The sequence below is a fragment of the Triticum urartu genome, chromosome 2A (assembly GCF_056163025.1).
Source record: "Triticum urartu cultivar PI428250 chromosome 2A, HENAU_Tu73, whole genome shotgun sequence".
In the NCBI taxonomy this organism is placed as follows: Eukaryota; Viridiplantae; Streptophyta; class Magnoliopsida; order Poales; family Poaceae; genus Triticum; species Triticum urartu.
In genome coordinates this window covers 197,246,582-197,318,670 of record NC_141874.1, presented here as the reverse complement: position 1 = coordinate 197,318,670, position 72,089 = coordinate 197,246,582, and the positions used below count along the sequence as shown (strand labels likewise).

General features: G+C 48.1%; 1 protein-coding gene, 1 long non-coding RNA gene and 3 pseudogenes across 2 annotated transcripts; 3 read left to right on the top strand and 2 right to left on the bottom strand.

Moving 5' to 3' along the window:
• The first annotated feature begins 24,874 nt into the window (after positions 1-24,874).
• On the top strand, positions 24,875-28,056 carry LOC147984519 (uncharacterized; annotated as a pseudogene).
• A 16,425-nt stretch (positions 28,057-44,481) lies between these two features.
• Positions 44,482-45,722, top strand: LOC147984518 (uncharacterized; annotated as a pseudogene).
• A 35-nt stretch (positions 45,723-45,757) lies between these two features.
• On the top strand, positions 45,758-50,686 carry LOC147984517 (uncharacterized). The gene is made up of 7 exons (XM_087541136.1): positions 45,758-46,016; positions 46,076-46,530; positions 46,642-46,851; positions 47,239-47,616; positions 47,703-48,884; positions 48,929-49,555; positions 49,649-50,686. The coding sequence occupies exons 1-7, from the start codon at positions 45,758-45,760 to the stop codon at positions 50,684-50,686; spliced, it is 4,149 nt and encodes a 1,382-aa protein (XP_087397262.1).
• An 8,723-nt stretch (positions 50,687-59,409) lies between these two features.
• Positions 59,410-64,649, bottom strand: LOC125536652 (uncharacterized). Its single transcript, XR_007295113.2, has 3 exons — positions 63,741-64,649; positions 63,429-63,653; positions 59,410-59,764 (listed from the first exon to the last, which is right to left on the bottom strand). It is a non-coding gene; the product is annotated as an uncharacterized LOC125536652 (long non-coding RNA).
• LOC125536651 (uncharacterized) lies at positions 61,073-63,407 on the bottom strand (annotated as a pseudogene).
• Positions 64,650-72,089: the final 7,440 nt, after the last annotated feature.

Sequence of the window (72,089 nt, the reverse complement as noted above, 5' to 3'; positions counted from 1 at the left end):
TCCCGAGATCTAGGACTGAAAGAACGCCGGGTATTCAGAACGGAGGTGATCCTCGCGTTCCTAGGTAGCTTCACGGTCGGAATGGTGTGACCACTTGACTTTGAGGAATTTGATTGACTTGTTGCGAGTCTTGTGTTCAGTCTCTTCAAGAATAGCAACTGGGTGCTCAGGATAGGAGAGATCTTCTTGGAGCTCAATGTCCTCGAAGTTGATGGTGCGGTCAGGAGTCTTGAAGCACTTTCGGAGCTGAGAGACATGGAACACATCATGAACATTTGCAAAGTTTGAAGGAAGCTCGAGTTGATAGGCGAGATCGCCTCTCTTGTTGACAATCTTGAAAGGTCCCACGTATCTAGGGGCAAGCTTCCCTTTAATACCGAAGCGAAGAGTACCTTTCATTGGAGAGACGCGGAGGTAAACATGATCTCCGATCTCAAAAGCGAAATCACGGTGCTTACTATCATAGTAGCTCTTCTGGCGGGATTGGGCTACTTTGAGGTTATCTCGAATGACTTTGCACATTTCCTCTGCCTCTGTGATTAAGTCATTTCCGAGAAGCTGACGTTCCCCGGTTTCAGACCGGTTGAGAGGGGTACGGCACTTCCTGCCATACAGAATTTCAAATGGGGCCTTGCCCGAACTTTCTTGAAAACTGTTGTTGTAGGAGAATTCAGCATATGGAAGACAATCCTCCCACTTCATGTCGAAGGAGATCACACAAGCCCTGAGCATATCTTCAAGAATCTGATTGACACGCTCGACTTGACCGCTAGTTTGAGGATGGAAAGCTGTGCTGAAGCGGATGTTGGTGCCCACGGCCTTCTGAAAAGAATCCCAAAACTTGGAGGTAAAGATACTGCCACGGTCTGAAGAGATCACTTGTGGAATACCGTGCAGAGAGACAATACGAGAGGTATAGAGTTCCGCCAATTGAGCTGCAGTGATTGACTCTTTGATAGGCAGAAAGTGAGCCACTTTAGTGAGTTTGTTGATGACAATGAATATAGCATCATTGCCACGCTTGGACTTTGGAAACCCAGTCACGAAGTCCATCTCAATGTGGTCAAACTTCCATTCTGGAATGGCAAGAGGTTGGAGGAGACCCGTTGGCCTTTGGTGTTCTGCCTTCACTCTTCTGCAGACATCACACTCATTCACGAACTGAGCGATCTCGCGCTTCATTCGAGTCCACCAATAAGCCTGCTTGAGGTCCTGATATATCTTCGTGCTCCCAGGGTGGATGGAGAGGAGAGAATTGTGAGCCTCTTTCATGATCACTTTACGGAGGTCACCTTTGGGCACGACAATACGATCCTCGAAGAAGAGAGTATCCTTGTCATCAAGGCGGTAGCACTTGTACTTGGGTTGACTCTTGGCAATCCCAATCTTCACCTTTTTCACCATAGCATCAAGAAGCTGAGCTTGGCGAATCTGGTCTTCCAAGGTAGGAGAGACTTGAAGGTTGGTGAGGAAACCTTGAGGAACAACTTGCAGATTAAGTCTTCCGAAAGCTTCACAAAGCTCGGGTTGATAAGGCTTGAGAATAAGACTGTTGCAATAAGCCTTCCTGCTCAATGCGTCAGCAATCACATTGGCCTTGCCTGGAGTATACTCGATACTCGTATTATACTCTTGAATCATTTCGACCCATCGAGTCTGCCTGAGGTTGAGATTAGGCTGAGTGAAGATGTACTTAAGACTCTTGTGATCAGTGAAAATGTCCACTTTTCTTTCCAATAAGAGATGTCTCCAAGTCAAAAGAGCATGCACAACTGCCGCCAACTCGAGGTCATGAGTGGGTTAGTTCTTCTCGTTGGGCTTCAACTGGCGAGAGGTATAAGCCACAACTTTCTTTTCTTGCATCAACACTGCGCCGAGACCTTGGAGAGAGGCATCGCAAAAGACCTCGTACGGTTTGGATTCATCAGGCGGAGTTAGAACTGGAGCGGTGACCAATTTCTCTTTCAAAGTGTTGAAAGCAATGTCACACTCCGGAGACCAAACGTACTTGACGTGCTTCTGGAGAAGATTTGAGAGAGGCTTCGCGATCTTAGAAAAGTTTTCAACGAATCTTCGACAGTAGCTTGCGAGACCGAGAAAGCTACGGAGTTGCTTCACGTTCTGAGGTGGTTCCCAATTCACAATTGCAGACACCTTCTTCGGATTCACCGTAATGCCCTTGGCAGAGATGATATGACCAAGATAAAGAACCTCATCGAGCCAAAATTCGCACTTGGAGAACTTGGCATAGAACTGGTGTTCCCTGAGCTTATCGAGTACCAAACGCAAGTGCTTGGCATGATCTTCCTTGTTCTTCGAAAAGACCAGAATGTCGTCGAGATAGACCAAAATGAAGTCATTGGTGTAGGCGTTGAAGATGAAGTTCATCATGCGAGAGAAAGTCGGAGGAGCATTGACGAGACCAAAAGACATGACAGTGTATTCATATGACCCATAGCTTGTCCTGAAAGCCATCTTGGGAATATCTTGCTCACGGATTCGAATCTGATGATAACCCATATGGAGATCAAGCTTGGAGAATACTTGGGCACCTTTGAGTTGTTCGAACAGCTCATTGATGTTGGGAAGTGGGTATTTGTTCTTGATGGTCTTCTTGTTCAATGGACGGTAATCAACACAGAGTCGGTCCGTTCCATCCTTCTTCTTCACAAAACGAATGCCACAACCCCACGGAGAAGAACTAGGCCGGATGAGACCCATTCTCTCTTGAATATCGAGTTGCTTCTTCAGCTCCTTCAACTCTTCAGGTCCGAGCTTGTAAGGACGCTTGCACACTGGTTCCGTGCCAGGCTCAAGATCGATGACGAATTCAACTGGCCGGTGCGGAGGCATTCCTGGAAGCTCTTCTGGAAAGACGTCTTGATATTCGCAAACGACTGGAATTTGCGAGATAGCATCCAGTTCACCCTTCTCATTGAGAGAAAACAGACGGATGGTATCATCACGAGCGGCAAAGACAATTACATCCTCAAACGAATGAGTCAATTGAATCTGCCTGGCTGCACAATCAAGATGCGCCTTGTGCTTAGAAAGCCAATCCATCCCGAGAATAAGATCAATATCCGAGTCACCAAGAACCGTTGGAGAAGCCAGAAACTTGTAGTCACCCAAATTGATAGTAACATCCGGAACGATGGAGTTAGCATGCATGCGCTTACCGGGAGAGACAACTGCTAACGGACTAGGCAAAACTTGTGAAGTCAATTCATGCCTAGATGTAAACGGTCTCGAGATGAAACAATGCGATGCACCAGTGTCAAAAAGAACTTTAGCTGGAATATCATTAACAGGAAGTGTTGGGGATATTACTACTGGGCGTAAACCGGCCTATCTGGGCCGAGTTAACTTCGTCAGTAGTAAAGTATGTTAAAGCCCAAGAAGACAGAGGAGGGCTCAAGGCCCATGGTCGGTTCAAGGCCTGTAGCCGTAAATCGGCGTTAGTAGTTAACCTGTATTATAAGTTAGGAATAAGTAGAGACCAAACCGGACACATCTATGAGCCGGTATTGGGACTCCGTAAGCCGACGGGAGTCACCCGTGTATATAAGGGGACGACCCGGCGACAGTTCAAAGGACAACAGACAACAACTCGAGACATAGGCGAAGCTTGTTGGCTCCCTAGTCATCGAAACCCCATCAATTCCATAACAACTAGACGTAGGCTTTTACCTTCATCGAAGGGGCCGAACTAGTATAAACTCTCTTGCGTCCTTGTGTCCGCTTTAACCCCTTCAAGCTAACCCGTCGCGATGGCTCCACGACTAAGTCCCTTCTCTAGGACATCTGCCGTGACAAAACCACGACAGTTGGCGCCCACAGTGGGGCTGTCGCATGATGGTTTCCGGTTCTTGGAGGGCCGCTTTGAAGGACTCGAGGGCTACGCTGTAGGCCGGATGACTAAGAGTCGTCGCGGTAGGCTCTACATCGACGACGCGGGCTGGGGCCCCGAGGCCGGCTCAATTGAGTACGGGTACCGGGTCCCCTTTGGTAGCATTCACGTTTTCATTGGCAAGATCGGTGAACCGGGCCCTGAGCCGGACATCTGCACTGACCTCGTCGAGACGGCTCAGCGTGCGCGATCCGCCCGGGTTAAACCGGCCATGAAGCGTGCCTTCGTGGGAGTCATCCATGGAGGAAGTTATGAGGACGGATCGGAATTTCGTTGCGCGACCGTCGTTGGTTCCGGTGACGAATCTTCGACCAGAGAAACCGAATCTCTTTATCAGCTACAAGATGGCCGGATTGGGAGTTGTTCCAATGGCGATAGTATTCCGGACCCCTCTGATCTGCCCAATCGGGTTGGAATATTCATGGCTGGAACACAAGCAGCGCTTCATTCTTCGACAGTTGCGGCAACGGTCTCCGGTTCAGCAGCGGTGACGGCTGCCGGGGCAGGAGGCCCTGTGCGCCCGCCGGCTCAGGTTCTATCAGAACTATTTGATGTGTTGGCTGTGCTTATGGCGGAAGTTAATCCGCCGGATCAGGACGTTCACAACGCGGAGATTGCAAAGGTAAAGGAACAGATCACCCGAGCCAAGGCAGATCTGGCGGCTGAGGACACCAGGATGGCCGCAGAGCGGGCCGCCTTAGATGCACAGGCCTACAAGCTTATGTTGGACCAGAGCGCGTTGCATGAAGTCATGAGGAGGAAGCACCGATCCCGCTTACCTCCGGTTTTCAAGGCCAGAGACCTTTTCAACACTCCAGAACCAAGAGCCGGCAATCCGCTGGAGGGAAACCGAGCAGAAGCCCCTGGGATCGGTGCACCAGCTCAGCCTCGTCCGATGGACCCGCCTCGTCAAAACACCGTTGTAACTCAGGCTGCTTTAACACCTCCGGGTCACTACTCCAACCCAGTGGACAATCTTGTTGCCGCTGCTGCACGGCTGGAGGCCATTCCAATTGAAGGTGACTCGCCGCAGGCAGTAGAGACGCGACGGGTCAAGGAACTTCTGAGGACAGCTTTGGCCCAACAGGAAGCGTACTCGTACAGCCGCGACCGGATCCACTCGACCCCCCGTCCAAGCCGGAGCTATAGCAGACACATGGATGAACCGGCAGTGTCGAGTAATGAACGACGTGGGGCACCCCATGTCAACAACCCGGCGGGTGGTGCTGATGACGCTCAGGGAGTGGTGGACCGGGCCCGCGCGTGCAGGGAGGCCGAGTTAGCCACACAGCATCAGGCTCGGCAGCTCATGCCGGTTCGTCCAACCACCTTGACTGAACCTGGTGTTACTTCTAGTTCTTTGGGAGTGCCTTGCCTTATCCCCGCTTTACGCAACGTGCGCTTGCCCAAGGATTTCAAAGGCCCACGCAAGGTACCAAATTACACGGCGGATCAACCTCCAGAGACATGGGTGGAGAGCTATGAGATGGCCATGGAGATGCTTGATGTGGATGACGCGGCGTGTGCGAAATACTTCACCATGATGCTCGAAGGAACGGCCCGTACTTGGTTAAAAAGCTTGCCAGCTAACTCTATCAGTTCATGGGCCCAATTACGAGCCCGGTTTATCAGCAATTTCAAAGATACCTGTAAACAGCCTATGTCGATAGTGGACTTAGCTGCATGCGTCCAGGAGGAAGGAGAATCAACGACTCATTGGGTGCGCCGGGTTTCACAAGTGTTGCACTCCTCAGACCGCATCAACGCTGACACCGCAGTATTAACCCTAGAAGGCAACTGTCGGTTTGGACCCCTGAAGCTGAAGTTGGGACGGATGAAGCGTCATTGCACCGACATGGGGACCCTCATGGCCGCTTTGGTGAAATATGCTGATTCTGATAGCACCAAGGATCCCGAATCTGATGATGACAAGACAGGGAAAGGGAAGAAGAACAGCAGCTCCAAAGGTCAGCAACATCACTGGGCAGGCAATGGTGGAGGAGGCAAGCATAAAGCGGATGGTAACATGGACTTTGTGGCTAATACCAACGCACAGGACAATGGCCAGCGACGCAAGGGTAGGCCGAAAAATCGTAATGGAGCACCCAACCCTAACCCAAACCGCCTAAACTATCTGCTAAGCTAGCCCTGTCCAAAACATGGGACGAAGGAGGCGCCGGCAAACCACCTTTGGAAAGATTGCTTTATTATGCAGGAGTTCAAGAATTCTAATAATTTCCGTTATGATCACGAATCTGGCGGAGGCTCGGGATCCGGGCTGGGTTACGAAGGAGGAAGTTCTGGTTCAGGATTCAATGGTAATCCGGGCGGACATAATGGGTCAAAATAGTCAGAACAACCAGGGTGGTTACAACCAACAGCAGCAACAGTCAGGTTACCAGAGCAACCCAAAGCAGTTGAGTAATGGGCAGTACCATGTCTTCACCACTAGCTTGGACAAGCGAGACCGGAAAGTTCAGAGGCGGGCGGTCAACTCTGTTGAACCGGCCATACCCCGTTATCTACGTTGGTCTGAACAGCCAATCATATGGAGCAGAGAAGATCATCCTCCCCAGTTCGATGATCCGGGTCAGTTGGCTTTGGTGGTGGCGCCTCAGGTGGGAGGTTACAAGTTCACCAAGGTGCTCATGGATGGAGGGAGTAGCATTAACATCCTGTACTATGAGACCTTCCGTCGTATGGGACTAACAGATAAGAATCTCAAACCGTCTAATACAGTATTCCACGGTGTAGTGCCTGGCAGATCAGCATATCCCGTTGGTAAGATAGCTCTGGAGGTGGCCTTTGGGGATGATCATGATTCCAGGTCGGAGATATTGACGTTTGAAGTGGTCAAAATCCAAAGTCCATATCATGCCCTGTTTGGGCGACCGGCCTACGCCAAGTTTATGGCTCGGCCCTGTTATGTGTATCTGTAGCTCAAGATGCCGGGTCACAAGGGGACAATAACGGTTCACGGAAGCCGCAAAATCGCTTTGGAATGCGAGGAAGGAGATGCGGCTTATGCAGAGTCGGTTTGTGCCACCGAGGAGTTGAAGTACTATAAAGACAATGTTGATCCGGCGGACATGACTCCGTTGAGAAAGCCAACTACGGAGCATGATCCGGCCCTGAAGTTCAAATCGGCAGCAGAAACTAAGCTTGTTGACTTCGTACCTGGTGATTCGTCCAAACAGTTCAGCATCAGTGCCAACTTGGATCCAAAATAGGAAAGCGCGCTCATCGAGTTCATCCATGAGAATCGGGACATTTTTGCATGGAAGCCCTCTGACATGCCAGGTGTACCGAGGCAACTCGCTGAGCACACACTTAATGTGGATCCTAAATATAAACCGGTGAAACAGTTCCTCCGCCGGTTTAACGAAGAAAGACGCAAGGCAATTGGAGAAGAGGTAGCCAGGCTCTTAGCAGCTGGCTTTATTGTTGAAGTTTTTCACCATGAGTGGCTTGCCAATCCGGTGCTGGTCCTCAAGAAAAACGGCACCTGGCGCATGTGTGTGGATTACACAGATCTTAATAAGGCTTGTCCAGCAGATCCTTTTGCTCTCCCCCGTATTGATCAAATTATTGATGCTACGGTGGGCTGTGAGCGTTTAAGTTTTTTGGATGCGTATTCTGGCTATCATTAGATCAAAATGGCAGTTAAGGACCAGGAGAAGACGGCATTTATAACTCCCTTTGGAGCCTTCTGCTATGTGTCTATGCCCTTCGGGCTCAAGAGTGCCCAAGAGACTTACCAACGGTGTGTACAAAATTTTCTTCACAAGCAGATTGGCCGTAATGTACATGCTTACGTGGATGACATCGTGGTTAAGTCCAGGGAGAAGGAGACTCTGATTGATGATTTGAAGGAAACCTTTGATAACCTGAGGACATACAAGATGATGCTTAATCCGGACAAGTGTGTCTTTGGTGTACCGGCGGGCAAGTTATTAGGCTTCTTGGTGTCCAATAGGGGAATTGAGGCTAATCCAGAGAAGATCACAACCATCACTTCCCTCGCTAAACCGAAGTGTATCAATGATGTTCAGCGCCTGGCAGGCCGGATTGCTGCGTTAAGCCGATTTATCAGTCGCCTCGATGAGAAGGCAATCCCTTTGTATCAGATGTTGAAAAAGACGGATCAGTTTGTCTGGAGTTCTGTTGCTGATGAAGCATTTGAGGACTTAAAACGGCAATTGGCCAATCCGCCTGTGCTCGCTGCTCCCATTAACAAGGAACCATTGCTGCTATATGTTGCTGCTAATGCTCGGGCGGTCAGCGTGGCTATTGTGGTAGAGCGAAAGGAGGCAGGTAAGGAGCATCCGGTTCAACGTCCGGTCTATTATATCAGCAAGGTGCTCATTGAGTCCAAGCAAAGATATCCGCATTGGCAGAAGCTCGTGTATGGAGTTTTTATGGCAAGCCGAAAGCTTAAACAATACTTCCAAGGGCATCCAATTATAGTGGTCAGTTCTGCTCCTTTGGGAGATATCATCCAGAACCGGGAAGCACTGGCCGGATTGCAAAGTGGGCTATAGAGCTGGGGTCGTACGGTTTGAAGTATGTGCCTCGGACAGCGGTTAAGTCTCAAGCACTTGTTGATTTCATCAATGATTGGACGAAAATGCAAGCACCTGAAGAAAAGCCGGATCATACGTATTGGACCATCCATTTTGACGGATCCAGGCAATTGGAAGGCTCGGGGGCTGGATTCGTATTAACCTCCCCACGAGGTGATAAGTTTTGTTATGTTCTCCGCTTAATGTTCCCTTGTACTAACAATGCAGCTGAGTATGAAGCCTTGCTCCATGGTCTCCGGATTGCTAAGGAGATGAATCTAAGTCGAGTTAAATGCTTCGGTGACTTGGACCTTGTGGCTCAGCAGGTGTCTGGCACTTGGGACTCCAAGGACCCACTCATGGCAGCATATCGTCGTGAGGTGGATATTGTTGCAGGTTATTTCAGAGGCTATCAGGTGGACCACGTGGACAGGTGGAAAAATGAAGCGGCGGACGCTTTAAGCCGGCTGGGCTCTCAGCGCAAACCGGTCCCGCCCAATGTTTTTCTGGATGTCCTACACAACCCGTCGGTGAAGATCCTTGGTGAAGAGGATTTGGCTATTCCTGATCCGGAGGCTCAATTGGTGGCAGCTCTTCATGTTATTCCGGATTGGACACTTCCTTACCTGGCGTACAAGAACCGAGGCGAGTTGCCAGAGGATGAGATTCTGGCCCGGCAGATAATCCGGCGATCCAAGTCCATGGCTATCATCAATGGCGAGTTGCATCATTGCAGTGTATCAGGAGCTTTTCAACGTTGTGTGTCCCCTGAAGAAGGCCATGAAATTTTGTGTGAGATCCACGAAGGAGATTGTGGTCACCACGCCGGTTCAAAGTCTCTGGTGGCTAAAGCGTTTCGCCATGGCTTCTATTGGTTAACTACTCATGCTGATGCGGAGGATCTGGTCAGACGATGTGATGGTTGCCAAAGGTTTTCAAGACGTGCTCATGTACCAGCTCAAGAATTGAGAATGATTCCAATTACTTGGCCATTTGCGACTTGGGGGCTGGATATGGTTGGGCCTTTCAAAAGGTCCAAAGATAAGAAGACCCACCTCCTGGTGGCGGTTGACAAGTTTACAAAGTGGGTGGAGGCAGAACCTGTTAGCAAGTGTGATGCGGCCACGGCGGTTCAGTTCATCAAAAAGGTGATTTTCTGGTTTGGCTTTCTGCACAGTATTATCATAGATAATGGTACCAATTTGTCCAAAGGTGCTATGAAGGAGTTCTGCGAACGGGAGCACATCCGGCTCGATGTTTCATCAGTGGCACATCCACAGTCCAATGGTCAAGCAGAAAGAGCTAATCAAGAGATCCTGAGAGGCATCAAACCCCGGCTCATGGTTCCTTTACAGAGAACGCCGGGTTGTTGGGTAGAAGAATTACCATCTGTGCTATGGAGCATCCATACAACACCCAACAGATCAACAGGATACACACCGTTCTTCATGGTTTATGGAGCGGAGGCGGTTCTCCCCAGTGATATACGTCATGATTCACCTCGTGTAACGGCTTATATTGAAGCGGACAATGAGACAGCACGGCAAGATGCTTTGGACCGGTTGGATGAAGAGCGTGACATCGCAGCCACCCGATCGGCGATTTGCCAGCAGGATCTTCGTCGTTATCACAGTCGCCGGGTCAGAACCAGAACCTTTCAGGAGGGAGATTTGGTGCTTCGTCTCATCCAAGATCAGACTGGTATGCATAAGTTGTCCCCACCTTGGGAGGGGCCTTTCGTGGTCAGCAAGAATCTGCACAATGGGTCATACTATCTGATCGATATTCGAGAACATAAGGACTCACATACATCAGAGGAGGAGACCAACAGGCCGTGGAACATAGCTCATCTTCGGCCTTATTATACCTGAGCCATTGGTTCTACTTATGTACATATTACAGCGATGTATATATTAACTATAATAAACCGGAACCTCAGCTAAAGCGGGGTATCTGTTCTTTTACATCATGTGTGGTTACACGGAGTTGTTTTAAAGCAGCTTCCGGTTTACCCCTTGAGTTCGCTTTGCTAAAAGCATCGTGTTATATCACTTGGAGGATTGGTCGTGTCCGAACCAATACCATGCCTCTTGATAGGCGAGAGCCACCAGATCACTTGGGGACTTGGTCATGTCTGAACCAGTCATGCCTCTTGATCGGCCTAAGACCACAGAATCACTTGGGGGCTTGGTCGAACCCGAACCATGACCATGCCATTTGGTCGGCATAAATGCCACGATTTCATTTGGGGACCTGGCTGACTAGAACCATAGTTACACCTAACGGGAGCTTGGTCGTGTTTGGCCATGGTAACGCCATTTGATCAGCTTAAATAAACCTTTTTTAGCAAACTGTTTTGTCATTGCTTTTGCTTCACACTTTTCTTTGAAGGGGTTTTTTTGCTTTTTTTTTGCATTTTTTAAACCGACAAAGTTTTTTAACCAATCAATTGACGGAACACAGTTCACGTCAATCCGGAGACTATTTGCCCGGTTTGATCCTTGTTGTTAACATCCTCTTATGGAGTAACACGGTGTTTATTATAACCCGGCATGGTTTACATGGTAAACCAGCGTCATATATATATACAGGAGTTGTTATCTCCTCCAACAGTGTGGGTTTGCAAAAACTCCGCTTCAAGATTGGCCAAGCCAACTTCACATTCAACGATGGCAGGTATTATGTATCTCAAAAATTTGATCATATACTTAAAATTTTGTTTTGGATGTTTTGATTTCATATATACAGACATCATATTCCGCCTGACGGTACAACCGCGGTGGCACTTGACGAATTTCTCATTTCAGAAAGTGTTTTGGAAAGTTCATTACCACAGGAAGAATAAATTATGAACGAAGGCATATCAACATCAAAGGTATCAGCTAGCCTATTACAAGGCAACATGGTGTCCATAATAATATAATTGTTTTTCACAAAGGAGAGGCAGTTTTAAAACCGGCTTCCGGTTCAAGCATGGTCACCAGCCTGGCCGGATGGTTGTGGGTCATCCTGCGCCGCTTCAGCCTCCGTTTCTCTACCCAGCGGCTGGAAATCCATAGTTGTCCAGTCGATTCCCATTAATGCTTGAAAAACAGCTTCATCATGGATCAGCAATGACGGGTCAATATCGGGAGCGTAAGTATGCTTATGGATTGGAGGGATCAGATTTTCTGATTCATGGATCGGTGCAGCTATTCGCTTGTTCTGACTGTCATATTGCGCTTGATAATGAGACAAGTCTGCTTCCTCAGCCAACTAACAAGCTAGCGGACGTACCTCCCGGTTTATTGCTCGCAGATCCGCTTCACCAAATTCTGACCCGTCTTCCTTCAAGCTGGGATAGCCCTGAGCCGCTTCAATAGGATCAAAATCCGGCACCCAGGCTTTTGCCCGGATTAAGGCGTTGATTGCACCGGTTCGAGCAGCAGATTTCTTCAGCTCTTCAACCCGGGCAGGAAGCACTGACAGTTTCATCAGAGTATCTTGAATCAAAATGGGCGCCGGTTTGTTATGAGACGCGGTACAGATGATCCGCTGGGCACCAGTATACAATTGTTCAACCAATGTATAGGCGGCTTTCAATTTTTTCCGCACATCTGACCCCAAGTGACCAATGCGTGTCCCTGAAATACCATAAAGGGTTAATAAACCGGCGACTCTGTAAGAAGGCAGAGCCAATTCAAAAGGCAAGCTGGCTTACCAAAGATAGCAGTGGTCATGGCATGCACGTGCCGCTTTATGCTGGTCAGTTCATCCGTCACTGGTTTTAGTGCAGCCTCGGCATCCTCTGCTCGTTTGATCAAAGCGGACTTTTCAGTGGCCCAATCCGCCCGTTTCTTCTTGAAGTTCTCCTTAAATTGTTCCATGGCGCTTAAAGCGCTGGCCAATTCCTCTTTTGCTTTGGAGGTTTCAGCCTGTTGGGTTTTCAGGTTTTCTTGAAGATCGATGACTTGGTTTTCTTTCATCTTCAGCTCCGCCTGCATGTATACAGATATATGCTTCAACAAATCGGTATAAGGATTCAAGTACCAACCACATAACAAGTTATGCGCTTAGCACTTGGGGGCTAATGCATATTCGATCTTCATCTTTCAATTGTTTACAAAGTCCCAAGGTCAATACAAGTATTCAGCTTGGCACTTGGGGGCTAATGGCTATTTGATCATATATATTCTGATGCGGCAGTTTCAATTACTTAAAGTACCGGTTTAACTATGCTAAGTTGAACCGGCCCTTGGGGACTACATCAGTGAATTTCAAAGCATCAAGATTTATATTATTAAGTCCCGGTTTGAAAGAATATTTCAAACCGGCCCTTGGGGGCTAGGAGAGTCAGCAAGAATGGAAGCATACAAGTAGGAACGAGCATATGGAAGTTACCTCATATTTCTCTTTCATCATATTAACCAGACCGGCTTCATAGTCACGACTAGTATACAGCCGATTCAGATAGCCGGAATGGATATCTTGGGCGTTCAGAGCAGCGTAAGTCGTCAGATCAGCGTTCCACTTGCCTTTGCCAAAGGCAGCAAATTCCTCCTTGGTAGAATGTTTGGATAAAGTGACAGGATTGCTTGGCTCAGTATGGCCAGTGCCAGTAATGACAACCTCATCATCCTTGGTACCGCCGGTTTGCACTGGAGATGTTGGCTTGTCAGTAGGTTTTGCTAGACCGGTGGAGCTTTCAATCCGGATGGAACCTATGGGCTGATGGATAGGACCTGAGGTATCAGTAGGTCTCTCTTCAGCAATAAGATCATCATCTTGCTGCGGTGGATCGTTGGGAATATCCTCAGGAATAGCCGCCTCAGCATTGGGTGTCTTGCCTGCTTCAAGAACGACATCTTCTTCGGCCGTTTTGTCCAGGCAGGCCTTCTTTCTTGGCCTAGGTTTGGCCCTGAGAAGAATAATAAATCAAATACAGCATATGTTCTAAGGCGATGTACTGCAAACATCACAATAAGTATAGCTTACCCAAACACCGTTTTAAGCGGTGGGAGCTGAGTAGCCGATGATTCGCCAGAAGATGAGTGGGAAGTAACCTGGTAATCAGAGTCAGACGGATTAAGAGGTTGACGAAACCAGCCCGCTTTAGGACAAGCACTGACAAGCAAATTAGAGACCTCTGAATGGCTTTTACGAACCGGACTATTCGGTAAACCGGCGGAGGTAACTACCTGGCCGCTGTGCCGGGTTGTGCGACGAACTTCGTGTTGTTGGGTCTTCATAAGAAATTTAGGATCCAAATAAGCAAGAGGATGAGAAAATTTAACTTTCCGGTTTGCCTGGCGAATTTTTTTGTGAAGGCAAAGTTTCTGAATCGGAAGAGAGAATAATTACCTCTGCAACATCCGCGTGGCTGGCTTCGGCATCATCCTGACAAATATCATCATCAATAAGACGCATGAAAAATAAACCAAGTGAGTCAAGATCTACCTCAAAGTCCGGATTATCCACATCATCATCAGGGGCCGGATTAGAAGATGCAGTGGTTCTTTTCCTGTGGGCAGTCTTCTTCACAGCTTTAGTCTTTTGCCGGGTTGCTCTTTCCGGTTTGTCTGGTTTTTCTGGTTTCTCCTGCGGCAGTTGTTTGCTCCAAAACGGATCATTGCCCTGATTATGCAGACACTGATATTAAACAATGACCAGACATATCAATAACTGATTCAGCAAAGAGAAAAATCAAAGTCTTACAGCTGGCGGTTTGTTGGTGGCACAGAAGGGAAGCAGGCCGGTTCTAGCGCAGACGTGTTCCGGTTCATTCAGCATCTTATTCACAGCCTCTGTGATTTCTTCATCGGAGAGCTGGATTTTTGAATGTCACAGTGGGTCATCAACACTGCCAGTATACTCGCACATCAAACCGAAGCGCTGACTAAGGGGCAGTATGCTCCATGATATCCAACAGCGAGCGAGATCAACCCCTGTTAAACCATTGGCCATAAAGGCTCTGAGCTTTGATAGTTGGGGAGCATATTTGCTTCTCTCCTGGGCAGTCAATCTTTGAGGAAAAGGGTGTGTATTGCTGAGCCACTCCGGATGAAAGCCAGGCAAGGGATTCTCACCAGCAGGGGAGGTGTCTTTGCAGTAGAACCATGTCTGATTCCACTCCTTGGGGTGACTGTGCAGCTTGGCGTGAGGGTATGTGACCTCTTTCCTTTTCTGAATCGCCATGCCACCCAACTCTGTATTAGAGCCATCAGTAAACTCAGTACGGCGGTTTAGATGGAAAAGGTCTCTGAACAATTCCACTGTGGGCTCCTCTTGAAAGAACACCTCACAGAGCACTTGGAAGTGACACATATTTGTAACAGAGTTGGGGCCAGTGTCTTGCGGATGCAGTTGGAAATCGGCTAAAACATCCCGGTAAAATTTAGAGCCGGGCGGCTTAAAGCCCCGGGCTAAGTGATCTACGAAAACAACAACCTCTCCTTCTCGAGGTGTGGGAGGGCATTCTTTGCCAGGAGCCCTCCAATGGATGGTATCTTTGCTGCCTAAAGCGCCAATCAGGACTAAATCGTCCAGTTGATCCTCTGTGACACGAGAAGGAACCCAATTGCACTCATATACTTGCTTGGCCATGATGGAATCTGCAGGGTAGAAGGTCCCGGTTCAAAAATGCATTTGATCAAGGTACGTTGGTATGTGCACTGTTAAACCGGAGACAGAACTATCTGAACCAGAGTTTCATGAAGTAACCAACATCTGGCGGTTCAACAAGGGGACTAATGGCATATACCGGTTTGGAAAATTTTCTATAAGGTTAAACCGCCTGATCTAAGCATTGAAAAGTTGAGATTGCGGATGGACAAGTACGCAGAAACAGGTTTCACAAGATTTCTTTACAGCATTGGATCTGAAGCAAGTTCAGAAAAGAGATAAAAGCTTAGAGGTTCAAAGGAGCAGTACCGAACCAATGAGCAAAACGTTCATATAGATCTATGGTTTGAGATGCATAAGTGAAGGCGAAGGTCAAACAACTATCGTTGCACAGAGTAAAGATTTGCAGATTCATCTAAAGATCTATTGTATGAGCAAGATGCAGACGATGAACACTGAAGAACTGCGAAACCCTAGGCCAGATCTACGGGGGAAAGGATAGAAGTTTTACCGGAGCTGAGGAAGATGCGGAAGGTTGCCGCGATGTTCTGGTGCGCTCAGGTTGATGCAGCGGCCAAGGATGAGGCAGAGGTCGACGGCGGCGGCGGAGCTCCGAGGCTGGCGACGCGAGGAAGACGAAGAAGGCACGGAAGGAGAAAAGAAATGACCCTTCGGTCCTATTTATAAGGCGGAAGAACATGAGTCAGGCGCGACAATCAAGGGGCCACAAAACGGAGCTGTCGCCTCGATTTTCGCCGATCTATTAAACAAAGAAGCATAATGGATAGCTTCGTTATGACAGGAGACGTCACTCCAGTTTACAGCAATCAGAGAAGATGACATCATGGCGGTTTACCAATTTATAAGAAGATGTTGGAGATGAAGTTTTATTAAAGGATTGACATGAACCCGTTCAAATCAATCTGGGGCCTAATGTTGGGGATATTACTACTGGGCGTAAACCGGCCTATCTGGGCCGAGTTAACTTCGTCAGTAGTTAAGTATGTTAAAGCCCAAGAAGACAGAGGAGGGCTCAAGGCCCATGGTCGGTTCAAGGCCTGTAGCCGTAAACCGGCGTTAGTAGTTAACCTGTATTATAAGTTAGGAATAAGTAGAGACCAAACCGGACACATCTATGAGCCGGTATTGGGACTCCGTAAGCCGATGGGAGTCACCCGTGTATATAAGGGGACGACCCGGCGGTGGTTCAAAGGACAACAGACAATAACTCGAGACATAGGCGAAGCTTGTTGGCTCCCTAGTCATCGAAACCCCATCAATTCCATAACAACTAGACGTAGGCTTTTACCTTCATCGAAGGGGCCGAACTAGTATAAACTCTCTTGCGTCCTTGTGTCCGCTTTAACCCCTTCAAGCTAACCCGTAGCGATGGCTCCACGACTAAGTCCCTTCTCTAGGACATCTTTCGTGACAAAACCACGACAGGAAGGTTACTCATGATGACATCTGACGAGTCCTCTGCCTGAGCTGCATTCATCAAGTTGACCTTGGCGTGCTTGGGGTTATGCTTGACCACAGCTGTACTTGCCGATCTCACAGGAGGAGGAGGAGGAAGACGCCTCTGGTTGAAGCACTTGTTGGCATAGTGACCCTTCTGTTGGCACTTGTTGCACGTGACCTCTGAAAGCGGACGGTGGTACGGAGCACTCGACCTTGGAGCTTGAGACGAAGTCTTGTTCTGAAAGCCAGGGTTGGGTGGGTGGGAAGATCCACTACCACCTTTGCTCTTCTGATACGGCTGACGGAATGGAGGAGGAGGAAGCCAATACTTCTGCTGCTTGGCCACTTGAGTAGACGAAGGAGTAGCATCTCTGACTCACTTCTTGGAAGCATCACACCTCAGTTGAGCAGCCTCTTGCTTCAATGCCATGTTGTAGAACTCATCGTACCTCAAAGGCTCCAAGAGAACAAGAGCTAGCTGGATTTCTTCTCTGAGACCACCCCTGAACTGGTATATCATGCTCTTCTCGTCAGGGACGTCCTGCTTAGCAAAGCGGGCGAGCTTCTGAAACAACTTGTTGTAGTCATAGACAGACAAAGAGCCTTGCTTCAGGTTGCGGAATTCCTCACGCTTGCTTTCAACCACGCTCTGAGGGATATAATGAGCTTTGAAGTCTTGACGGAATTCATCCCGGGTAATCACACGTCCTCCTCTGGAATCCTTGTACTGCTGGAACCATTCTGCAGCTTGGTCTTTGAGTTGGAAGGAAGCGAACTTGATGAAGTCCTCAGGCCTGACGTTACTGCACTCGAAATGCTTGCACAGATCCACGAGCCAATCGTCAGCATCAGTTGCCTCAACACAATTGCTGAAAGTCTTTGGCCCGTTAGCAAGGAACTGGTTGAGTGTAGCAAAGTGATTCTGATTGTTGCCTTGGTTGCCTTGATTCGCTTGATTGCGCTCTTGAAGAATTTGCATGATCAACTGCATGTTTGCATTGGTTGCGGCCATCACAGCTTGCCATGCCTCCGGAGGAGGAGGTGGTGGTGGCGGATCTTGATTCTGATTCTGATTGGTGCTCTTAGTGGGAGCCATCCTGAAGAGGGTGACATCCATTAGCACATTGATAGACAAATATTGAAGCTGAATCCAACGGAATGAAAATTTGCAACATAAAGTCTTCACATCCGAACAAAATGAATGAATGCATTCCTCTTGAAATGGTCACCTATCCATAAATTGAGAAGCCACTTAGAATTTAGGTAGAGGAATAAATCAACAAGGTACGGATCAAGAACAAATACTTGGTAAGAAATCCCAATCTCAAACCAAATATCCGTGGAAGAAGAACTAGAGCTACAAGAATTCCCACCTATGAAACTCCCGAACCTTTCCGGTTATGCAATCAGGTGTTGGGGATACAGGGGAAGCATAATATCTCACCCAAATCTAGCAAATCCTACATCCAGCTGTATCCATCCTTCAACACATAACCGAGAAAAACTTCGGAAACCATCTACCTCAACCTTCGAAAAGCATCCGTTATACAAGTTATGGTGATACTCCCGAACTCCCGCCCCAGTACTGGGTGGCGTCGAGGTTATCTCACCAACGAACTTCATAAAAGAGATTTTCGATGTCGGCGTACTAAACTCAGGTATTCCAGAACTGCAATGATAAAATTGTGAGGACAACACCTCGGAGCTCAACTCCCCGGGACACTGCCACAACCCCTAAAGACAGGAGGCACCAAGAACAATGTTCTCGTCACAAAACCATCGAAACGATTCCAAGATACCCGCGTGATCCTAAATTTTTTTTAGTGAAATTTGAGAAGAGAAGAGTCAAAACTCTACGTCAGGATGCCTTACCAAAGCGATGAGGAGACTGGGAAGTAAAAAGAATTCCTAAACTCTCCGATATATAATTCCTAAATGACTCAAAACATTTTTCTAGACTCAACAACGGCTGCTAAAAATGATCAAGCAAAGGGGGCTCCTAAGGTCGGGGAAGGCTCTGATTACCAACTTGTAACGCCCTCGATGCGGCTATAGCTCCCACGTGTCGAGGCACGACTTAGAGACATAACCGCATTGAAAGCAATGTCGCAAGTTAGGCAATCTTCACAACATCCCATGTAATATAGATAATAAAGGGGAGATACATAGTTGGCTTACACTCGCCATGTCAATCAAAGTACATAAATAGCATTACAACATTCAAACACTCATGGCCCGACTACGGCGCCAAAATAAAAGATAACCCAACAAGCGACACGGTCCCGATCACCCCAACCGGGCACCACTACTGATCATCAGGGAAAGACACGTAGTATCGTTGAGAGTCCTCGTCGAACTCCCACTTGAGCTCAAGCGCGTCATCTGGAGCGGAATCATCAGGCCCTGCATCTGGTTTGGAAGTAATCTGTGAGCCACAGGGACTCAGCAATCTCGCACCCTCGCGATCAAGACTATTTATGCTTAATAGGAAAGGCAAGGCAATTATGTGGAGCTGCAGCAAGCAACTAGCATATATGGTGGCTATCCTGTTCGCAAAAGAGAGCGAGAAGAGGAGGCAAAGCGCGAGCGAGTAATCTAGAGAACAACCTGCGCAAGCATAACTCCAACACCGTGTTCACTTCCCGGACTCCGCTGAGAAGAGACCTTCACGGTAACTCACACAGTTGATTCATTTTAATTAAGTTAAGGTTCAAGTTATCTACAACCGGACATTAACAAATTCCCATCTGCCCATAACCGCGGGCACGGCTTTCGAAAGTTCAAAACCCTTCAGGGGAGTCCCAACTTAGCCGATGATAAGCTCTCACGGTCAACGAAGGAATAGACCTCCTCCCGAGACATTCCGATCAGACTCGGTATCCCAGTTCATCAAGACACTTCGACAAGTCAAAACCAATCCAGCAACACCGCCCGAATGTGCCGACAAATCCCGATAGGAGCTGCACATAACTCGTTCTCAGGGCACACTCAGATTGTCCTAGGTGTGGGTAGGCCGGCCCAGAGTTGCCCCTGGTGGCCACCGGTAGCTGACAGGTGGACCAACACTCAGAGGAGCACTGGCCTGGGGGGGGGGTTAAAAATAAGATGACCCTCGGGCTCCGGAAACCCAAGGGAAAAAGAGGCTAGGTGGCAAATGGTAAAACCAAGGTTGGGCATTGCTGGAAAAGCTTTAATCAAGGCGAACTATCAAGGGGTTCCCATTATAACCCAACCGCGTAAGGAACGCAAAATTCGGGAACATAACACCGATATGACGGAAACTAGGGCGGCAAGAGTGGAACAAAACACTAGGCGAGAGGCCGAGCCTTCCACCCTTTACCAAGTATATAGATGCATTAAGATAACAAGGAAATATAATGATATCCCAACAAGTAAATAATGTTCCAACAAGGAACGGTCTCCAATCTTCACCTGCAACTAGCAACGCTAGAAGAGGGGCTAAGCAAAGCGGTAACATAGCCAATCAACGGTTTGCTAGGACATGGTGGGTTAGAGGTTTGACATGGCAATTTGGGAGGCATGATAAGCAAGTGGTAGGCATCGTAGCATAGGCATAGCAAAAGAGCGAGCATCTAGCAAAGCAAAGATAGTAGTGATTTCGAGGGTATGATCATCTTGCCTGCAAAGTTGTCAGAGTTGACTGGATCCTCGAAAGCAAACTCAACGGGCTCCTCATTAGCAAACTCGTCTCCCGGCTCTACCCAAACAAGACAAACAAGAAACAAGGACACAATCAACCACGTGCAAACTCAAACAACATGATGCAAGGATGGTATGCTTTGCGGGATGCAATATGTGATGCATATGCAAGATTTGATAAGAAATAAATGAACCTTGTCTCAACATGGAAATCCAAGTGTGCCACTGGAAAGGTGAGATGAAATCGCTTGAAAACGATATAAAGATCACCGGAATCGGAGTTACGGTTTGGAAATGGCAAGCAATTCAAATATGGCCACGTTCTGTGATTTACAGCAAGTAGCCAACTAAATGCAACAAGATGAACATGCTACAGCACTCAAACATGACAACAAAATACATGGCAGGGATCCATTCATGATGCTTAACAAAAGACTAGCACTGAGCTACGGCCAATTCATCCATTAACAGGTTCAACCAAGCATGGCAAAAATGCATTTGGTAAACAGATTTCAGACTTAGTTGAATTAACACTTGTCTGGAATTTCAGATCAGATAGCACTCTTTGGAGCAATAAAACAATATGCTACAGAACCTGAACATGGCAAAGTAAAGCATGGCATGGAGCTACTCAAAGAGCTTAACAAAAGTACCTTAGAGACCTTGAGCCAAAAGGGATCAGAAAATACATTTGCAAGCATGTGAACATGGCAAAAACATAATCAGTTCTCAGACTTAGTGAAAACTGGAGCATGCTGAAACAGAAATCAAGTAGGCATGTTTACGAGCTCGATGCACTCACTAAATAGCAAGTCATGACAAACTAAGCATACACCCATCGAGAATACACAAAATACAAGCTAGACATGGCAAGAACAATAACATAGCATGCACGGATCAACTACAACATCCTCGGCAAAATCGCTAACAAGTAGACAATCTGCCCAGATTCACGAAATAGCAAAAGTAGAGCTCGATTGACTCAAGCTAGGATGCTCCATAATTGCAAACAAAGACATGGATGGATAGTGCACTACAACATTAACAAAACATCCTTACTGATCATCCTCAAAAGAGGCACGGATCACTAGGAAACAACATGAACATATGGCATAATGAGATAAACAGATCAAGGACTTAGTGGAAATGCTAAGTTCTTGAAATCAGCATTAACGAATGCTCCACTTTACAAGCTTGTGCTAGTCACCACACACATCACAAAAAATACATGGGTTGCACCTCTGGATAGATGGCAAAACATATAACAAAACACATGTAGAGCACAGGGGCATATCATGCACACATTAATCATGGCAAAAATGACAAATATCTAATTGGAGCAGCAGATCTGACAAATATCTCAAATAGCATTCTTCCAACAGCATTTCGGGCATCAAGATGAACTCAAATGAAAATGATGCAATGAGATGAAATGATGTGCTCTCTGAGGTGAACATTTTGATATGCTATATGCCCAAAACGGAGCTACGGATGAGGAGTTACGATGCGATGAACATAGACAAAAGGTTAAGGTTTCGGGGCAAAAGTCAACCGTCTCGTCCAGATTCAGATCCGGTTGCACGCGAACCAAGGAGATCGCCGGAGTGTACTGTAGCTCGCCGGAGACGGAGGAGGCCGGCCGGAGAGGGACTTGGTGCGTGGAGGAGGCGACCGGAGAGAGGCGGAGCCGGTGGTGGCAGCGACCGGGCGCGGCGCCGGCGGGGTCTGACGGCGCGTCGGGCGGCGGGGAAGGCTCGCCGGAGACAGAGCCCTGGTGGTGGCGCTCGCCGGCGTCGGTGGTGCGGCGGTTGGGTCACGCAGACGCGGGCGGCACGTGAGGAGGAAGAGGGCGGCGGCAGCTCTGGCCCGAGCGGCCGGCGGGGAGGGCCGGAACCGGGCCTTCAGGGCCTCAGCGAGAGCGGCGGCGATGTGGGGTGCCACTGCCACGTGGCGCGCCCCGGTTGGCCGGAGGCGGAGGCGGACGCTGTCCGGCCGGGGACGGACGTGTCCGGCGCGGCGCGAGGGGTGGATCTAGGGTTAGGGATGGAGGGGATCCGGGATTTTCAAGGAGGGGTCTTTATATAGGCATAGAGGGAGCTAGGTGTGTCCAAATGAGGTGCGGTTTTCGGCCACGCGATCGTGATCGAACGCTCTAGATGATGGAGAGGGTTTTGGTGCATTTTGGGCCAAAATGGAGGGGTGTTGGGCTGCAACACACACGAGGCCTTTTCGGTCCCTCGGTTAACCGTTGGAGCATCAAACGAAGTCCAAATGGTACGAAACTTGACAGGCGGTCTACCGGTAGTAAAACAAGGCCGCTTGGCAAGTCACTGTCCAATCCGGAAATGTTTAATCCCCACACACGAAAGAAAGGTAGAAATGGCCACCGGAGGAGAACGAAGCGCCGGAATGCAAAACGGACAACGGGAAAAATGCTCGAATGCATGAGATGAACACGTATGCCAATGCAATGCACATGATGACATGATATGTGATGCATGACAATGATAACAACACACGGAGACAAAAACCCGAACCCGAGAAAATAAAATAACTTAACGCCGGAAACGGCAAGAGTTGGATTACATATTGGGTAAATTACATCCGGGGTGTTACACACCTCCTTCATCTTCTGACGTAGGGTCCAAGTCTATCCGGTAGGTTTCCTTCCAAAAATAACTTCTCTAGTTGATTTCATTCCGTTTTGACTCCGTTTGATATTCCTTTTCCTCGAAACACTAAAATAGGCATAAAACAGCAAATCTGGGATGGGCCTCCGGTTAATAGTTTAGTCCCAAATATGATATAAAAGTGTATAATAAAGTCCATAAACATTCAAAACAATAGATAATATAGCATGGAGCAATCAAAAATTATAGATACGTTGGAGACGTATCAATTGTAAGCCAACTCTTTATCCCTTTCTTATTCAGTACATGGGATGTGTAAAGATTACCCCTCTTGCGACATGCCTACTATGCGGTTATGCCTCTAAGTCGTGCTCCGACACATGGGAGATATAGCCGCATCGTGGATGTTACAATATGAGACCAGTCTCCAAACCTGCTAGGCAAGGAGAGCTTGATTGAAAGCATGCATGTCCTTGAACCCCATGCCACCCATCACCTTTGGTAGAAGCATTTTATCCCATGCTAGCCACGCCATTTTTCTCTTTCCTTCCTCCACTCCCACCAGTATTGTCTAATGTGCTTAGAAAATTCATCACACACTGAAAAAGGTATTTTGGAAACACGCATTACATAAGTAGGAATAGCTTGCACTGCTGCCTTTACCAATATTTCCTTACTGGCCATGGACATATACCTCTCACTCCAATCCAATAATCTCTTCGCTAATTTTGCAAGTAAAGGTTGTAACAAACCTTTATGTATCCTCCCCTCTGGAACCGGTAGTCCCAAGTATTTTGGGTCAAATACCTCCTGAGTAATTTCCAAAATGTGTTTAATTTCCTTGGACACCAACCTCTGAAGTTTGTCGGCAAACAAGATGGAACACTTGGCCGGGTTGATGAGTTGTCTCGTTGCCGCTGCATATGTGTTCAACACCTCTTTGACAATTATCGCTTGGTCGGGCTTGGCCCGAAAAAATAGGAGAATATCATCTGCAAACAAAATGTGAGAGATCTCCGGAGCTCTTCTGCATATTTTTATAGCTTCCAAACCATCCTCTCTTATAGCTTTATGTAATAGAGCAGATCAGCCACAAATAAAAATAGAAAGGGGGATAAGGGATCACCCTGCCGTAGACCTCGAGAAGGCGAGAATTGATCCAAAAACTTCCCATTAAACTTGATGGAGTACTTTACTGATTTGACACACACCATCACACGGTTCACCCAATTTGCCGAGAATCCTCACTTGAGAAGGGCACTCTCCAAGAAATCCCAGTCCACCCGTTCATATGCCTTCGAGAGATCCAACTTGTATGCACAATAAGATTGCTCCCGCGAAGATGATTGAATATGATGGATACATTCAAAGGCAATAAGAGTGTTATCAGTAATAAGCCTTCTCGGTATGAACGCACTTTGATTTTAGATATGAGCTCCACCAACAAGGGACAAAGACGATTGACCATACATTTGGACACCACTTTATAAATTACATTACATAGGCTTATATGTCTGAAATCCTTCAAGTCCGTCGGGGACGCAACCTTAGGGATTAAAACAATTGTTGTCCCATTAACACCCGGTGGCATGGATCCTGTGGCAAAGAATTCCAGTACCGCCTTAGTGATCCCCCCCCCCTTCAATACTTGCCAATTTCTCTGAAAAAACACGGCCAGAAATAACGCGTCAGCTACTTCCTTCTCCGTGTATATTGCATAAATAACATCATTCATTTGTTGCGTTACTCTGGACTGTATGCACCTTAACAAGGACTCCGACTCCTCTGTGGCGGCATGCGCATCTATCTCCACTTCGACCTCATCGAAGAAGGCGTCGGTTGCTGCCGTCGGTTGGCCTCCATGTTAGGCAATCCGATCTGGTCATAGCCTGCCATATTTAGTGCTCCTATATTTGCATATAAATCAGGCCATTATGGTTAGGATTGTATTGATTTGTTTCCATGATTATATTGTAACTTGTCTATATATATATGAGGTAACACGGAACCCACATTTGTGTGGTCAATTACTCTTGCCTTCTGTTTCCATCATGGTATCAGCCAAATGATTCTCTTCCATCCCCATCCACTTCCGCCGCTGCCCTAGGGTGCCGCACCGCCCCTCCTCTCCACCTCCAGCTGTCGCCGTCATGCCCGACGCCGACCCTCTCCATCCCCACGCTGCCCTATGGGCGCAAGCCAACTCCATCCAGAACATCAAGAGCCTCATCCCAGTCACCCTCGACCTCAAGGCGTCCAACTTCTCCAAGTGGCACAACTTCCTCACCATTGCCATCAACCAGTTCGCCCTCGCCGATCATCTTGAACCGGCACCCCCTCCAGCTGACGCGGAGTGGCTGCAGATGGACTCCACCGTCCTTCGGTGGTTGTACAGCTCCATCAACCCCGACATCGCCGACATGGTCATGGCAGCCGGTACCACGGCTGCCGCTGTCTTCGCCGGCATCACCTCCCTCTTCCACGACAACCAACAGGCGCGTGAGGGCTACCTCGGCCAGAAGTTCCGCAACATCGTCCAAGGCGACAAGACCGTCACCGCCTACTGCCTCGAGCAAAAGATGGTCGCTAATGCTCTCGCCGATGTCAATGCCTCGGTCTCCAACGACGCTCTGGTGTGGAACACCATCAAGGGCCTCAACGACCACTACAAGGACATCGGCAACCTCGCGCCTCTCATCAAGCCGTTCCCCATGTTCCTTGAATTTCACAACATGCTTCTTCTCCAGGAACTTAAGCTGTCCTCCCCGAGCTCTACGTCGCCCGCAGTCTTCTACTCTGCTCCCGCCAACGGTGGGCCTCACGGGGGATCTGCGCATCCACCACCACAACCGGCCGGTCTCGGTGCTCCGGTGCCATACTGATGACCCACAAGTATAGGGGATCTATCGTAGTCCTTTCGATAAGTAAGAGTGTCGAACCCAATGAGGAGCAGAAGGAAATGATAAGCGGTTTCCAGCAAGGTATTCTCTGCAAGTACTGAAATAAGTGGTAACAGATAGTTTTGTGATAAGATAATTTGTAAGGAGCAACAAGTAACAAAAGTAAATAAGGTGCAGCAAGGTGGCCCGATCCTTTTTGTAGCAAAGGACAAGCCTGGACAAACACTTATATGATGTAAAGCGCTCCCGAGGACACATGGGAATATCGTCAAGCTAGTTTTCATCACGTTCATATGATTCGCGTTCGGTACTTTGATAATTTGGTATGTGGGTGGACCGGTGCTTGGGTACTGCCCTTACTTGGACAAGCATCCCACTTATGATTAACATCTATTGCAAGCATCCGCAACTACAACAAAAGTATTAAGGTAAACCTAATCAGAGCATGAAACATATGGATCCAAATCAGCCCCTTACGAAGCAACGCATAAACTAGGGTTTAAGCTTCTGTCACTCTAGCAACCCATCATCTACTTATTACTTCCCAATGCCTTCCTCTAGGCCCAAATAATGGTGAAGTGTCATGTAGTCGACATTCACATAACACCACTAGAGGAGAGACAACATACATCTCATCAAAATATCGAACGAATACCAAATTCACATGACTACTAATAGCAAGACTTCTCCCATGTCCTCAGGAACAAAAGTAACTACTCACAAAGCATAAACATGTTCATAATCAGAGGGGTATTAATATGCATATAGGATCTGAACATATGATCTTCCACCAATTGAACCAACTAGCATCAACTACAAGGAGTAATTAACACTACTAGCAACCTACTAGCAACAATCCCGGACTTGGAGACAAGAATTGGATACAAGAGATGAACTAGGGTTTTGAGATGAGATGGTGTTGATGAAGATGTTGATGGAGATTTCCCTCTCCCGATGAGAGGAGCGTTGGTGATGACGATGGCGATGATTTGAGATGACTTGGAGACAAGAATTGGATACAAGAGATGAACTAGGGTTTTGAGATGAGATGGTGCTCATGAAGATGTTGATGGAGATTTCCCTCTCCCGATGAGAGGAGCGTTGGTGATGATGATGGCGATGATTTCCCCCTCCGGGAGGGAAGTTTCCCCGGCAGAACAGCTCTGCCAGAGCCCTAGATTGGTTCCGCCAAGGTTCCGCCTCGTGGCGGCGGAGTTTCGTCCGAGAAGATGGCTTATGATTTTTTCCCATCGAAAGATTCCATATAGCAGAAGATGGCCACCGGAGGAACACCAGGGGGCCCACGAGGTAGGGGGCGCGCCCAGGGGGGTAGGGCACGCCCACACCCTCGTGGGCAGGGTGTGCCCCCCTGGTGAAGTTCTTGCTCTTAGTATTTTTTATATATTTGGAAAACGTCTTCCGTGGAGTTTCAGGACTTTTGGAGTTGTGCAGAATAGGTCTCTAATATTTGCTCCTTTTCCAGCCCAGAATCCCAGCTGCCGGCATTCTCCCTCTTTATGTAAACCTTGTAAAATAAGAGAGAATAGGCACAAGTATTGTGACATAATGTGTAATAATAGCCCATAATGCAATAAATATTGATATAAAAGCATGATGCAAAATGGACGTATCACATACGGTGCTCCCACCAGGTGCGGTACAGGCCGCTACAAGGGGAAGAAGAAGACTTGGGGCGGTGGCGCCCCCATCTTCCCCAACATGCAGAACCCCTGGACCGGTGCCATCCACATGTACCCGATGATGGGTCCTGGCGCTCCCACGCACGATCATGCTGGCCCCGTCAGCATCCTCGGACCGGGACCCCGCTCCTCGGCGTCGCTGCATCGCCCTCCTGCTCAGGGCTACATGGCCCTGCCTGTCCCGTCACCTCCAACCCCATAGGTGACGTACTCCTACACCGGCTACCCCGCCGATGGATCCTCCTCGGCACAGACGTGGGATTCGTCCGCCCTCGCGAGCTACTCCAATACCATGAGTCTCTAGGCTCCTACGGAGTGGATCATGGACACTGGAGCAGCCGCTCACATGTCTTCGGACGCCGGTAATCTCACCTCCCTCTCTTCAACTCCTCCACATCAACATGTCATCATTGGTGATGGTTCTTCTATTCCTGTCACTCATTCTGTACATGTTTGTCTCCCCACCTCTCATCATCTCACTCTTCGTGATGTCCTTGTTACTCCTCGTATTGTTAAGAATTTAATCTCAGTTCGTTAATTTACCACTGACAACTATTGCTCGGTTGCATTTGACCCTTGGGGCTTTTCTGTGAAGGATCTCAGGACAGGGCACGTGATTCGCAGGTACAGTAGCTCGGGTGACCTCTATCCGCTCACTACCTCGCCGCATGCTCTCACCGCCATCACCTTCGACTCCACCCTTTGGCACCGGTGCCTCGGCCACCCCGGTCATGACGCGTTTCGCGCCTCTTCTCGTCATCCTCGCTTCCTATAAATAAAGTGCACAAGGATCCTAGTTTATGCCATGCTTGTCAACTTGGCCGTCATGTCTGTTTACCTTTTTTTGCTTCTACCACTCATACTCATAGACCGTTTGAGTTAATTCACTATGATTTGTGGACTTCATCTATTGAGAGTGTATCTGGCTACAAATATTATCTTGTAATTTTAGATGATTTCACTCACTATGTATGGACATATCCCATGCGGCAAAAATCTGAAGCTTTTGCTCTTTTGTCTAACTTTCGTACTTATGTCACTACACAGTTCTCTCTTTCTCTCCAAGCGATCTAATGCGACAACGACCATGAATTTGACAATCGCTGTAACACCCATGATGCGGCTATATCTCCCACGTGTCGGAGCATGACTTAGAGGCATAACCGCATAGTAGGCATGTTGCAAGAGGGGTAATCTTTACACACCCCATGTACTGAATAAGAAAGGGATAAAGAGTTGGCTTACAATCGCCACTTCACACAATACATAAATAACATACATCATCCAGAATACAATCAAGGTCCGACTACGGAACCAACATAAAAGAAAGACAACCCCAAATGCTAGATCCCCGATCACCCCAACTGGGCTCCTCTACTGATCGTCCGGAAAGGAAACATAGTAACGTCCCGAATCCTCGTCGAACTCCCACTTGACTTCGGTCGTGTCCCCTGCACTGGCTTCATCGACACCTGCATCTGTTTTGAAGTAATCTGTGAGTCACGGGGACTCAGCAATCTCACACCCTCGCGATCAAGATTATTTAAGCTTAAAGGTAGGAAAGGGTAGTGAGGTGGAGCTGCAGCAAGCACTGGCATATATGGTGGATAACTTACACAAATGAGAGCGAGAAGAGAAGCAAAGCACGGTCGGGAAACTGATATTGATCAAGAAGTGATCCTGAAGCTACTTACGTTCAAACATAACACGAGACCGTGTTCTCATCCCAGACTCCGCCGAAAAGAGACCATCACAGCAACACACGCGGTTGATTCATTTTATTTAAGTTAAGTTTCAAGTTTGCTACAACCAGACATTAACAAATTCCCATCTACCCATAACCGCGGGCACGGCTTTCAAAAGTTCAAAACCTTGCAGGGGTGTCCCAACTTAGCCCATCACAAGCTCTCACGGTCAACGAAGGATATTCCTTCTCCTGGGAAGACCCAATCAGTCTCGGAATCCCGGTTACAAGACATTTCGACAATGGTAAAACAAGACCAGCAAAGCCGCCCGATGTGCCGACAAATCCCGATAGGAGTCACATGTATCTAGTTCTCAGGGCACACCAGATGAGCGCTCCGTACAGCTAAAACCAAACCTCGAGTTTCCTCGAGGTGGCGCTGCAAAGGACTCTAGTTCGGACCAACACTCATAGGAGCACTGGCCCGGGGGGCTTAAAATAAAGATGACCCTTGAGTCTGCAGAACCCAAGGGAAGGTATATGGTGGTAGGTTGTTAGGAAAATGTAAAACCAAGGTTGTGCGTTGCTGGAGGAGTTTTATTCAAAGCAAACTGTTAAGGGGTTCTCATAACACCCAACCGCGTAAGGGACTCAAAATCAAGGAACATAACACCGGTATGACGGAAACTAGGGCGGCAAGAGTGGAACAAAACACCAGGCATAAGGCCGAGCCTTCCACCCTTTACCAAGTATATAGGTGCATTAAAGTAAACAAGATATAATAATGATATCCCAACAATAACCAGGTTCCAACAAGGAACAAACAGTATCTTCACCTGCAACTAGCAACACTATAAGAGGGGCTGAGCAAAGTGGTAACATAGCCAAACAACGGTTTGCTAGGACAAGGTGGGTTAGAGGCTTGACATGGCAATATGGGAGGCATGATATAGCAAGTGGTAGGTATCGCGGCATAGCAATAGAGCAAACAACTAGCAAGCAAAGATAGAAGTGATTTCGAGGGTATGATCATCTTGCCTGAAATGAACTCAGAGTTGACGAAAGCTTGATCCTTGAAAGCGTACTCAATAGGTTCCTCGATCACGTACTCGTCTCTCGGCTCTACCCAAAGCAAGAACACAAGCAAAATGACCAACAATCAATCACGGTGCAATGCACAATCAACATGATGCAAAACATGGCATGACATGCGGGATGTGATATGCAATGCATATGTGTGCTTCGGAAGGGAAAGATTGATCAAGGCATCAACTTGGCAAACCAAGTGTGCCTCTGGAAAGATGAGATGATTTCGGTCGAAATCAATATAGAGATCACCGGAATCGGATGCGCGGTTTGCAAATGGCAAGCAAAACAAGAATGGCACAATTCTGCGATTAACAGCACGATGCCATCTATAATGTAACAAGAAACTAAGCTACTGCACTCCAACAAAGCAACAAAGCACATGGCAGTGATCTACTCAAGATGCTTGACAAAAGATGAGCACTGAGCTACGGCTAAAACACACAAGAGCAGGTTCAAACAAGCATGGCAAAAGTGCAAAAGATATCAGCATCACAGACTTAGTGAAAATACTAACATGCCAGGAATAACATCAGGAAGCCATGTTTAGAGCAAGCAAACAACATGCTATAGGAACATATTATAGCAAAACAAGGATGGCATGAATCTACTCAAAGCATAGAACAAAAGTCCCTTACTAACCATGAGCCAAAAAGGCACAAAAGATATGATGGCACCCATGTAAACATAGCAAGTTTTATAAACAGATTCAGACTTAGCAGAAAACTGAGCATGCCATAAATAGAGTTATGAAGGCCTGTTTGCGAGCTCGATTCACACATCATAAGGCCTTGCATGACAAGCTAAGCATAGCATCAGTAAGAAGACATCTTCATAAGGCTAACCATGTCAAGAACAAGTTTATAGCATGCTTGGGTCAACTACAACATCCATGGCAAAATTGATTAACATGTAAACAATCTGCCAGGAACATTTTATAGCAAAAGTAGAGCAAGATTAAGTCATGCTAGGGCACTCCATAAATGCAAACAGGGGCATGGATGGATATACCACAATCATATGTCCAAATCATCCTTACTTAAGCAACTCAAATAAAGCATGTATCTCACTGTAGTAACATGGCTACATGGCATCAAAATAATAGCAGACACAGACTTAGCCAAAATCCGAGATCCTGAAATCAACAATATCACGAAGGCTACTTTGCATGCTTGTGCTAGTCACCACAAAGATCACAAAAATACATGGCATACACCCCTGTAAAGATGGCATGGCATAGACCAAAATACATGTAGAGCTCATGCCCTTATGCAGCACACAACAATTGTAGCAAAAATGACAAATCCTCATACTCTGATAAGAATCAGCACCTAACAATTTATAGCACTCTTGCATCAATGATTTGGGCATCAAGATGGACTCAAAAAAGCAGGTCACAATGGAATGAAATGAAGATCACATCATTATGAACATTTTCATATATCATGCGCTCAAAACGGGTCTACGGATGAGGAGTTATGGCATGTTGAACAGGGCTTAAGAATGCAAAAACTCAGGGACTTAGTGGAAATATACCCCTCCTCGGATCTCAGATCTAGGGTTCTTCGGTGGCGCGCAAACTGAGGTCAACTCCGGCGAGGGAGGGCTTCTCCGGCGAGGGGCGGCCGCGGATGAGGTCGGGGAAGGGCGGCGTAGGTCGGCGCTCTGGCGAGCGGAGGGGCACGCCGGCGGACGAGCTCCCTCGGATCTGGCAGGAAGGAGGCCGGAGTCGGGGTTGGCGCGGCCACCGGTGGTCGACGGTGGCGGCAGAAGTTCCGGGCGGCGCGGCGAAGCTGGACGCGGTCAGGACGCGGCGGAGTTTGGCGGCGACTGGTGCTCGAGGCGGGCGGCGGCGCTCGGGAGGCAAGGAGCGGAGGCGTGGGATCGGGCGGCTCGGGCCCGGAGGGCCAGATCCAGGTCCCGGCGGGCCGGGCGCGGTGTGGGGGAGCGGCGGGGCGACAGGTGGCGCACCGGGACTGGACGGGGTGGCGGCGCGGACATGTCCGGCGGCAGAGTGGACATGTCCGGCGCGCGGAGGAGGAAGATCTAGGGTTAGACTGCGATTTTGGGCGGGGGAGGCCTTTTATAGGTAGGAGGAGGTAGGAGTGTCCAAATGAGGTGTAGTTTTCGACCACGCGATTGTGATCCGACGACGGAGGACATGGGAGTGGTTTGGAAGGTTTATTGGGCCGTTTTGAAAGGGTGTTGGGCTGCAACACACACGAGGCCTTTGTGGTTCCCCGGTTAACCGTTGGAGTATCAAACGGACTCCAAATGGCACGAAACTTGGCAGGCGGTCTACCGGTGGTGTACCAAGGCCGCTTGACAAATATCGGTCCATTCCAAGAATGTTCAACACCCGCTCATGAAAAGAGACAAAAGAGGGCGCCGGAGGACGTAGGAGTGACGGATTGCAAAACGGACAACGGGGAAAATGCTCGTATGCATGAGACGAACACGTATGCAAATGTGATGCACATGATGACATGATATGAAATGCATGACATGGACAAAATGCAAAACGAAAACAAAACCCAACTACGAAAGAAATATCGTATCGCATCTCGGGAAAAGGCAAGAGTCGGAGTACCAATATGGAAAGTTGTATCTGGGGCGTTACAATCGCGCCCTTTAGGATCTCTCCCTCCAGCACGGGATCCTCCTACCTTTCTCATGCCCATACACCTCTCCACAAAACGGTAAAGTTGAACGCATCATTCTCACTATCAACGACGTAGTACGTACTTTGCTTTTTCAAGCGAGCATGCCTCCAAAATTTTGGTTTGAAGCCCTCCATACGTCCACCTATCTTCTCAATAGATTACCCACCAAAGCCCTTGCGACTTCCTGTCCTTTCTTCGCTCTTTTTAGCAAAACACCAGACTACACCCTTCTTCGTACTTTTGGTTGTTTATGCTACCCCAACATCGCGTCCACTATGTCTCACAAATTGTCGCACCGTTCAGTCGCATGTGTTTTTCTTGGCTATCCATCTAACCACCGTGGCTATCGTTGTAGGGAACTTGAAACTCATCGCATCATCATCTCTCGCCATGTGATTTTTGACGAAACTCGGTTCCCGTTGGGAACCTCTTTTTTCTGTCTCTAACATGCAGCAGCACGCCTCTACACCGCCCTCGGACGATGGTCCGATCGACATACTCGACTCGGTCGTCATGCCACCCATGCATGTTGGGTTGCATCCCTCCGCTGGACAGCGCCTCGCCTCCCCATCAACAACCTCTGAGACGGCCTCGTCACCCTCACGCACGACGGCCCACTCGGCACCGTCCATGCCGGTCCACTCGTTCGCGCGGACGTCGGTCTCGCGCACACCAGCTTTGCGCATGTCGGGTCATTCACCGGCCCATCCGGCTTCGCCTACGCCGGGCCATTCACCGGCCCATCCAGCCTCGCCTGTGCCTGCCTCGGTCTCGCTCGACTGTGGCCCATCTCCAGCGGCCTCTGCCGCCGACTCCAACACCGCGGCTTCTGGCCTCGCCTTCGACGCTGCCTCCACCACGCCCCGTTGGTCTCCGACAACGACACCGCAGTGTTCGCCGCCCCCGGCACCTGTGGTCGTCCCTCCTCCACCGGTAACGCGTCGACCAGCTATGGCTGCTCCTCACCACAAGGTGACCCGCCGCCAAGCCGGCAAGACCATCGGTCCGCATGAGCGTCTTAACCTCCATGTCGACACCGAAGCTGCTCTATCACCGGTTCCCAAGCTATTCGTGGTGCTCTAAAAGACCTGAACTAGCTCGCAGCGATGACTGACGAGTACGGTGCTCTCCTCTCTAATGACACATGGGAAATTGTCCTCCCGCCAGCCAACTGATACGTCTCCGTCGTATCTACTTTTACAAACACTTTTGCCCTTGTTTTGGACTCTAACTTGCATGATTTGAATGTAACTAACCCGGACTGACGCTGTTTTCAGTAGAATTACCATCGTGTTATTTATGTGTAGAAACAAAAGTTCTCGGAATGACCTAAAACTTCATGAAACATCTTTTTGGAAATAATAAAAAATCCTTGCAAAAGATGAAGACCAGGGGGGCTCACACCCTAGACACAAGGGTGGGGGCGCGCCCCCCTACCTCGTGGGTCCCCCTGGAGCTCCTCCGACCTCGACTCCAACTCTATATATTTGCTTTCAGGGAGAAAAAAATAAATAAGAAGGATTCATCATGTTTTACGATACGGGGCCACCGCCAAGCCCTAAAACCTCTCAGGAGGGCTGATCTGGAGTCCGTTCGGGGCTCCGGAGAGGGGAATCCATCACCATCGTCATCATCAACCTTCCTCCATCACCAATTTCATGATGTTCACCGCCGTGCGTGAGTAATTCCATCGTAGGCTTGCTGGACGGTAATGGGTTGGATGAGATTTATCATGTAATCGAGTTAGTTTTGTTAGGGTTTGATCCCTAGTATCCACTATGTTCTGAGATTGATGTTGCTATGACTTTGCTATGCTTAATGCTTGTCACTAGGGCCCGAGTGCCATGATTTTAGATCTGAACCTATTATGTTTTCATCAATATATGAGTGTTCCTTATCCTATCTTGCAAGTCTATAGTCACCTATTATGTGTTATGATCCGTTAACCCTGAAGTGACAATAATCAGGATACTTACCGGTGATGACCGCAGTTTGAGGAATTCATGTATTCACTATGTGTTAATGCTTTGGTCTGGTACTCTATCAAAAGGAGGCCTTAATATCCCTTAGTTTCTGCTAGGACCCCGCTGCCACGGGAGGGTAGGACAAAAGATGTCATGCAAGTTCTTTTCCATAAGCACGTATGACTATATTCGGAATACATGCCTGCATTACATTGACGAACTGGAGCTAGTTCTATGTCACCCTAGGTTATGACTGTTACATGATGAACCGCATCCGGCATAATTCTCCATCACCGATCCATTGCCTATGAGCTTTCAATATATTGTTCTTCGCTTATTTACTTTTTCGTTGCTATTGCTATCATCACTACAAAATACCAAAAACATTACTTTTGCTATCATTACCTTTTGCTACCGTTACCACTACTATCATATTACTTTGCTACTAAATACTTTGCTGTAGATATTAAGTTTCCAGGTGTGGTTGAATTGACAACTCAGCTGCTAATACTTGAGAATATTCTTTGGCTCCCCTTGTTTCGAATCAATAAATTTGGGTTGAATACTCTACCCTCGAAAACTATTGCGATCCCCTATACTTGTGGGTTATCAAGACTATTTTCTGGCGCCGTTGCCGGGGAGGGTAGGACAAAAGATGTCATGCAAGTTCTTTTCCATAAGCACGTATGACTATATTCGGAATACATGCCTACATTACATTGATGAATTGGAGCTAGTTCTGTGTCACCCTAGGTTATGATTGTTACATGATGAACCGCATCCGGCATAATTCTCTATCACCGATCCATTGCCTACGAGCTTTCCATATATTGTTCTTCGCTTGTTTACTTTTCCGTTGCTATTGCTATCATCACTACAAAATACCAAAAACATTACTTTTGCTATCATTACCTTTTGCTACCGTTACCACTACTATCATATTACTTTGCTACTAAATACTTTGCTGCAGATATTAAGTTTCCAGGTGTGGTTGAATTGACAACTCAACTGCTAATACTTGAGGATATTCTTTGGCTCCCCTTGTGTCGAATCGATAAATTTGGGTTGAATACTCTACCCTCGAAAACGGTTGCGATCCCCTATACTTGTGGGTTATCAAGACTATTTTCTGGCGCCATTACCGGGGAGCATAGCTCTATTCTTTGAGTCACTTGGGATTTATATCTGCTTATCATTATGAAGTACTTGAGAGATCCAAAAACCAAGATTTATCCCTCAACTACGAGGGGAGGTAAGGAACTGCCATCTAGCTCTGCAGTTGATTCACCTTCTGTTCTGAGTAAGCTTGTGCCACCTAAACCTGCTTCTGCTATTCGTTCTGATATGTCGCATGTTATTGATGATGCCACTTCTACTATGCATGATACTTATGATGAAACTACTTCTATGTTTGATACTACTGTGCCACTTAGTGAATTTCTTGATGAAAAACTTGCTAGGGTTAGAGAGAGTGAAAATATTGAATCTGATAATATTGATGAAAGTGATAATGAAGACTCTCCCTCTAATGAATATGAATCACCTGTTATTCCCGAGGGTTATGTTTTTGAAAAAGAAGTTGCTCTAGCTATTTTAGCTTGCAAAGATAGATATGAACTCAAGAGGTTATTAGCTAAATGGAAGCAGCAATCTCTTAATGCTAGAATGAAACCTGACCCTGCTTTTGCTACTTCACCTATCTGTGTTACCGATAAGGATTATGAATTCTCTGTTGATCCTGATATAATTACTTCGGTTGAATCTGATCCTTTTCATGACTTCAATGCTTATTTTGGTAGACAATTGAAATACAATTCAAATATGCTTGAATACTTGGGTGATTATATGGCTAATGTTAAAGGTGAACTTAAACTTATTAGTAAACATGCTTCTATGGTTACCACTCAAGTAGAACAAGTACTTAAAGCTCAAAATGATTTGCTCAATGAATTGAATAATAAGAATAATGATTATGCTGTTAGAGTGGCTACTAGAACTGGTAGAATGACTCAGGAACCTTTGTATCCTAAAGGCCATCCTAAGAGAATTGAGAAAGATTTTCAGAGAAATAATATAGATGCACCTAGTCCTTCTAAAAGGAAGAAAAAGAAAAATGGTAGGACTTTGCATGCTTCTAGTGAACCTATTGCTGAAACACCTGAGAATCCAAATGATATTTCTATTTCTAATGCTGAAACACAATCTGGTAATGAGCCTGAAACTAGTGATAATGTTAATGATAATGTTCATGATGATGCTCAACCTAGCAATGAAAATGATATAGAAATTGAACCTGCTGTTGATCTTGGTAACCCACAATCGAAGAATCAATGCTATGATAAGAAAGACTTTGTTGCTAGAAAACATGGTAAAGAAAGAGAACCATGGGTTCATAAACCCATGCCTTTTCCTCCCAAATCATCCAAGAAAAAGGATGATGAGGATTTTGAGCGCTTTGCTGAAATGATTAGACCTATCTTTTTGCGTATGTGATTAACTGATATGCTTAAAATGAACCTTATGCTAAGTATATGAAAGATATTATTACAAATAAAAGAAAGATATCGGAAGCTAAAATTTCCACCATGCTTGCTAATTATACTTTTAAGGGTGGAATACCAAAGAAACTTGGAGATTCAGGAGTACCCACTATACGATGCTCCATTAAAAGAAACTATGTTAAAACTGCTTTATGTGATCTCGGAGCCGGTGTTAGTGTTATGCCTCTCTCTTTATATCGTAGACTTGATTTGAATAAGTTGACACCTACTGAAATATCTTTGCAAATGGCTGATAAATAAACTGCTATACCTGTCGGTATTTGTGAGGATGTGCCTGTTGTAGTTGCAAACGTTACTATTTTAACGAACTTTGTTATTCTTGATATTCCCGAGGACGATAGTATGTCTATTATTCTTGGAAGACCCATTTTGAATACTGTAGGGGCTATTATTGATTGCACTAAAGGCAATGTCACTTTTCATGTTAATGGTAATGAGCATATGGTACACTTTCCGAGGAAACAACCTCAAATTCATAGTATCAACTCTATTGGAAAAATTCTATCGATTCTATTTGGAGGTTTTGAATTTCCTCTTCCTACTGTCAAGAAGAAATATGATATTCTTATTATTGGGGATGTGAATATCCACGTTGAGGTAACATAGTGTTATTCGAAATTTCTCCGGTTCCATGTTATTCGGAATGAGTTCGTTAACAAGACTTGATCAACCTTGTTAATGGATTCCTTTTGATGAGCATGAGATGGATGAAACTAGAAGGCACAACTCTCTGTACCCTCCTTTTGCTTCTTGTTATTTATATTAAATAAAATAAAAATAAGTATTTTCCGTCTGTTATCTGAATTATCCATGCAATATAAAAATACCCCAAAAATAAAAGTTCTCCAAATGCCCTGAAATTTAAATATGATTTTTTCTGGAATATTTGAGAATATTTGGTACTGAGAACACAGCAGGAGGGGCATCCACCTGGCCACGAGGGTGGAGGGCGCGCCCTACCCCCTGGGTGTGCCCCCCTACCTCGTGGGCCCACGGTGGCCCTCCTCCACTTATTCCTGCACCCACACACTTCTTCTTCCTCCCACAAACACGAATATCCAGCTCAAGCACGAGTTCTAGCTCATTTTGCTGCAATTTTTGATCTCCTTGCTCAAAGCACCTCTCACAAAACTACTTGGGGAGATTGTTCCTTGGTATGTGACTCCTCCATTGGTCCAATTAGTTTTTGTTCTAGTGCTTTATTCATTGCAAATTTGTGCTGCCTAGGTGACCTTGTTCTTGAGCATGCATGTCAAATTTATATGGTCAAAAGTAGTTCTAATGCATGATATAGGCTCTAGGCACTTGTAGGAGTTGTTGCTATCAATTTTGTTGAGTTTGGTTACTTTTATTTTGAAGTTACTAAAAATTTCAGAAATTTTTCAGAGGAAGAAATATGCTTAGGAAAATGTACCAAGGTGGTTCTTCAAGGAAGCAAGGACCCAGTCTTGCAATGTGTGATGCTGATGAAGAGCCACCAAGAGACGCTCCAGTGCGTCCTTGTGAATGGCCTTAGGAAAAGTTTATGGATCGAGCGGGAATTAAGGAAGAATTTAATGCATATTTGCGTAACGCTGATCTTGTGAGCTTCGAGGAAGAAAAGTGCCGCCATTATCACTATCTCACTAGTTCCTTTGTGAGGAGGTTTGAATTTTCATCTTCACGTAATTCTCCAATTGTTCTGTTTGATCTTTATGAAAATTCTTACACTATGGACTTAGAGGATTTTACCACTCCTTGCAAACTTCCACAATGGGGTAGTGTCAGGAACCTCGCAAATCTGAATTTAGAGATTTTCTTGCTAGTATAAATGTGGGGGAATCTAGAGATATAACACAAGCTACCATAGGGAGCATTCACTTTCCTGCTATACATTATTTTGCTCTCTTCATAGGTAGATGCATTAATGTTAAGGATGAGGCATGTCACATGTGTGTCCCTGACCTCAATATTCTTAGGAGTGCTGTGTTGGGAGATAAATCTTATAATTTGAGAGCCATTGTTGCACATAGGTTGCATCTTAGTAGATTTAATAAAGATTTCTTTGGTGGAATATATGCAACCCGCTTAGCTAATTTTCTTGGTATAGCCATACGTGAAGATGATATTGAGTTGCCTCCTGCTTATTTGGATTATGAGGCTATGGTTCACCACCAGTTTGTCGAGAGGAATGAATCACCTCTCTACTATCGCTTAATCTTTGACAGATGTTGTGTTGTCCGTATTACTCTCCCCGCTCCTGCCTTCTTTGATTATCGGGCAAAAGGAAGATATGTAATTACCAGAGAGGAGGCAGATGAGTACGAGAGGAGGGCGGAGGCCGCTCGTCGCCACGCTGCAGCTCAGGAGGCGATAGCCACTGCATCTCAGTACGACCCCAACTATTATTATGGATATCCGCCAGGCCAACCGTGGCCATAGACCAACTTAGGCCAAAAGCCTAAACTTGGGGGAGTACGTATTACCCACCGACATTACATTCATGTTCACACACTCATTGCTAGATGTAGGTGCTCATACTTTCTCATTGTATCATCCATGCTAGTTTATTTTCCTTTTTATGCTTTCTTCTTGTTTGTTTAATAAACCTTAAGAAAAACCAAAAAAATTAGTTATAGCTTTTAATTAGTTTACTTTCCATGCTTGTAGTAGTAATTAAAAAACCCAAAAAAAATCCTGTTCTTCTTTTGCTTGTTGGGAGCTTTCCCGTGTAAATAGTTTTATTTCTTTTCTTTTCTTGTCGATAGGAGAAGACCATAATTAAATTGTTGAAGTGGCTCTTATATGCATTATTGTTCATCTGACAAAAGAGCCCATATTGCCTTGTCTTCTCCTGTTTATTGAATGCTTGCAGATTCCAGCTTAGTCCAATGCACATGCACTCTTATTATTATTCACACTATTCGGTCGTGCAAGTGAAAGGCAATTATGTCGATATATGATGGACTGACTGAGATGAGAAAAGCTGGTATGACCGTAGTTTGAGGAGTTCATGTATTCACTATGTGTTAATGCTTTGTTCCGGTTCTCTACTAAACGAGGTCTTAATATCCCTTAGTTTCCGTAAGGACCCCGCTGCCACGGGAGGTTAGGACAAAAGATGTCATGCAAGTTCTTTTCCATAAGCACGTATGACTATATTCGGAATACATGCCTACATTACATTGACGAACTGGAGCTAGTTCTGTGTCACCCTAGGTTATGATTGTTACATGATGAACCGCATCCGGCATAATTCTCCATCACCGATCCATTGCCTACGAGCTTTCAATATATTGTTCTTCGCTTATTTACTTTTCCGTTGATATTGCTATCATCACTACAAAATACCAAAAACATTACTTTTGCTATCATTACCTTTTGCTACCGTTACCACTACTATCATATTACTTTGCTACTAAATACTTCACTGCAGATATTAAGTTTCCAGGTGTGGTTGAATTGACAACTCAGCTGCTAATACTTGAGAATATTCTTTGGCTCCCCTTGTGTCGAATCAATAAATTTGGGTTGAATACTCTACCCTCGAAAACTGTTGCGATCCCCTATACTTGTGGGTTATCACCAACGCCAACATCGTCTCCGGCAAATGGGTCTTTCGTCACAAGCTCAAGCCGGATGGCACCCTCGATCACTACAAAGCTCGATGGGTGTTGCACGGATTCTCTCAGGAACACGGCATCGACTTCGATGAGACCTTCAGCCCGGTGGTTAAACCGGCTACCATCCGGGTCATCCTCTCGGTCGCCCTCTCCTCCAACTGGAAGATTCGCCAACTCAACGTCAAGAACACCTTTATTCATGGGCGTTTTAACGAGGTGGTCTTTTGTCACCAACCAACCGGCTTTGTCGACTCCGCTCACCCTGACCATGTGTGCCGCCTCAACCGTGCACTCTATGGCCTGAAGTAAGCCCCTCGTGCGTGGTATCACCGCTTTGCGAGCTTCATCACCTCCTTCGGCTTCACCTACTCCAAGTCGGATACATCACTATTCACTCTCCACGGTTCCATGGGGACTGCTTATCTTTTCTACGTCGACGACATCATCCTCACAGCTTCTACATCGACCCTGCTTGAGCGCGTCATTACCGCTCTCAGCGCTGAGTTTGCCATGACCGATTCGGGCGAGCTACACCACTTCCTCGGCCTTGCTGTTTGTTGTGACTCCAGTAGGATGTTCCTCTCGCAGACACAGTATTCTCTCGAGATTCTCGAGTGTGCTGGCATGAGCTCCTGCCACCCTGCCTCAACACCCATGGACACATCACCTAAGATGGCCGCTACCGCCGGCTCACCTGTTGCTTATCCTTCGGAGTATCGGAGTCTAGCTGGTGCTCTTCAGTACCTGACGTTCACACGTCCTGACATCGCCTACGCCGTCCAGCAGATTTGTCTTCACATGCATGATCCCCGTGACCAGCACTTGACCTTGGTCAAGCGTGTTCTCCGCTACGTCAAGGCTACCCTGCACCACGGCCTTCAGCTCACACCCTCATCCACGGATCACCTTGTTGCTTACACTGATGCAGACTGGGCTGGTTGTCCTGACACTCGCCGATCGACCTCTGGCTACTGTGTGTTCCTTGGTGACAACCTGGTCTCATGGTCCTCCAAGCTCCAGCACACCGTCTCCCGCTCTAGCGTTGAGGCAGAGTATCGAGCTGTCGCTAATGCCGTCGCTAAAGCAAGTTGGCTTCGCCAACTCCTCCAGGAGCTTCACCGACCTCTCCCTGCCGCCACAATCGTTTTTTGCGACAATGTCAGTGCCGTCTACATGTTCATGAACCCGGTTCAGCATCAGCGTACCAAGCACATAGAGATCGATTTTCACTTCGTTCAAGATCGTGTTGCGCTTGGGCACATTGGAGTTCTTCATGTGCCTTCTTCCCGACAGTTCGCGGACATCTTCACCAAAGGCTTGCCATCGCCATTGTTCTTGGATTTTCGGTCCAGTCTCAGCGTCCGAGAATCTCCCGTTGTGACTGCGGGGGGCTGTTAGGCAATCCGATCTGGTCATAGCCTGCCATATTTAGTGCTCCTACATTTGCATATAAATCGGGCCATTATGGTTAGGATTGTATTGATTTGTTTCCATGATTATCTTGTAACCTGTCTATATATATGAGGTAACACGGAAACCACATTTGTGTGGTCAATTACTCTTGCCTTCTGTTTCCATCACTCCACATAGGCCTCATTTTGGATGGACTCTTGGATGGCCCGCTGCTCCACCATCTCGTCCACTTGGGCGATAGTGAACTCTGCCTCCGCCTGCTTTATGTTGAAGCCCGGAGTCAGCGCCAGCTTCGCTCCGGCTGCTCCGCCTCCTTGTCGTCCTTCGGATCCACCACCTCCATCGAAGCCAGCTGGTGCTCCTCTCCTTCCTCCTCCGTCTGCTCCTCCTCCTCCGGCTCCGGTGATTCAGGAGGCAGCCCGACAATGATGCGGGCAGCGCGCGCGGGGTGCCTCGCCCGGATCTCCTGCTCGATATCGTACCAGCGCTCCGGTGTGAGCATAGCGTAGGTTGTTATCTTCTTACAGACCATGGAGAGGCCGGAGTGTGTGGGAAGAGCGCCGGAGCGGAGAGAGGAGGTGGATGGGCTTGGGCTGGCGGCACGGAGAGGGAGGCGAGCCAGACAGGCGCTGCCCCCCCCCCCCCCACACACACACACACACCGGAGGAGACGTCCGTTGGACCGCCGTGTTTCCAGGCGATTCCGTGTGGGACTCCAACGTGGCGGCCGCGTCCGGGTGTCCCCATATTCGCCCCATATTTGGGCTGGATATGAAAGGTGCCGGTCAGACCAGGCATTTGAGTTTCGTTTGAGGCGTCTGTCTAGATTAAAATTTTGTGACTGAGCCGTCCACCCAAACATTTGAGGCGAGTTTGAGGTGCCAAGTTGTAAATGCTTTAATGGATTTATGTTTGTCAAGCAGGGAAGTGCAATGGCGAAAGAAAGATCCGCCCGAAGATCCTCTTTTGGCGGGATGGTGGATGCGCTTGGCTTGCCGCAGCCCGCGTACCGCCAAAGGTGCAACTACCGTGCCTCTATGTGGTTCTTCACTTCGCCGGCTAACCCACACGACGTCCGCGCAGGTTGCACTGGACGGCGAGCCGCGCTCAAATCCAAAAGATGTTGAAGACACGGCGGCGACCAGAGAAGGAAGCACATGGAAAGATACGGCATGGTCGAGATCGAAGACTACAGCCACACAGGCAAAAAATCCATGCAGGAGAATGCACGCCTCAAAGCAGAGCTCAGCTGCCAGAAAGAGAAAGGTAAGAAGCGGAAAGCAGCTATGAAAGACCTAAGCAGAGGGTACGCATCTACGTACCATCGGCGGCATAGAGGATGCATGCCTCGAAAACCTGACCGTAGCCAAGGAGAATTTCATGGTCTATCCAGAGCCCGACGCTCACAACATGCTCGATTGAGCCCTACTCCAAGTCGGAGTACATAGGTGAAAAGTTGGACCACGCTACTGAGCATCTACACACGGTGGGCATCTACCCGTGCAATGACTCTGACGACGATCCCAACGTACGGCGATGGCATTGATCCATCGACCCGTCTGATCTCGGGAGGAGCTGCTTTACGGTGAGCCACACCCAGCTATGTCCAGCATTGGGGGCACTCCGACGACTATGGCCGGAACGAAGGCACCGCCGACCACGATGGATACAGCTTCCACGGCGGCCTCTACAACGCCAACTAGCAGGCCACTCTCCCTCCGTTCAAGCGCCTGCCGCTGCACGTCTTGGCCTACTCCTCTTTATGTTCATTCTTTTTAAAAGGGAAGGATTGCCCTTGGTTTCTGCATCACAACGATGGATGCAGCTATTTTATTAATCAAAGTATATATATCTAGTAAATATGCAGTTTCAAATTAAACCCATTGAGTCAAAATCATCAGGCAAGACTACCCCCCCCCCCCCCCCCCCCGCCGCCGCCCGCGCCGTCGGGCACTCCGGCCGCGGCGGCCACCTACCCTGTCGCTGGCCGCTCGGCCACCGGCGCCACCCTCCCGAATCCATGGGGCGCGGACGCTCGGCGCACTCACGCGGCTCTGCACGCTCCAGCTCACGCGGCAGCGAGGGATGGGGCCAACCCGCCTCCGTCCCAGATCTGCGCCCGTCCGGCGGTCCGTCCGCGGATCCGGTCCCTCCGCCGCCCCCAGCCCTCCTACTGTCAACCCTGGTTCTCCGCCGCGCCTTATGCTCCGGGGGGAGTGCTCTGGGGCCGCTGCCGCACTATCCATGCCGGATATTAGCAGGGATCGCCCAATGGAGCCGCTCCGCCTAAAATCCATCATGGTCTGTCCCTTCCCTCGCACCGACCATTCCTCCCCCGGCCAAGCTGATGGATGGATGCCGGTCCTGTCCCGCAACGCGCGCCGCGCCGCCGCGCGCGCCCATGCCTCCCCCGCGTGCTCGCGGCGTCCCCGAGGCCAGCGCCTCTCCTTCAATGCGGACGCTGCCCGCGCGGCCTTCTTAAGGTGTTTCAGGGGGCTCTGCTTCCGGTGCCTCAGCTCCAAGCACCGTCGCGTCGACTGTAGAGACCCCATACACTGCATCGAGTGCAAGTTGCCGGGCCACATCGCCAAGGACTGCCCGCAAATCCGGCGTGGCCGTGGTGGTGGCCTGGCGCCCGCTGCTAGCCGTGCTCCGGTCCGTGAGAGGCTCTGCTTCCCCTCGCCTCCTCCGCCCGCGTCGGCCATGGACCGTTGCCACCACACCGACCCCGCGCGCCGGCCAAGGGACGGCCACAAGGTGGTGATCGAGTCGCCGGAGATGGAGCATCAGATGTTCCTCCTCCGCCGCCATGCCGTCCTCCTCATCTCCACGGCCGAGCGGCACGCGGCGAGCCCCATGTCCGTCGGCCGCGCCTTCGACGCCGTTCTCCGCACCCCGGCGCACCTGCTGCGAGTGACCAGCCACGACCCGGAGGACTTCCTCGTCCACTTCGAGCTGTCGGCGCACCGGGACAACGCTGTCTGCCTGGGCTCCATCAACGTCGATGGCGTCGCCTTCACCATCAAGCCGTGGCACGAGGACGTCCACGCCGACCATGAAGACTTCCTCCTCCATGTCCGCGTCGTCATCGAGAAGATGCCCATGCACCTGTGGTCCGTTGACGGTGCGGCGGAGGTGCTCGGCGACAAATGCATCATCGACCAGCTCGACAGCCGCACGCATGAGCGCGGCCACACGCGGACCTTCGCGTGCTGGGTGTGGGTGTACGACGTCGCCTTCATCCCCACCAAGCACACCATCTGGCGCGCAACGCGTGGTGCCGGCCGCGTCGAGGCCATGCTGGGCTTCTCGCCGCCCAGCCGTGAGGTCCCCCCATCCACCATGTGTCCGGCGCAACGTTATGCTCATCCACGTCGACCGCGTTGAAGACTGGACGCCCCTGTCGCCTCGCTCCTCGCACTTGGGCCAGAGCAGTATCCCGTCCTCCGGGTCCGACGATGATCGCCCGTTCCCGCGCGTCTACCCGGGGACGTGGTCGATGCACATTGAGGATGGCCAGGGACAGGGCAGGCGCCAGCCCCCGGTGGTCGGCCCCTCTGGCTGTGGCGGGCTCCAGCTCAGGCCTCGCCGAGACCATGACGACAACAACGGGCCACAGGGTGACTGGCGTTCCTGGAAGGACACGCTCCTGGGTCGCGGCCACGGCGGGCGCGAGCAGCCGCCCCGGAGAGCAACGGTGGCGCCACACGCCAGCGAAGCAGGACTCCAATCAGCAGGCGTCACGGCAAGGGCACCCGCCACGATGCCAGCAGCCTCAGGGCCACCCTACCTCTGCCGCTGCTGTCGGACCAAGCCGAGCGCACGGCCAAGGGGCCGGCAGCGGCCTCGGACCCTGTCGCTGACCTCTTCGACTCGGCAGACCGCGCGCCTCTCCAGCCCGTCCGCGTAGACTCCAGCCTTCTGGAGATCGACCAGGCGATCGCTTCAACGCTTGCTGCCCCACTCGAGTTCGCCCCAGGGCCCTCGACCGTGGCCTGCCGCACCACGCCCACGACGGTCTCCACTGAAGTTCAGCTCGACGCAGTGACACAGCAGGTTCAGCAGCTGCAGCCCCCCAGCAACGTCGACAACGCCGAGCAGCCTGGCCTCTTCACCAACACCCCGACTCCCCTCGTGCGTCAACCCCCTGCTGGACGCACCTCGGCACCACCCAGGGCCCGTGCAGGGCCGACCAGGCAGAGTGCGCGGTAGGCAGGCAACACCTCAAGGGTGCCTGTTGCGCAGCGTGCCTCTCTCCTGCTGGTCAAGAAGCTCGGCCTGCTGGGGCCGAAGGAGGCCATGACGGCCAAGGCGGCCGAAGCCCTCATCAAATGTTTCGACGAGCCGCTGACTGACGAGGACATCTCCATCATCGCCAAACTCACCCGTCTCGACCCGGAGGCGCTGCGCATCGCCGGGGGCATGGCTGGCCCGGATGCCGCTACTGAAGCTATAGTTTAGTTATGTTAGTCATCCATAGTATCTTATGCTCTGTTAGTGTTAGTATTAGTCTCCAGCAGCGCTTGGCCTTAAGCCGAGTAGAGTTAGGACTCATGTTAGTTCTCCGTTATGTTAGAATTAGGCGTCGAGGGTTGCTATTGTGCCAGAGGATCTTGGGGCCTATTGGTGGCCTCTGGCACGCCCCTGTTAAGCTGGCTGTGTATCCGCATCGTTTGACCATCAATAGATTTGTGATGCTGTTGGAGAATTTGCCCGTGCCCAATGGATAACAACCAATTTTCCCTCATGTCCTGGAATGTCAGAGGGCTGAACTCTCCAGCGAGGAGAGTTGTTGTGTGTGAAGTTGCCGCTGCTCACAAAACCCCAATTCTTTGCATACAGGAGACAAAACTGGAGCTGTGGTCGCCTAGCATCGTGCGTGAACTGGGAGGCAGCCGCTTGGAAGGTTGCGCGGTCCTGCCGGCAGTTGGAACAAGAGGAGGTGCGGCGATCCTCTGGGACAAGAGCGCCGTGCAGCTCGACACTCAGGCTATGGGCGTCTTCTCGATCACAGCCAAGGTCACCCTACTGCAGTGTTCATCTTCATTCTGGCTAACAACTGTGTATGTTCCGGTCGATGATGGGCTCAAGGAATCCTTCCTGGCTGAGCTGATCCATTTTGCACCTCCACTTGGTGAGCCATGGATGATTGCAGGCGACTTCAACATCATATATGAAGCAAGGGACAAAAGCAATCTCAACCTCAACCGGCGCATCAGGGCATGTTCAGAAGGGCGATTGACACGGCCAGCCTGAAGGAGATCAAGTGCAAAAACAGGCGCTTCACATGGTCAAATGAGCGACAGGATCCGACCCTGGTGAGCATTGACAAGATTTTCTGCAACGTCGAATGGGAGAGCCTTTTCCCCTCCCTTATGCTCATGGCTGCTTCGACTGCTTGCTCGGATCACTGCCCGTTATTGCTAGCTGACACCACTGCTCCCCTGAGGAGGGCCACCTTCAAATTTGAGGCATTTTGGCCGCGTTTCCCACGCTTCAGAGAGACAGTGGAACGGGCCTGGCAGCGGCCTGTTGCAGCAAGGTGCCCTATCGCAAGATTAAACACCAAACTAAAGCGGGCAGCTTTTGATCTCAAGATTTGGGCTCGTTCCCTGTTCAGCGATGCCAGAGTGCAGCTCCACCTTGCTGTTGAAGTTGTGCTCTGCCTGGATATTGCCCAGGAGGCGCGTTGTCTGTCCCCCGCTGAATTTTGCCTCTGCAAGCAACTCAAGCACAGGATCGTCGGCCTGGCGGCGATCGAGCGTGCACGCAAGCGTCAGGCATCCAGGGTTTCCTGGCTCCGCGCAGGTGACGCCAAGACCGCCTTCTTCCAAGCGAAGATCAACTCCCGGAGGCGCAAAAACCACATCCACTCGCTGCAAACTGAATCCGGTGTGGCCACCGCGCATGGAGACAAGGCCACCATTTCTCACACCCATTTCCTTCAGCTGCTCGGCACAAGGCGGCCACGCTCCTGCTCGATCAACTGGGACTCCATTGTGCTACCATCAGTTGAGAATGCTCGGCTAGACAACCCGTTCACGGAAACTAAAGTTTGGGAGGCGATCAAAGCATCCCCCTCTGAGAAGGCACCTGGACCTGACGGATTCTCGGGCGCCTTCTACAGATCATGTTGGAGCCTCATTAAGCACGACATCATGGTTGTTTTCCATCATTTCTACAACTTAGTTGGGGGTGATTTTGCGGCCCTAAACTCTGCCATGATTGTGCTGCTGCCGAACAAGGACGGGGCAACTAGTATGGCTGACTACAGGCCCATCAGTCTTATTCACTCCATCGCCAAACTAATCGCCAAGGTTTTATCCATGAGGCTGGCCCCAATCATCAGCACACTGATTTTGCCTGCCCAAACTGCCTTCCAGCGTTCTAAGTGCATACATGACAGTTTCCTATATGTTCAAAACGCCATCAGAGCTCTTCATCGCCGCAAGACACCTGCCCTGCTTCTGAAATTAGATATAGCCAAGGCATTTGACAAACTTCTTGGGAATACATCTTTGAACTCCTTCAGAAAATGGGCTTCCCTACTAGATGGCGAGACTGGATCACGCTTCTGCTCTCTACATCCTCGTCGTCTTGCCTACTGAATGGGTCTCCGGGCGCCTCCATCATGCATCGTCGTGGGCTGCGGCAGGGGGATCCGCTCTCGCCGCTGCTCTTCATTCTCTGCATCGACCCCCTGCACCGTCTACTAGAGGCGGCAACCTTGGCGGGCCAGCTATCTCCTCTGCCTAGTACGGTCGTGCGTATGCGTACAAGCCTGTATGCCGACGACGCCATGATCTTCATCAACCCCACAAGGACGGAGGTAGATACTCTGCTCAGCATCCTGCATCTTTTCGGCAAGGCCACGGGCCTGCACGTCAACTTGGCCAAATCCTCGGCAGTGCCAATTAGCTGCAGCGCCCTCGACCTTGGTTCCATCTTGCAAAACTTTGGCGGCATCATGGCGTCACTACCAATCACGTACCTGGGCCTCCCAAACACTACCAGTAGGATTCGTCTAGTCCACCTGCAGTTCATCCTAGATAGGATTCGTGCGCGCCTCGCTGGTTGGAAAGGCAGACTAATGCATATCGCCGGCCGTAGGGTGCTTGTCCGCTGTGTCCTCTCCGCCATGCCAACGTTCGCCCTCACGGTACTGGGAGCGCCAAAGAAGTTTTTCAAGGAGGTAGATAAAGCCAGATGACGTTTTCTCTGGGCACAAGATGAAGAAGTAACCGGAGGAAAGTGTAAGGTAGCATGGAGCGCGGTCACCACGCCAGAATCCCACGGGGGCCTCGGCATACATGACTTGGACAAATTCGCGCACGCCCTCCGTCTGCGCTGGCTCTGGCTCTCCTGGACCCATCCAGAGCGGCCATGGGTCGGCACGGGCACGCCATGCAACCTGCCGGACCAGGCTCTCTTCGCTGCCAACACGGTGGTCACCATCGGGGGCGGCAGGACGACGTCCTTCTGGTCAAGCCCATGGCTTGACGGCAGGCCACTCCGGCTGGACTACCCCACCCTCTTCGCCCGCTCCATCCGCAAGAACAGGTCCGTCCGGGACGCGTTGCTCGACGGGCGATGGATCCTTGATCTCCGCCACGGGGAAACCAGTAGCATTGCACCCTCTGTACTCCAGCTAGCAAGGGCGATTCGGAGAGCGGGCAACATCATAAACGACGACCTCAACGACACAATCTGCTGGACTGCTACCACCTCCGGGAGCTACTCCGCTCGCTCCGCCTACGCGGCTCAGTTCCAGGCGCCAATGGCACCCTTCCCCTCCAAAAACGTCTGGCGTATCTGGGCACCTGGGAAGCTCAAGATGTTCCTGTGGATGCTCCACCTCGACAAGCTATGGTGCAACAATCGCCTGCAGCGGCGTGGCTGGGAGAACAGTTACTTCTGCCAACTCTGTCTGCGAAGTTTGGAGTCCTCCGCCCACCTTTTCTGGGAATGCCCGATTGCTATCCAGGCCTGGACAACGGCGGTGTCATGGCGGGGCTGTCACTCCCTGGCACAAGATACCTGGAGCTCCGGAACGACGACGACGGAAAGAGTGAGACTGATCACGGACGCGGCAAGCCCAGCAGACAGGAAGGGCACCAGATCAATTCTTGCGCTCATTGTCTGGCACATATGGCTTGAGCGTAATGCATGCACCTTCCGCGGCAAGATGCCGTTCTCTAGCACCATTATCGAAGCGTGCCGTCGCGACATGGAGCAATGGAGGATCGCCGGAGCAGCCTGCATAGAGCACCCCTTCGGGGATGTGCCGTGAGAGATATCCCGATACTATCAGTGCCAGCATAGCTGCTGGGCTGGCCACTTGTACCTTTTCTTTTTCACCCCATCAATCACTTGATCAAGCTTGTTTCCCGCCTTCTCTCTGCTAATGAAATCAATGCCAGCCAGTGCTAGATCTTTCAAAAAAAATTAAACCCATTAAGAGGTGTTAGAATGGTAGCCAACCAGCTACGCCATGTGACGCATGCTGGTTGTTTACGGTGAGAAAGTGTTTGTAGAGTTTTTTAAATGGTAAGGAGACTTTCGAGAAAAGTTTTTCTAAGCTTTTTCTTTATCCTTTTAAGATGGTTGTGATGTTCACGTGATGCGAAAATATTTTTTAAACTTTTTAACATGATGATGAGGTGCGCATATCTTCCTCTTAAGTGGCCCACGATGATGGGCCCCAGCCACTAGTAAGAACTCAAAGTGAGATGAAAAAGAAAACAAGGCCACAACTGGCAAAAATAGGACTCCACAGCTATCTCATTGTTGAACCGTCATCTAAACCGGTTGTAGCCATATGTCATTGACTTTCTCACGGCTGAGTAACGACCACGTGATCCTGCCAGTTGCTCAGATGACTTGCAAAAAGTTGGTGATGTTTTGTATGTTAAAAATTAGATCATTCTGATAGTTCCATATGACCCAAAGTAATATACACACTTCAACTCGAATATGCGCCGCTAATTTAGGCTCTATCCTGTTTAACAAATTCCCAAATAAAATGATTATGATATTAGGAGGACTGACACTAAAGGTCACATGCACTGTGCGGCACAATGACTTGGCTAGTGGGCATTCGAGAAACAGATGTTGGATTGATTCATCCTGATCACAAAAGCAACACTGTTTACTACACTCCCAACTACGCTTTGCCAAGTTATCTTTAGTCAAATCACTTTCTTGTGAAAAAATCACATGAAAACTTTCATCTTTAAAGATACCTTAATTTCCAAATGTGAAGCGACTTTGGGATTGAACCAGAGTTTATCAAATCTATATTCATATACTTTACTGAGAAAACCCCGAGATCGCAAGTCTCCATTGTAGTGTACACTACTAGGGAAATGCTTATAGGAGGACATCAGTAGTAGCGCTGAAAAATAACACGCACTGCTGCTAATTAGCAGTAGCGCTGGTCTCGGGCATCGCTACAAGTAATGCTTTAGCAATAGCACTGCAAATGAAAAAAGCGCTACTGATCAGTGAGGCCCAACGAGCCCACCGACGCTAAATGTAATAGCAACACGGCCCAAAATAAAGTGCTACTGCTAAGATTTTCGCAGTAGCGCTTGGTTTGACAACATCGCTACTGCTAATGGGCCCCACTTAGTAGTAGCGGTGCTCCTGAAAAGCGCTACTACTATATATGCACCATAGCAGTAGCGCTGTCTAGAAAACAGTGCTACTGCCAGGTGCGGCTGGTGCCACCTTTTCACCCCCCCCCCTCTCCCCCTCCTTCCCCTACGTAAGAGGAACGGCGCCAAAGTCAACGAGCTGTTGAAAAACTGGAACAATGCCCTGTGCCAGGAAAGATGAAAAAGGCGTCGGAGCCGCTGTTGAAGATTTGAAAAACGACATCTTTTTTCTGGGATTTGCAGTACTGGCCCAATCACGACACACCTCATTGCCTTGATCAAATGCATATCATGAAGAATATCCTCGAGAGCTTGCTTGGCACACTAATGAACATGCCGAAGAAGATCAAGTATGGGCCGAAGGCAAGGAAAGACTTGGAAGATCTGGAGATCAGGATAGATCTCCACCGTAAAAAGTTGACGGAGCAGACGGAGACGGAGGCGGGGGAAGGGGCAGAAAAGTCAACAAGAAGGAGGAGAATTATTGCCCCCTTCTTGCTTCACCTTAAGTGCTAAGGAGATCGATCAATTCATCAGGTGTTTTACGGGAATCAAAGTCAGTTCCGGTTACTGTGGGAAGATAAGCAGATTTCTAGACACCAAGAAGAAAAGGTTCAGCGGGATGAAGTCTCATGACTGTCACGTGATGATGATGCAGATACTCCTGGTTGCCATTAGAGGGATAATGGAGAAGCACGTCCATGACACGCTTACTGGTCTCTGCAACTTCTTCGACGTTATCTCTCGAAAGTCCATTAGTGTGAAGAAGCAGCTCCGAAGGCTACAGGAAGAGATCGTTGTCATACTATGTGAGCTTGAGATATACTTCCCGCCCGCGTTCTTTAACTTCACGGTGCATCTGTGTGTCCACATTGCGGACGACATCATTGACCTCGGGCTGACATTCCTTCATAACATGATGCCGTTCGAGAGGATGAATGGGGTCATCAAAGGATTCGTTCGTAACATGTCCCGTCCCAATGGGAGCATCATCCAGGGGTATCTAACGCAAGAGTGCATCTCCTTTTGCAAGAATTATATAGGTGTCGGAGACCCTATTCTTGGTTTGCCCGTTAAGAAGCACCATGGGTGGCTCGGAGGAGGTCACAACAACGGCTGGAGGGAATTGCACGTGGACTACTCGGATCGACGGAATGACTTTGCCAGGGCTAACTTACTAGTGCTACAACACCTTTTTTTTTAAAGAAAGTTCAAGCTTTATTCATTAGAAATAATCATTACATCGCTTATGAGGATTGGTACAATTGCATTATGTGGTTCCTCAAACCGATCAGAAATGAAAGAAAATCTAGCCAACTTGGCAAGTTCATGAGCAACTTTATTTGCTTCTCTATTACAATGCTCGAATCTAGAAATAGGAAAATCGCAAGCTAAGTGAAAACAGTCATCAAAAATTGCAGCAGTTGCCCCCGACGATCGTCCTCCTTCGTTCATGGTCTCGATCACCTTCATATTATCCGAGTTAATAATTATGCGATTACAACCCGTCCTTTGCGCAAGCGATAGGCCAAATTTTAACGCCAAAGCTTCAGCCATCAACACATCTGCACACCGGTCAATCTTACCATTTCCCCCACTGATGAACCTACCTTTGTCATCTCTTAAGACAGCCCCGATCGTACCCCTGAGAAGGTCGTGGTCAAAAGAAGTATCAACGTTAAGTTTAACAAATCCCGTTGGGGGGTTAGACCATCCTCCTCTTTTCATGGAAGCCTTCGGCGAGGAGGCATTAACAAAATTGGCAGCGAGAGCGCGTATCCCCATGGATATCTGTTGTGCATTCCGAGTAGTCTCATTGTGTACCAATTTGCGCCTTTCCCACCACAAGTACCAGGCTGATATGACAATCATGTCACGCACATTACGAGTGCCCATAATACATAGTTCCTGATCTGGTAATGAAAATAAATATTCCAAGATTGCCTCACCCGCATAGTCTATTTTACAAGCTCTGTTGATAATATCGTCCATCCCTAGATGTGGTAGATGCTTATGTGACACTGCACAAAGGAACCATCGTAAAGAAATGCCACGATAAGGGGATGCGCAAAACAGACGACGAAGTTACTATAGAGCACAATGCCACTTTCTTGCGTTGGTTCAAAAGCAAGTTCTTGCTAATACCTCGGAAGAGGGCAGTTCAGACGGATTGCTCATACACGCCTTAGCACATGGCCCCGCGCCCAAACTCGCGACCTATCACGCATACGATATCAACGGGTACACGTTCTACACGGAGACCAAAGACATGGACATTGATTACTAGAACTCAGGGGTGATGATTGAATGCGTGACCGACGCCAACGGCACAACTGAAAGATTCCACGGAAGGGTCGAAGAGATCTGGGAGCTTGACTACGCTGGAATGCACGATGCGACGATGTTCTGTGTCATATGGGTAAGGACATCGTAAGAGAAAACAAGTATTTCACTACCATGTCTATACCTGACGCGAAGAGCACTACCATGAACGTTAACATCATCACCGAAACTGAGCCATGGGTTCACGCTAAGCACGTGACACAATGCTTCTTCATAACCGACCCTACCAATCCCAACCGTGTTGTCGCGAGGAGAGGCAAAAGGAGCATCGTCGGAATGGATAGAGTCGCCAACGAGGAAGACTACGACCAATACAGCAACCCAATGAGGGAAGATGACTATGACGATGAAGCATACGTGAAAATAAGAACCAAGACTACATTACCTAAGAAAGATCGTACTCCATAGTTCCGAAAAAATCACAACGAGGGGCTCAATTATTTGACAACAAACAAGAAAGGGAAAAAGCTCAATGTGAACGTCCTCGACGCAGCTGAGAAACCATCATTTATATATACTAGATGACCCGTTGCGCCCATGGCGCAAAAAGCCAGTTAGAACCGTGCATTATGTGACTATTGCAGGGCACCATAAGGAAGAGAGAAATATAGGCTTATCTATCTTCGCTGATACTTATAGTAGTTCAAATGAACGATCTATAATATCTATACTAAGAGGTAATCCATAAGGAAAGACAAACCAATGTGGAGATAGCATAGGAGCATTATAAACATGAAGTCCTGTACACAAGCTGTATATAGGTGACACTGAAGGTTTAAGATGGTGTCCTCATATGGAGTGAATGGTTAGAGGCGGAGGCGCTTTGCCTTGCGCCTAAAGGTGAAGGCATACATCGTTCCTTCATCTATGTTTGCTATGTGAAGAACTCCGTCAAGTCTGTTGTTAAGATAGTCCTGTCAGCAGCTCCTTCCATAAGCCACGCGACGATATTTATCATAACCTATATAGTTGAGCAAGAAACAATAAAAGTTCAATAAAGAGGAGCGAAATCACTGAATAGGTATATCCTGTTATGCAAGAAAGATTTGCATGAGGCCAGGCAAGATAATATCAAACCTACGTTGGATCTGTAGTGGACTTAAACACCATGTAAATGGATACTTAGATAGTATCTTTATACATAATGGTTTATACTTGAGTCATGGTAGCATGATAGCCCAAAAGGACTAACGATGTACAAAGAAAGGTACGAAGGCGGGTCATGCAGCTCATTTACATTGATCTTATACATGGCGTGTGTATAGGGTCACACTGTTTCCCCATATACAATGGTCACTCAGCTCATCTTTCATCTATGTAGTTCTCACCACGAAATTCATAGTGTTTATTATGTTTCCAAAGCGACACAAGTTACATAAAGGAAGCCAGGTTTTTCCCATGGACAATGTATTCCCCATCAGCTAAATGGACCCTTTTCCATCGATGGTCCGGTTCTGAACAAAGAGAGTCAGGAATAGGAAACTAAGGTATATGAACAATTGCAAACAAAACTTTTCTTTTCCGGCTATGTATTTACCTGCGGCGTTGTTGCTGAGGCAAACATTGCTGTGTGAAGCTCTGTGTTCAAGTTTTTGCCTCAGAGCTGGCTTTTGTAATAAAACAATGAAGCAGTAAGGTAGGAAGTAAGCAGCGTGAACATCTGTAACTGTTGGATGTCTAACATTTTGAAGTAGACTGGTGGAACAGAAGTCGGACCTGGATTGATAAGCATGCATTTGGAACAGTCACAGGTAGGCTTCGACGCTGCTTGAGCGATCTGTGGTTCTTATGCATAGCGCATGGACTGCACGGGGTTGGCTAAGAATGGCTTAAGGGAAAGCTTAAATAACCTGTACGACACATGCTTACCGCCAATATCTTCGACAGGTATGTCGCTAGCATCTAACTCTTCTTCCTTGATAGTTACTTTCTGCCCGCAAGCGGCAGACCTGTTAGGATTGCTAATTTTTGGGTGTTCTTGATGTTATGGTTAAACGGAGAGTATGAATATATCTAGCAATTTGCTTGGCATAAAATAATCATACAGGACAGAATGAGCTGATAAGAAATCTGCAGAAAGGATTGATGTATAACCTTTCCTCTTGAGTATAGTTTCATAGTTCAGACTATAATATATTGTTTTGGGTGTATGTATAATCAGTCTGATTGGGTATCTTAGCAGCATAATAAAAAATTAAACTACCTTTTATTTATTACATAGTATAGCATGTACACCATGCAAAGGTTTCAGACACATATATCTGCTGACCAGGCATCTCTCTACTGCTGATAGGAAGACCAATAGCTAGTCATGAATTTCCTAGATCCATACTTCTGTTTAATTGCCGGGGTGCTGATCCACGGGCACCTATGGGACCGGCGGACCGGGTCCCTTTCGGTTCGGCGGGGGCGAAGGTCGCGCAAAGAGCAGATCGAGGCGAAGCACGCGAGCAATTTACCCAGGTTCGGGCCGCACGGATGCGTAAAATCCTACTCCTGCTTTGTGGTTTTGTATTGATTTCTAGCTCGGGAGCGCGGAGTGCTACAGTACACACCAGCGGCTAGCAGGACCGAGCGTGAGTGTACGAACTGGCTAACCCCCCCTCTACGTTGCACACGGGCCTCCTTTTATATGCTCAAGGGGTTACCGACAGGTGGCAACGGAGGTAAAGGGCAAAAATGGAAAGGTGCTGTGGTAGGCACAGCTACCTGTTACAGTGTATCATACCTAACCCTGGCGGCAGGGGACAAGGGCATTAATTGCCCGTCTGTGTCGCCTAAACAGTACCGAAAGGGACCGCTAGGGACGCCACCGTTTGCCACGATGGTTATCTTGTCAGCGCCTGCTTGCCACCGCGCACCCCTAGCTGCACGGCCTCCTGCCACGTGTGCTTGGGAGGGTCCTAGAGCGACACGTTGGTGGGTGTGCTGGAGCGCGGGCACGAAGTGGGGGTTTCCCACGGCAAGCTCCTTGCCGCGGTCGTCGTTTTGTCGTGTTCGGGAGCTTGTCGCTCACCGGGCCTTGCCGGGACGCGTGGCGCGTCGCGGCAAGTTTTCTTGGTATGCCTTGGTTGGCCTTCCCGGCAAGCTCCTCTTGCCGGGGCCTTGGTTTGAGTACTTTGCTCTTGAATGGCTTCAAAGGAACCACGGAGGATCTTGGCGGTCACCCAGCAAGCCTTGCCGCGGGATGCTGCGACCGCCCCTGCACAAGTTCGGGATACTAGGGTACCCCTACTCTAGTACACCGACAGGAGCCCCCGGGCCTGGGCCAGACACGTTGCCGAGCGCTGTTGGGCCAGGCCCAAAACAGTGCACGGGCACGCGCGGCCTAGGTTACGCCGTATCTCACTCCGTATCCACCGCGCCCTCCCCGAACGGCACGCGTTGAATGCGGCGTCGTGGGAGAGGTCGTGGGGGTTTCCACCGGGAAGCCCTCCGATCCCTGGCGGAGGAGCGGGAGCAGCTCGCTGAAGCGTGGAAGGTCTTTCTCCTCGAGAAGGCTGAAGCCGAAGAGCGCCAGCGACTTGCCGCTGTGAAGGTAGCCGCGGAAGAGGGCGAGCTGGCGCAGCGGAAGGTCAATCTCGACGCCCACGAGGAGGAGCTTGCCTCGCGCGAGGAGAATCTTGGCGGAGCCCTCAAGCAAGCGGAGGACGCTGCCGCCGCCGCTGAGGCCGCCAAGGAGGAGTTGAAGACGAAGGTGGCGCGGCTGGAGGCCGATCTCTCCGAGAAGGGCAAGGAGCTCAGCGCCGCCAAGGTCTCCAACGTGGATCTTGAGTTGAAACTAACCACTTTGACCAAAACTCTGGACAGCGCCAAGAAGCGGGAGGCGGCCTTGAAGGAGGAAATCAAGGCCGACAAGGCGCTGCTGGAGAGCGCTGCCACCGCCCAGAACACCTTCAGGGAGACTGTGACGCACTGGACGGAGAGTTTGGCGAACGCCGCCACAGATATCGACAAGGAGCTGGCGCAGCTGGGGATGGAAGATCCTGGGTATCCCTCCAACGACAACCTCCAGCCCAGCGCCAAGCTCGTCCTATTCTTCAAGGGCGTGGCCTCATGTCCTCTCAATTTAGATTAGAGAATATATCTCTCAGGATTCCTTCCTTATTTCGTTGCCTCACTTTCCAGTTAATTAGCCTCTCTTTCCTTCCTTGTTTTTCTGTAATGATTTCCGAGACGGCTTCCTGACACCTAGGAAACTCAAAAACGTATATGAATTGAGTAGTTGGATGTAAAAACCGAGGTGGGACTATTTATTACTGTATCAATTTGTATTTTTACAAATAACACATGCTAGCTTCGTTGGCCGTGCTGTTTTTGCTGGGCGTTAGGTTCAGAGTTCGAGTCTTGTCACCAGCAAGTATTTTTGCCTCAAATTGGGGATAGGTGGGCTGGATTAATTAGGCCAATTTCTGTGCCGCGTAGGCCCACTTGGGGCGCCAGAATGGCCCAGCCAGAGGCGATAGCAAGGAGGGGACGTACCAGAAACGGGCGATCAAACCTCACACAAAAATTATAATGTCCAACATAAAAAAATTCAAGTTCATCAAATTGCACCAATCTGATATAAATCATACGAATCAAATCAAATCCATATTTATTTTTGGCAGTGTTTGTCAGACCACAAAATAAATGGGTAATGATATGAAGGGGTAATCTGCGCTAGTCCTTGCACCATGGAGAATAAACATCTTCTTGCCATTCACAAACTGGGAAATAAACATTAGAGCAGGGTAAACCACATAAATACTATTTCTAGTTTCTCAACATGGAAGGTTCGAAAGCAACAACTTTTCCAATAGCATCTGGAAAAAATGATATGTAGGTATCCACATGATATATATGGCACGAGGGCTTTTACCATAGCCGATCCATATTTTCTGCGCATGATTTGCAAATAATCTGATTACTCCTAGTCACAGCCAGAACTTTTTATTTCAAGGTATATGATCTTGGGATAAATTTTTGTTCTCAATGTCAAAATACCAAATGCCCATAACTAAGAACCACATCCTAAAAGCAAGCATTTTCATGAGAATCAGCAAAAGCGCGCACACACACAGACCATAAATGTTTGTTGAACAGCAAATCAAGCTACTGATTTCCATCACATGGCAACTCGAAAAAAATCATATGTGTGTACTACATATATCCTAATAGACGTCCAACCAATGAAGTCACATCACATTAAACACCTAATAATGTTTATCCACTTGGACTAACATATCAAGATCAAAGTCTGCTCACCATAGGTGGCTGGAGTCACGTATATAAACAGTGATTGCCAATGCGTGGCCACCGTCCGACTACCGCTACAGCTTCCATTCCTTGTCTCTTTGTTCACATGTACCCAGCAGAAGCATACATATCTACATATCATGAATGGATTGTAATCAGCAAGCAGCAGCCTTCTGTATGTAGATGTGTAACAGTAAGCGAGTAGCAGCATGAAAAATCGGTAGTAACAGGCTGTTGTTCTCTTCTCCGATCTCTCTATACATGGAATAGTAGTATAGCACAAAAGAGCAGCAAATAGAGCAAAAGCAGAGCAGCCTCAGCAAGGTAACATACCTCTATAGAGGAAGACTATTTTTTTTTCTTAACTCAGATATAAAACCGCAATGAATTGTATAACTATCTCCTCTTATGAATACAAATATTGTACACTAAATAGCAAATTAAATTATTGTTATCATTATCTACATTATATTGTAGAGCGAGCATATATTTATATACACAAGAGACATATATTTGCAAGTGTTTCTTACTATCAACACCTAGAGCTAAAATAAGTAGACCTAAAATGAAATTCGAGATGGGCGTATATCACAACAAAAAGTACAAAAAGTTCCCATAAGAATAAGAAGAACAAAAAGTTCATTGTGTACCTTCGATGAGTATACACCAGTACTTCTATCAGTGACCCAGAGTAAAGATTAGGCTTTGCCTTGCTATATTAGTGTAGAATCTCTACTCCTAATGTCTCAGTTGGTAGGTCGCGTTCCGGGTTTTATTTTCGTCCCACCTCACCCGGTCTTTTTTGGTATTTTTTTGGTACTTGCTCCCACCTCCCGCTCAGCCGAGACGGTTTATTTTCGTACTCCCTCCCACCTTCCAGGTAGTTCCCTCTACGCAAAAAAATCGAACCAACCAATCTCTACTCCTAATGAAGCAGTTGGTAGCCTCGTAAGGTTTATTTTCGTCCCACCTACCATGGTTTTATTTGGTACCTGCTCCCACCTCCCAATTTTGTCGGTTTTTTTTCGTCGGTTTTTTATTCGCCCCCCTCCCACTGGCCGGACAAACCCAACGTTTATTTGGTAACACAATGAATTCACATATGGTGATTGATTTCTTCTTTGGTAACCCAACTAACGGATGGTAATCAATCTTCAAATATCAAAACCAAACATACAAGGCAACAATTAATTCATTTTTTTCTGACCGGTTATTTTTCGTCTCCCCTCCCACATACCTTTTCGCTTCACCGCCCACATAAACCCATCGGATTAGTTACCATATAAAAGAATTAATCACAATCAATCAAGCATTGATGGGATATTTCCTGACATTGATGTGATTTTCATTTCTTATCATGAATCATACACGTCAAAAAAAGGTATAGCGTGCGAGTATCGTGGGCACATGCCCTACAAATCCGAAAATGCCTATAAAAATTAAATCAGAATCAATCAAGCATTGCTGGTATATTTTACTTGTTTTGATGGGATTTTTGTACACGGTACCATTAACTCGATCCTCCCGCCGCTGCCGTCCTCACGAGCCTGGACGGCCGATCCTCTCGACGTCTACCCTCATGTGTCCTCGCGCCGCCATCATCTTCTTCTCTCCGATCTCCTTGACTAGGAGGACTCCTCTGTGCCCCAGGCCCTGGCCGACGCCGACGACTCCTCGGTACTCCACCCGCGCCATCACATCCGACGCAGGCGAAACTCCAGCTGATGCCACGGGATCCACATCCTACGCTCGTCGGCCATCTTCCACTCCGGCTGCTGCATGGTGCCGCCGCTGCGGGAGGCAACCTGGCAGGGGTAGACGTAGCCGTCCTCGTGCAGCCCGACCCATCCGTCTAGCTCGGCGGCGAAGTAGCCTCGGCCTCTGAAAGGCAGCATCCACTCCCCATGGCGCCTCCACTTGCAGCTCCTGGTGTCGACGGAGTACGTGCCGCAGACCGCCCTGCTCCACGAGGACACAAATATGGTGCGCCCGTCCGGGTGCAGCGCGTAGGAGAAGATCATCTCGTCCTTGGTGAAGGGCGTCGGCATGCATTTCCAGGACCAGTAGGTGGGCAGCAGGTCGTCGTCTTCCGTCGTCGGTGGCTTCGCCATCGCCTCAAAGGACACAGGCTGCTCCATGAAGTGGAAGGCGAACGCGTACAGCGCGTCGCCGGCGCCGGAGGTCAGGAAGGTGCTGGAGCCACAAAGCAGTGCGTCTCGAACGGGAGGGCCGACGGGCAGTCCGGCGGTGTCAGTGTCGTAGAAGAGGGTTCCGGCGTGTATGTTGCTCGTGGCGATGATGTTGCTGCCCAGGGCTGCGAACTACATGGCACGGCCACGCTCAGGTGACACTAGCCGGAGGACAGGGGGGCGCTAAGGTCGGGACTGTCGACATCGATCTTGCGGATGGTGAAGCCCTTGTGCCAGTCGTCTAGAACCAGATAGAGGCTCTTCTCCTTGTTGCCGCTGCGGTCGTGGTAGTAGTTGGGCTCATCCTCCTCGCCCTGCCTTCTTTGCTTAGACATCCCGCCCCCGACTGACTGAATTCTGAAGTATATACCAGAAAAACACGTACGCAGACGAAAACACTCGAATAGATTGGACGTAGCTGGCTAACCACGGTTGATGTATTATCGATCTACTAGAAGCAACACGGATACGCGCAAGCAATTGATACACACGGGCATGCCTCGTGCCCGCTGATCTTTCTATTGGTCTCTAGGTGTACTGTTTATAGGGGTGCAGGGTAATACGTATATATAGCTATAGCTAGGACTTGCAACATAACCGATTCGGGACGAAACTACTGATCCTACTTGGTGATGGATTCCTGCACAAGCCGGACATGAGACGTGCTTTTTTTCTTGAGGGAAACGCCGCCACCGCCGCCGCTAGCGCGGAACCCTAGGGCAGGGCGTTAGGATCCCCAAAGCAGGGCGGGCAGCAAGGAGTGGCGCAAGGAGGCCGTGTCGGTTGTTCCCGCCACCAGCGCTAAACCCCAGGTATTTACGTTCCGTGTCCTCCCCGCACTCTACGCTGATACATCAGCGAGGAGCTGACGGTGGAAATGCTACTCCTCCCCGAACTCTATGATGCTTGATTCGATCTCGTGGAATGGAGCCATGACGGTAGGCAAGGCTATTGAGTTTGCTCCTAACGCCGGCTTGGGCGATGGGTGGGACGAATGCGAGCAGCGGCCAACGGCGGACATGGACTCAAGCCAGCACAGGTCCACAGCGGTAGAGGAGAGACACCACCCACCACCCATCGATGCAGTGAGGAGTGTGGTGTTCTACAGTATGGTAATTGGTAAAAGTTTTTGGTCCTATAATATCAGAGAGAGAGAGAGAGAGAGAGCATATTACATAAAAATAACGCTGAGAATTTAGATGCATTGTTTGTCATGGAGCTGTGACTGGCCAATTTACATGAAATTAATTCCCTTAGTTGTGGTTGCAAATATAATACACCTAATCCATATTGTTATGCACTAGCGTGTGTGTGTGAGATAGATGGATTATGGTCTCATACCCAATAAGATAGATATGTGCGTGTGTTAGAGAGAGAGAGAGAGAGAGGGAGAGGGGGAGAGACAGTGAAGAAGAGGGACGGAAAGAGTGTGTGTGAGAGAATTTGATGGTAAAAAAGGTCGCTAATGTCACTTGATATGTATGAGAATATTAAATGTAATATTAACATGATTAATATTAAACTCTTAAAGTTACGGAAATGTTACCCGTTGCAACGCACGGGCGTTCTTCTAGTACAAATAACTAAGGACAAATAGAAAGATTACCAACAAATGGTGTTTATCCCTGCTCTTTCTTCGTGTAGCTCAGCCAGCGGGCTAAGGAGGTTGATGTCGTTCTGCAACATCTGCTCTGATTCCAAACAAAAAAGACAGACATGTTAAATTCCATGGCAAACTGCAGGGAAGCAGGAGCATCGTGCCGTAGGAGAGTATCTGGAGGCAACAACTACACATATGTATGTGCAGTTAGGCACCATTATTTGTTTGGCACTATAATTGAAGAGAAGGAAAACCAATATTAGTGTTTGCACAATAACGCTTATCTGCTAAATATTGCAAGAGATTAACTTTACTAACCATTTATATCCTCTGGTTTCTCCAGTTAAGCACTTCCTTTGAGTGGAAACTACTGAAGAAGAGAAATAAATAAACAGAAGCAGGAATTGATTCATGAAAAACTTGCCATGACAGATGGCATCCCAATAGACATTGTTGAACTGCTTTTGAGAAGTCAGGATGAGAGACCATGTATAACTAATGCTAATTCTGCTGAAGATTGACACTATTTTTCAGCAGAAGCATTTGAAATCACACTATTGAGCAGAAGCCTTTGGAACCAGATCGTTCTAGGATTGAGGGAACGTAGGCTAGACCGCTAGAGTGGCAGCGAGCTCACCGAGAGGGAGGAGAGGTGCTGTCCGGAGGGCTCGCCTGTAGTTGGATCTGGCCACTCGGCGACGACGAGCCATGGAGGGGGCGCGCTGGAGGGAGCAGCTTGGGTTCTCGGCCTCTGCCATGCTCACCCTGCCGTACCTCCCCTCGTTTCTCTCCTTCTACCTTGTTTTTTCTCCCTCTCATCCTTCCTCGTTTTCTTCCAGGAGCATGCGAGAACAACCATGGTGCCGCCCCGGAGAACCCCGACGCCTTGCAAGTTCCCGCCTCCGCTCTCCTGGATCCGTACGCCGCCGTCGTTCCGCACGTCCATCCCGTCCGCCGCCGCCCTGTGCAGACTTCGCTTGATCGGATCGAACGGGAGAACCACCTGCCGCCCCACACACTCGTTGAGCCACCTCGATTCGGAGATAGGGGTAGGCGGGGCGGCGAGGTAGGTGGTAGAGGCGCGCGGCGGCGGCTGGCGGCGCACGCTGAGGCGGGGCGGGGCGTGGCAGGAGGTGCGACGACGGTGGAAGGCCGCGGGTGGAGGTGGAGAAACTGGAGATGGGATCGCGAGGCACGGTCATTTTTCTTCTTCTTTTCTCTCGCACGTACCAGTTCGTGTGACTTTTTACGAGGAGTGCGGGTTGAATAGTGAAAACAGCAGGATTATTTTGCAAAAAGGTGCGACGGTGAACCGGACGGACCCAAATTAATACCACCTCGTTTATATTATGATTTTGTCTATACAAATCATATAAAAGCGTATTATGACATAAGAAGAAAGTGTATTGTGACGATGAACCCACGAAGTCAATCTGTGTTTTATTATTACTAGCAAACATGCTCGTGCGTTGCAACGGGAGAAAAAAAGTCATACACCTCTAGCCTAATAAGCATCTCTCAAGCCCCCTCTCCGGTCCACATCCCCATTTTACAAAAAGTAGCTAGTTTACAATTTTTTTGTTAACAAGTTAATTCTTTGTCCCTATGCATAGTAATTCTCACATTTGATACTTGGATTGGACGGTGAACTTCAGAAACTCACCTCATCTCTTCTTCTTCGGAATGTCTATCCCTTGCTAGTCTCATAAATATGAGGTCTCTAAATAACAACAAAAAAATAGCGCGCTACAAAATATAGCAAGGCCCTTCTCGAAATGCTACACAAGTTATAGCGTGCTATATTTCAAAATAGCGTTTGCAAAAAATGCCAAATATATCCATAAATAAAGTATTTCAGTAGCTTAAGACACCATCATAGAGAGACATAATCTTGCCAGATAGGAAGCACAAATTTTAAACTGAATGTCAAACTGTAGTCAATCTATTTAACATATATTAACTCTGAACACTGAGCATCGAGCCTACATCTACCGTGCAATAACCAGAAAGTAAACCTGTGCTTCCCTATTTTTCTGATATTTTTCATTATTTGAACGTTATAACGCTACATGCTACAACGTTATAGCGCCTTGTAGCGTGCTAATTGCATGAATAGCGCCATAGCGGCTGAATTTGCTGAAATATAGCGTTTTCTTCTGAATACGCTATAACGGCGCTATAACATCGTTATAACATGCTATTTTTTCGTAGGAAGAAAGTATCATGATTAGTTTCGGACAAAAAATGTTGGGTAAAGGAGATATGTTGGTCTAGTTTTCATTATCATGGAGTTATGCATCAGTAGAAAGCACGTCTATCCCTATACATGTCCTTACTCATTAATGATCACAGGCCATGATTATATTAGCATCCAATTGTATCAAAAAAATTGGAATAAGGACGGCAAATATCAAACTACTTGATCAGATTGTTTTCGGTTATCAATTTTGTGAAATAATGACAAAAAATATCAAACTATTTAAAATAATTTGGGTATTCTCTGAAATTAATTCAATGATTAATTGTATGGAACAACATTTAAATAGAAAACATTATGTTTAAAACATTCTACCTGTTTGGGGTTTAATCTATCAACAAAACCAATGATTGTATGATGCCTCCCCCATGCACCAGAATCACAGAGCGAGAGGGACAAATTGCTCATCTGTAGTATTAAAGGACATATATGTGTGATACCAACTTGTAACGCCCTCGATGCGGCTATATCTTCCACGTGTCGAAGCACGACTTAGAGGCATAACCGCATTGAAAGCAATATCGCAAGTGAGGTAACCTTCACACAACCCATATAATACAATAAGGGAAAAAGATACATAGTTGGCTTACAATCACCACTTCACACAAATACATGAATAAAGCATTACATCATCCAAATACAATCAAGGTCCGACTACGGAACCAAAATAAAAGAAGAACCCCAAGTGCGACAAAGGTCCCCGATCGATCCCAACTGGGCTCCACTACTGATCAACCAGAACGAAACAAAACAAAGAACAAGATCTTCATCGAGCTCCTCCTGAGCTTGGTTGCGTCATCTGCACGGACTCATCGGCACCTGCAAGCTGTTTTTGGAAGTATCTGTGAGCCACGGGGACTCAGCAATCTCGCACCCTCGCGATCAAGACTATTTAAGCTTATGGGTAAGGTAAAGGTATGAGGTGGAGCTGCAGCAAGCGGCTAGCATATATGGTGGCTAACATACGCAAATGAGAGCGAGAAGAGAAGGCAAAGCACGGTCGATAAAAGTATGATTAAGAAGTGATCCTAAAACAACCTACGCCAAGCATAACTCCAACACCGTGTTCACTTTCCGGACTCCGCCGGAAAGAGACCATCACGGTTACACACGCGGTTGATGCATTTTAATTAAGGTCAACTTCAGGTTTTCTATAACCGGACGTTAACAAATTCCCATCTGCCCATAACCGCGGGCACGGCTTTCGAAAGTTCAAATTCCTGCGGGGGTGTCCCAACTTAGCCCATGACAAGCTCTCACGGTCAACGAAGGAATAGACCTCCTCCCGAGACATTCTGATCAGACTCGGTATCCCGGTTCTACAAGACATCCTCGACAATGGTAAAACAAGTCCAGCAAGACCGCCCGATGCGCCGACATCCTGATGGGAGCTGCACATATCTCGTTCTCAGGGCAACACCGGATAAGCAATCCGTACAACTAAAACCAGCCCTCGAGTTTCCCCGAGGTGGCGCTGGAAAGGGCTCTAGTTTGGACCAACACTTAGACAAGCACTGGCCCGGGGGGTTAAAATAAAGATGACCCTTGGGGTGGCCTAACCCAAGGGGAAAAAGGCTAGGTGGCAAATGGTAAAACCAATGTTGGGCCTCGCTGGAGGAGTTTTATTCAAGGCGAACTGTCAAGGGGTTCCCATTATAACCCAACCGCGTGAGGAACGCAAAATCCGGGAACATAACACCGATATGACGGAAACTAGGGCGGCAAGAGTGGAACAAAACACCAGGCATAAGGCCGAGCCTTCCACCCTTTACCAAGTATATAGATGCATTAATTAAATAAGATATATTGTGATATCCCAACAAGTAAACATGTTCCAACAAGGAACAATATCTCCATGTTCCCACAAGGAACAAACTTCAATCTTCACCTGCAACTAACAATGCTATAAGAGGGGCTGAGCAAAGCGGTAACATAGCCAAACAATGGTTTGCTAGGACAAGGTGGGTTAGAGGCTTGGTTCAACAATATGGGAGGCATGATAAGCGAGTGGTAGGTATCGCAGCATAGGCATAGCAAAAAAACGAGCATCTAGCAAGCAAAGATAGAAGTGATTTCGAGGGTATGATCATCTTGCCTGAAATCCCGCAAGGAAGAAAAACGAGTCCATGAAGAAGACAAACGGACGTAGACGAACGGATCCTCACAAACGCGACGTTACCGGAACCAACCCGAAGAAGCAAACACCGGAAAGAAGCACACAACATAGTAAACAACCAACACATGAACATGGTATGATATGCGGGATGCGGTATGCGATGCATATGCATGGTTTGCAAGGGAATGAATGAACCTGGCCTCCACTTGGAAATCCAAGTATGCCACTAGAAAGGTGAGATGAAATCACTTGAAAACGATATAAAGATCACCGGAATCGGAGTTACGGTTTGGAAAAGGCAACCAATTTAAGTATGGCACCGGTCTGCGATAAACAGCAAGTAGCCATCTAAATGCAACAAGTTAAACATGCTACAGCACCCAAATATGGCAACAAAATACATGGCAGGGATCCATTCATGATGCTTAACAAAAGATGAACACTGAGCTACGGCCAATTCATTCATTAACAGGTTCAAACAAGCATGGCAAAAGAGCAATTGGTAAACAGATTTCAGACTTAGTGAAATTAACACTAGTCTGGAATTTCAGATCAGGTAGCACACTTTGGAGCATGAAAACTATATGCTACAGGAACTTAACATGGCAAAGCAATGCATGACGGGGAGCTACTCAAAGAGCTTAACAAAAGTCCCTTAGTGACCTTGAGCCAAAAGGGATCAGAGAAAACAAGTGCAAGCATATGAACATGGCAAAAACATAATCAGGTTACAGACTTAGAGAAAAACTGGAGCATGCAAATATCTTAGCGAGTAGGCATGTTTACGAGTTCGATGCACTCACTACAGAGCAAGTCATGACAAACTAAGCATACACCCATCAAGAATACACATTATACAAGCTAGACATGGCAAGAACAATAACATAGCATGCACGGATCAACTACAACATCCTCGGCAAAATCGCTAACAAGTAGACAATCTGCCCAGATTCACGAAATAGCAAAAGTAGAGCTCGATTGACTCAAGCTAGGATGCTCCATAATTGCAAACAAAGACATGGATGGATAGAGCACTACAAGATTAACAAAACATCCTTACTGATCATCCTCAAAAGAGGCATGGATCACTAGGAAACAACATGAACATATGGCATATTAAAATAAATAGATCAAGGACTTAGTGGAAATGCTAAGTCCCTGAAATCAGTATTAACGAATGCACCACTTTGCAAGCTTGTGCTAGTCACCACACACATCACAAAAATACATGGGTTGCACCTCTGGATAGATGGTAAAGCATATAACAAAACACATGTAGAGCTCGGGGGCATATCATGCACACAATAATCATGGCAAAAATGACAAATATCTAATTGGAGCAGCAGATCTGGCAACTATCTCAAATAGCACTCTTCTAACAGCATTTCGGGCATCAAGATGAGCTCAAATGAAAATGATGCAATGAGATGAAATGATGCGCTCTCTGAGACGAACATTTTGATATGCTATATGCCCAAAACGAACCTGCGGATGCAAAGTTGCGACATGATGAAGATGGGCATATGAAACATGGAAAACTCGGGGACTTAGAAGAAATAGACCTCGCCTAGATCTAGGGTTTGTGCACGTTCTTCGAAGTTCGTCGGGTGAGCTCGCTGGAAGATCGCCGGAAAACGCGAGGAGACGGCCAGAGCTGAGGGAGAAGGCCGGAGACAAGGGGGGGCTCACCGGATCCAGGCCGGCGTCGAGGGCACGGCCGGATGGGGTCGGCGACGTCGGCTACACGGTGGTGGAGCGCTCCGGCAAGCGGCGGCCGGAGCAGCGGCGAGCTAGCGCGGGGCAGCGGCGCTAGGCGTCGGAGGAGCAAGGGCGGCGGCGGCGCCGTGGGTCGGAGGCGCGCGCACGGCGAAGGAAGCAGACGGCGGCGCGACGAGGTTGGCGGGGCGCGGCGGAGGTCGGCGGCGAGCTAGTGGTGCGGTGGCGGCGGCCGGATGGTGTAGTTGATCCGTGCATGCTATGTTATTGTTCTTGCCATGTCTAGCTTGTATTTTGTGTATTCTTGATGGGTGTATGCTTAGTTTGTCATGACTTACTCTGTAGTGAGTGCATCGAGCTCGTAAACATGCCTACTTGATATCTGTTTCAGCATGCTCCAGTTTTCTCTAAGTCTGTGATCTGATTATGTTTTTGCCATGTTCACATGCTTACAAATGTATTTTCTGATCCCTTTTGGCTCAAGGTCACTAAGGGACTTTTGTTAAGCTCTTTGAGTAGCCCCATGCCATGCTTTACTTTGCTATGTCCAGGTCCTGTAGCATATAGTTTTCATGCTCCGAAGTGTGCTATCTGATCTGAAATTTCAGACAAGTGTTAATTTCACTAAGTCTGAAATCTGTTTATCAAATGCATTTTTGCCATGCTTGTTTGAACCTGTTAATGGATGAATTGGCCGTAACTCAGTGCTAGACTTTTGTTAAACATCATGAATGGATCCCTGCCATGTATTTTGTTGCCATATTTGAGTGCTGTAGCATGTTCATCTTGTTGCATTTAGATGGCTACTTGCTGTAAATCGCAGAACGTGGCCATATTTGAATTGCTTGCCATTTCCAAACCGTAACTCCGATTCCGACGTTCTTTATATCGTTTTCAAGGGATTTCATCTCATCTTCCAGTGGCACACTTAGATTTCCAAGTTGAGGCCAGGTTCATTCATTCCTTGTCAAATCTTGCATATGCATCACATATTGCATCCCGCATAGGGTACCATCTTTGCATCATATTGTTTGAGTTTGCACGTGGTTGATTGTGTCCTTGTTGCTTGTTTGCCTTGTTTGGATAGAGCCGGGAGACGAGTTCGCTAACGAGGAGCCCGTTGAGTTTGCTTTCGAGGATCCAGTCAACTCTGACAACTTTGCAGGCAAGATGATCATACCCTCGAAATCACTATTATCTTTGCTATGCTAGATGCTCGCTCTTTTGCTATGCCTATGCTACGATGCCTACCACTTGCTTATCATGCCTCCCAATTTGCCATGTTAAATCTCTAACCCACCATGTCCTAGCAAACCGTTGATTGGCTATGTTACCGCTTTGCTCAGCCCCTCTTATAGCGTTGCTAGTTGCAGGTGAAGATTGGAGACGGTTCCTTGTTGGAACATTATTTACTTATTGGGATATCATTATATTGACATGTTATCTTAATGCACCTATATACTTGGTAAAGGGTGGAAGGCTCGGCCTCTCGCCTAGTGTTTTGTTCCACTCTTGCCGCCCTAATTTCCGTCATATCGGTGTTATGTTCCCGGATTTTGCGTTCCTTACGCGGTTGGGTTATAATGGGAACCCCTTGATAGTTCGCCTTGATTAAAGCTTTTCCAGCAATGCCCAACCTTGGTTTTACCATTTGCCACCTAGCCTCTTTTTCCCTTGGGTTTCCGGAGCCCGAGGGTCATCTTATTTTAAACCCCCCCGGGCCAGTGCTCCTCTGAGTGTTGGTCCAACTCGTCAGCCGCCGGTGGCTACCAGGGGCAATTCTGGGCTGGCCTATCGGAAGTTTGGACAAGTTAGCTCGATCTCCTTCCATATTTCTTTTCTCTTGTCACCCCATGTTCGTTTAGCAGGTCATCACACGTATATAGAAGATTAATTAGCCTCGATTTGCTTCCTTATCTTTCTGTCTTAATCTCTGAGATGGCTTCTTGATATCCAAGGAATTTAAAGATGTATATAAATTGGATAGAATCGATTTGTGGGAGCGAGGTGGGACTATTTAATAACAAAATCAACTTGTTTTCTAGAAATAACACCCCTAGCTCGGTTGGCCGGACCATTATCTACTGGACGCTAGGTTTTGGGTTCGAATCGTCTCACGAGCATGTTTTTTTTCTTTTGCTTCAAACGGAATAAGTGGGCCAGATTTATTGGGCCAGAGCGCACGTGCGGGCTCGGTTGGCCTGGCTCGAACAACGGACAGAAGAAACGATCGGTGAAACTATTGACGCAGACCCGAATTAGTACCATCTCGCGTATATGTTTTAAATTTAAATTCAAACTGAAAGCGTAAATTCACAGAAAGAAAGTGTATTGTGACGGTGAACCCAAAGACTCAATTCATGCTTTATTATTACTAGTACAAATGCCCGTGCGTTGCACTGGGCGGAAAAAAAGGGCACAACCTGCTTTCATTTGCCATTGTGCACCATTTCTTATATCCAATTTTAATAAACATCTATGATAAGGTTAAACATGGAATTTTTTCTTATTTTTAATAAAATTTAACGTTTGCATAAAAATGGAACACTTTTTTTCAGAATAGTCAATGTTTTTATGA

Bases quoted from the DNA above. Each gene is read 5' to 3' on its own strand.
- LOC147984517 (XM_087541136.1), top strand. From the start codon at position 45,758: ATGCTCATCCACGTCGACCGCGTTGAAGACTGGACGCCCCTGTCGCCT. The intron at 46,017-46,075 runs GTGACTGGCGTT...GGGCGCGAGCAG, and splicing joins CGACAACAACGGGCCACAGG to CCGCCCCGGAGAGCAACGGT. The intron at 48,885-48,928 runs GCATTTGACAAA...GAACTCCTTCAG, and splicing joins TGAAATTAGATATAGCCAAG to AAAATGGGCTTCCCTACTAG.